Here is a 53,495-nt window from a genome sequence, read left to right as displayed (position 1 = left end):
GCATTGAAGCAACACAAAGGAAGATTAAGTTTCAGCGGTTGCTTTCAACTTGTAACATGTATATCTCATGGATATTGTCAACATAGAGTAATATAATAAGTGCAATAAGCAAGTATGTAGGAATCAATGCACAGTTCACACAAGTGTTTGCTTCTTGAGGTGGAGAGAAATAGGTGAACTGACTCAACATTGAAAGTAAAAGAATGGTCCTCCATAGAGGAAAAGCATCGATTGCTATATTTGTGCTAGAGCTTTGATTTTGAAAACATGAAACAATTTTGTCAACGGTAGTAATAAAGCATATGCATCATGTAAATTATATCTTATAAGTTGCAAGCCTCATGCATAGTGTACTAATAGTGCCCGCACCTTGTCCTAATTAGCTTGGACTACCTGGATTATCACCGCAATACATATGTTTTAACCAAGTATAACAAAGGGGTACCTCTATGCCGCCTGTACAAAGGTCTAAGGAGAAAGCTCGCATTTGGATTTCTCGCTTTTGATTATTCTCAACTTAGACATCCATACCGGGACAACATAGACAACAGATAATGGACTCCTCTTTTAATGCTTTAAGCATTCAACAACAATTAATTCTTTTCTCATTAGAGATTTGAGGATGTTTGTCCAAAACTGAAACTTCCACCATGGATCATGGCTTTAGTTAGCGGCCCAATGTTCTTCTCTAACAATATGCATGCTCAAACCATTCAACTCAGTGTAGATCGCCCTTACTTCGGACAAGACGAACATGCATAGCAACTCACATGAAATTCAACAATGAATAGTTGATGGCGTCCCCGAGTAAACATGGTTATCGCACAACAAGCAACTTAATAAGAGATAAAGTGCATAATTACATATTCAATACCACAATAGTTTTTAAGCTATTTGTCCCATGAGCTATATATTGCAAAGGTGAATGATGGAATTTTAAAGGTAGCACTCAAGCAATTTACTTTGGAATGGCGGAAAATACCATGTAGTAGGTAGGTATGGTGGACACAAATGGCATAGTGGTTGGCTCAAGTATTTTGGATGCATGAGAAGTATTCCCTCTCGATACAAGGTTTAGGCTAGCAAGGCTTATTTGAAACAAACACAAAGATGAACCGGTGCAGCAAAACTCACATAAAAGACATATTGAAAACATTATAAGACTCTACACCGTCTTCCTTGTTGTTCAAACTCAATACTAGAAATTATCTAGACCTTAGAGAAACCAAATATGCAAACCAAATTTTAGCATGCTCTATGTATTTCTTCATTAATGGGTGCAAAGCATATGATGCAAGAGCTTAATCATGAGCACAACAATTGCCAAGTATCACATTACCCAAGACATTAATAGCAATTACTACATGTATCATTTTCCAATTCCAACCATATAACAATTTAACGAAGGAGAAACTTCGCCATGAATACTATGAGTAGAAACCAAGGACATACTTGTCCATATGCTACAACGGAGCGTGTCTCTCTCCCATAAAGTGAATGCTAGGATCCATTTTATTCAAACAAAACAAAAAACAAAAACAAACCGACGCTCCAAGAAAAAGCACATAAGATGTGATGAAATAAAAATATAGTTTCAGGGGAGGAACCCGATAATGTTGTCGATGAAGAAGGGGATGCCTTGGGCATCCCCAAGCTTAGACGCTTGAGTCTTCTTAATATATGCAGGGGTGAACCACCGGGGCATCCCCAAGCTTAGAGCTTTCACTCTCCTTGATCATGTTGCATCATACTCCTCTCTTGAACCTTGAAAACTTCCTCCACACCAAACTCGAAACAACTCATTAGAGGGTTAGTGCACAATATAAATTGACATATTCAGAGGTGACACAATCATTCTTAACACTTCTGTACATTGCATAATGCTACTGGACATTAGTGGATCAAAGAAATTCATCCAACATAGCAAAAGAGGCAATGCGAAATAAAAGGCAGAATCTGTCAAAACAGAACAGTTCGTATTGACGAATTTTAAAATGGCACCAGACTTGCTCAAATGAAAATGCTCAAATTGAATGAAAGTTGCGTACATATATGAGGATCATGCACGTAAATTGGCTTAATTTTCTGAGCTACCTACAGGGAGGTGGACCCAGATTCGTGACAGCAAAGAAATCTGGAACTGTGCAGTAATCCAAATCTAGTACTTACTTTTCTATCAACGGCTTAACTTGGCACAACAAAACACAAAACTAAGATAAGGAGAGGTTGCTACAGTAGTAAACAACTTCCAAGACACAAAATAAAAACAAAGTACTGTAGGTAAAAACATGGGTTGTCTCCCATAAGCGCTTTTCTTTAACGCCTTTCAGCTAGGCGCAGAAAGTGTGTATCAAGTATTATCAAGGGGTGGTGCGTTCTCAGCGGGGTGCGGAGTTTTCTCAACCAGGCATAATATATTAGATACATAAGTTTTAGCATCTCCTTTTTCATTAGTCTTAGGCGTGCTACTCTCATCAAACAAATTTTCAGGAACAAGCCAAGCATAGTTATTTTCTAGTGCATCATTCATAGCTAGGAGTTTACATGGTATTGGTGCTTTGATCTCTCCACCATCATCAATATTATTAGTGCATCTTATTCTATCCATGTCCATCTTTTCAAGGAGACTAACAAAATTAGTATGAGAACCAAGCATATTAAATTTAGCAAAGACCTTCCGAGCTTCTCTTGCTAGACCACCAAATTCTCTAAGAAGGGTTTCTAAAACAAAATCTTTCTTTTCCCCTTCTTCCATATCACCAAGTGTGAGAAACATGTGTTGGATTATAGGATTAAGATTAACAAATTTAGTCTCCAACAGAGCGAACTAAATGCGCAGCAGCAATTTCATAAGTAGGTGCAAGGTCTACCAAGTGTCTATCTTCAAAATTTTCAATAGTACTAACATGATTGAAAAATTCTTCTATATTATTTCTCCCAACTATAGACCCACGTCCTACCGGTATGTCTTTTGTGGTAAAATTAAAAGGAAACATGATAAAATAAATAAAGTAAATGCAAGTAACTAATTTTTTTGTATTTTTGATATAGCAAACAAGATAGCAAGTAAAGTAAAACTAGCAACTAATTTTTTTTGTATTTTGATTTAGTGCAGCAAACAAAGTAGTAAATAAAACTAAGTAAGACAAAAACAAAGTAAAGAGATTGAGAAGTGGAGACTCCCCTTGCAGCGTGTCTTGATCTCCCCGGCAACGGCGCCAGAAATTTACTTGCTGGCGTGTAGTTGACATGGGAGTTAGAAATCTTTGTGGTGTAACTTTTCTTCAGATTCCCCGGCAACGGCGCCAGAAATTTACTTGCTGGCGTGTAGTTGACATGGGAGTTAGAAATCTTTGTGGTGTAACTTTTCTTCAGATTCCCCGGCAACGGCGCCAGAAATTTAGCTTGATGACGCGTAAAGCACACGCTCGTTGGGAACCCCAAGTGGAAGGTGTGATGCGTACAGCAGCAAGTTTCCCTCAGTAAGAAACCAAGGTTTATCGAACCATTAGGAGTCAAGAAGCACGTTGAAGGTTGATGGCGGCGAGATGTAGTGCGGCGCAACACCAGGGATTCCGGCGCCAACGTGGAACCTGCACAACACAACCAAAGTACTTTGCCCCAACGAAACAGTGTGGTTGTCAATCTCACCGGCTTGCTGTAACAAAGGATTAACCGTATTGTGTGGAAGATGATTGTTTGCGTAAAACAAGTAGAACAAGTATTGCAAGTAGATTGTATTTCGAGTATAGAGAATTGGACCGGGGTCCACAGTTCACTAGAGGTGTCTCTCCCATAAGACAAACAGCATGTTGTGTGAACAAATTACAGTTGGGCAATTGACAAATAAAGAGAGCATGACAATGCACATACATATCATGATGAGTATAGTGAGATTTAATTGGGCATTACGACAAAGTACATAGACCGCCATCCAACTGCATCTATGCCTAAAAAGTCCACCTTCAGGTTATCATCCGAACCCCTCCGAGTATTAAGTTGCTAACAACGGACAATTGCATTAAGTATTGCGCGTAATGTAACTAGTGACTACATCCTTGAACATAGCACTAATGTTTTATCCCTAGTGGCAACAAGACATCCATAACCTTAGAGGTTCTTGTCACCCCTCCGCATTCACGGAGACATGAACCCACTATCGAGCATAAATACTCCCTCTTGGAGTTACTAGCATCAACTTGGCCGGAGCATCTACTAATAACGGAGAGCATGCAAGATCATAAACAACACATAGATATAACTTTGATAATCAACATAACAAGTATTCTCTATTCATCGGATCCCAACAAACGCAACATATAGAATTACGAGATAGATGATCTTGATCATGTTAGGCAGCTCACAAGATCCGACAATGATAGCACAATGGGGAGAAGACAACCATCTAGCTACTGCTATGGACCCATAGTCCGGGGGTAGACTACTCACACATCACACCGGAGGCGACCATGGCGGCGTAGAGTCCTCCCGGGAGATGATTCCCCTCTCCGGCGAGGGTGCCGGAGGCGATCTCTCGGATCCCCCGAGATGGGATCGGCGTTGGCGGCGTCTCCGGAAGGTTTTCCGTATCGTGGTTCTCGGTACCGGGGGTTTCGTCACGGAGGCTATTTGTAGGCGGAAGGGCAGGTCAAGAGGCGGCACGGGGCCCCACACCACGGGGCCGCGCGGCCAAGGGGGGCGCGCCGCCCTAGGGTGTGGCCCCCTCGTGGCCCCTCTTCGTCTCTCCTTCGGACTTCCGGAAGCTTCGTGGAAAAATAGGCCCCCGGGCTTTGATTTCGTCCAATTCCGAGAATATTTCCTTACTAGGATTTCTGAAACCAAAAACAGCAGAAAACGAGCAACCGGCACTTCGGCATCTTGTTAATAGGTTAGTTCCAGAAAATGCACGAATATGACATAAAGTGTGCATAAAACATGTAGATAACATCAATAATGTGGCATGGAACATAAGAAATTATCGATACGTCGAAGACGTATCAATACGGAAAACCTTCCAGAGACGCCGCCGCCAATCCCATCTCGGGGGATTCAGGAGATCGCCTCCGGCACCCTACCGGACAGGGGAATCATCTCCCGGAGGACTCTTCACCGTCATGGTCGCCTCCGGAGTGATGAGTGAGTAGTTCACCCCTGGACAATGGGTCCATAGCAGTAGCTAGATGGTCGTCTTCTCCTAATTGTGCTTCATTGTTGGATCTTGTGAGTTGCCTAACATGATCAAGATCATCTATCTGTAATGCTACATGTTGTGTTTGTTGGGATCCGATGAATAGAGAATACTATGCTATGTTGATTATCAATCTATTATCTATGTGTTGTTTATGATCTTGCATGCTCTCCGTTACTAGTAGAGGCTCGGCCAAGTTTTTGCTTGTAACTCCAAGAGGGAGTATTTATGCTCGATAGTGGGTTCATGCCTCCATTAAATCTGGGACAGTGACAGAAAGTTCTAAGGTTGTGGATGTGTTGTTGCCACTAGGGATAAAACATCGATGCTATGTCTAAGGATGTAGTTGTTGATTACATTTCGCACCATACTTAATGCAATTGTCTGTTGTTTGCAACTTAATACTGGAGGGGTTCGGATGATAACCCGAAGGTGGACTTTTTAGGCATAGATGCATGCTGGATAGCGGTCTATGTACTTTGTCGTAATGCCCAATTAAATCTCACAATACTCATCATATCATGTATGTGCATGGTCATGCCCTCTTTATTTGTCAATTGCCCAACTGTAATTTGTTCACCCAACATGCTATTTATCTTATGGGAGAGACGCCTCTAGTGAACTGTGGACCCCGGTCCATTCTTTACATCAAATACAATCTACTGCAATACTTGTTCTACTGTTTTCTGCAAACAATCATCATCCACACTATACATCTAATCCTTTGTTACAGCAAGCCGGTGAGATTGATAACCTCACTGTCACGTTGGGGCAAAGTAATTTGGTTGTGTTGTGCAGGTTCCACGTTGGCGCCGGAATCCCTGGTGTTGCACCGCACTACACTCCGTCGCCATCAACCTTCAACGTGCTTCTTGGCTCCTACTGGTTCGATAAACCTTGGTTTCTTACTGAGGGAAAACTTGCCGCTGTACGCATCACACCTTCCTCTTGGGGTTCCCAACGGACGCGTGATGTACGAATATCAAGCTCTTTTTCTGGCGCCGTTGCCGGGGAGGTGAAGGAAATTACACCACATAGATTTCTAACTCCCACGTCAACTGCACGCCAGCAGCTCTTTTTCTAGCGCCGTTGCCGGGGAGATCAAGACACGCTGCAAGGGGAGTCTCCACCTCCAATCTCTTTACTTTGTTTTTGTCTTGCTTTATTTTATTTAGTACTTTGTTTGCTGCACTAAAAAAACACAAAAAAATTAGTTGCTAGTTTTACTTTATTTGCTATCTTGTTTGCTATATTAAAAACACACAAAAAAATTAGTTACTTACATTTACTTTATCTAGTTTATTTACTGTTGCTAAAATGGGTACTCCTGAAAATACTAAGTTGTGTGACTTCACAACCACAAATAATAATGATTTCTTATGTACACCTATTGCTCTACCTGCTACTACAGCAGAATTCTTTGAAATTAAACCTGCTCTACTGAATCTTGTTATGCGAGAGCAATTTTCTGGTGTTAGTTCTGATGATGCTGCTGCCCATCTTAATAATTTTGTTGAATTATGTGAAATGCAAAATTATAAGGATGTAGATGGTGACATTATAAAATTAAAATTGTTTCCTTTCTCATTGAGAGGAAGAGCTAAAGATTGGTTGCTATCTCTGCCTAAGAATAGTATTGATTCATGGACTAAATGCAAGGATGCTTTTATTGGTAGATATTATCCTCCTGCTAAAATTATATCTTTGAGAAGTATCATAATGAATTTTAAACAATTGGATAATGAGCATGTTGCCCAAGCATGGGAAAGAATGAAATCTTTGGTTAAAAACTGCCCAACTCATGGACTGACTACTTGGATGATCATCCAAACCTTTTATGCAGGACTGAATTTTTCTTCACGAAACCTATTGGATTCAGCTGCTGGAGGTACCTTTATGTCCATCACTCTAGGCGATGCGACAAAGCTTCTTGATAATATGATGATTAATTACTCTGAATGGCACACGGAAAGAGCTCCACAAGGTAAGAAGGTAAATTCTGTCGAAAAAACATCTTCCTTGAGTGATAAGATTGATGCTATTATGTCTATGCTTGTGAATGGTAGGACAAATGTTGATCCTAATAATGTTCCGTTAGCTTCATTGGTTGCTCAAGAAGAACATGTTGATGTGAACTTCATTAAAAATAATAATTTCAACAACAATGCTTACTGAAACAATTCTAGTAACAACTATAGGCCATATCCTTATAATAATGGCAACGGTTATGGTAATTCTTATGGGAATTCTTACAACAATAATAGGAATACACCCCCTGGACTTGAAGCTATGCTTAAAGAATTTATTAGTACACAAACTGCTTTTAACAAATCTGTTGAAGAAAAGCTTGGGAAAATTGATATACTTGCTTCTAAAGTCGATAGTCTTGCTGCTGATGTTGATCTTTTGAAATCGAAAGTTATGCCTAATGAAAATAATAATAATAAAATTGTTACTACAGCAAATGCCATCCAAGTTAGAATTAATGAGAATATAAGATTGATGGCCGAATTGCGTGCTAGGTGGGAAAGAGAAGAAAATGCTAAAGAAGATAATATAGCTAAAGTTTGGACTATTACCACCACTAGTAATGATAATGCTCCACATATTGCTGCACCTCCTACTATTAATGGTAAAATAATTGGTGTTGGCAATGTTTCCACTTCTAATGCAAAGCGTGAAAAACTGCCTGAAACTGCTAAAACTGCTGAAACTGCCTGTGATAAAACTGCTGAAATTACCTTTGGGGAGAGTTGATAATGTTCGCATTACCATTAACAATAACCTTGTCCCCGTTGATTTTGTTGTCTTGGATATGGAATGCAATGCATCTTGTCCCATTATATTGGGAAGACCTTTTCTTCGAACTGTTGGTGCTATCATTGATATGAAGGAAGGTAATATTAAATATCAATTTGCTCTCAAGAAAGGTATGGAACACTTCCCTAGAAAGAGAATGAAGTTACCTTTTGATTCTATCATTAGAACAAATTATGATGTTGATGCTTCGTCTCTTGATAATACTTGATATACACTTTCTGCGCCTAGCTGAAAGGCGTTAAAGAAAAGCGCTTATGGGAGACAACCCATGATTTTACTACTGCACTTTTATTTTATATTTGAGTCTTGGAAGTTGTTACTACTGTAGCAACCTCTCCTTATCTTAGTTTTGTTGCATTGTTGTGCCAAGTAAAGTCTTTGATAGTAAGGTTCATACTAGATTTGGATTACTGCGCAGAAAACAGATTTCTTGTTGTCACGAATGTGGGCCTAATTCTCTGTAGGTAACTCAGAAAATTATGCCAATTTACGTGAGTGATCCTCAGATACGTACGCAACTTTAATTCAATTTGAGCATTTTCATTTGAGCAAGTCTGGTGCCTCTTAGAAATTCATCTTTACGGACTGTTCTGTTTTGACAGATTCTGCCTTTTATTTCACATTGCATGTTTTGCTATGCTTGATGGATTTTTCGATTCCATTAACTTTCAGTAGCTTTGTGCAATGTCCAGAAGTGTTAAGAATGATTATGTCACCTCTGAACATGTGAATTTTGATTGTGCACTAACCCTCTAATGAGTTGTTTTGAGTTTGGTGTGGAGGAAGTTTTCAAGGATCAAGAGAGGGAGATGATACAATATAATCAAGGAGAGTGAAAGCTCTAAGCTTGGGGATGCCCCGGTGGTTCACCCCTGCATATTTCAAGGAGACTCAAGCGTCTAAGCTTGGGGATGCCCAAGGCATCCCTTTCTTCATCGACAACATTATCAGGTTCCTCTAGTGAAACTATATTTTTATTCCGTCACATCTTATGTACTTTGCTTGGAGCGTCTGTTTGTTTTTGTTTTTGTTTTTGTTTTGTTTGAATAAAACGGATCCTAGCATTCATTGTGTGGGAGAGAGACACGCTCCGCTGTTGCATATGGACAAATATGTCCTTAGGCTTTACTCATAGTGTTCATGGCGAAGGTTGAATCTTCTTCGTTAAATTGTTATATGGTTGGAAACGGGAAATGCTACATGTAGTAATTGGTAAAATGTCTTGAATAATGTGCTACTTGGCAATTGTTGTGTTCATGTTTAAGCTCTTGCATCATATACTTTGCACCTATTAATGAAGAAATACATAGAGCTTGCTAAAATTTGGTTTGCATAATTGGTCTCTCTAAGGTCTAGATAATTTCTAGTAAGGGTCGAACAACAAGGAAGACGGTGTAGAGTCTTATAATGTTTACAATATGTCTTTTATGTGAGTTTTGCTGTACCGCTTCATACTTGTGTTTGTTTCAAAAAACCTTGCTAGCCTAAACCTTGTATCGAGAGGGGATACTTCTCATGCATCCAAAATCCTTGAGCCAAACACTATGCCACTTGTGTCCACCATACCTACCTACTACATGGTATTTCTCCGCCATTCCAAAGTAAATTGCTTGAGTGCTACCTTTAAAATTTCTATTCTTCATCTTTACAATATATAGCTCATGGGACAAATAGCCTAAAAACTATTGTGGTATTGAATATGTACTTATGCACTTTATCTCTTATTAAGTTGCTTGTTGTGCGATAACCATGTTCCTGGGGACGCCATCAACTACTCTTTGTTGAATATCATGTGAGTTGCTATGCATGTCCGTCTTGTCTGAAGTAAGGGCGATTTACCATGAGTTGAATGGTTTGAGCAAGCATACTGTTAGAGAAGAACATTGGGCCGCTAACTAAAGCCATGATCCATGGTGGAAGTTTCAGTTTTGGACAAATATCCTCAATCTCATATGAGAAAAGTAATTGTTGTTAAATGCTTAAGCATTAAAGAGGAGTCCATTATCTGTTGTCTATGTTGTCCCGGTATGGATGTCTAAGTTGAGAATAATCAAAAGCGAGAAATCCAATGCGAGCTTTCTCCTTAGACCTTTGTACGAGCGGCATAGAGGTACCCCTTTGTGACACTTGGTTAAAACATATGTATTGCGGTGATAATCTAGGTAATCCGAGCTAATGAGGACAAGGTGCGGGCACTATTAGTATACTATGCATGAGGCTTGCAACTTGTAGGATATAATTTACATGATACATATGCCTTATTACTACCGTTGACAAAATTGTTTCTTGTTTTCAAAATCAAAGCTCTAGCACAAATATAGCAATCGATGCTTCCCTCTGCGAAGGGCCTTTCTTCTACTTTTATGTTGAGTCAGTTCACCTATTTCTCTCCATCTCAATAAGCAAACACTTGTGTGAACTGTGCATTGATTCCTCCATACTTGCATATTGCACTTGTTATATTACTTTACGTTGACAATATCCATGAGATATACATGTTATAAGTTGAAAGCAACCGCTGAAACTTAATCTTCCTTTGTGTTGCTTCAATACCTTTACTTTAAATTATTGCTTTATGAGTTAACTCTTATGCAAGACTTGTTGATGCTTGTCTTGAAAGTACTATTCATGAAAAGTCTTTGCTATATGATTCATTTTTTACTCATTGCATTACCATTGCTTTGATCGCTGCATTCATTACATGTGCTTACAATAGTATGATCAAGGTTATGATGGCATGTCACTTCAGAAATTATCTTTGTTATCGTTTACCTACTCGGGACGAGCAGGAACTAAGCTTGGGGATGCTGATACGTCTCCAACGTATCGATAATTTCTTATGTTCCATGCCACTTTATTGATGATACCTACATGTTTTATGCATACTTTATGTCATATTTATGCATTTTCCGGCACTAACCTATTAACGAGATGCCGAAGAGCTAGTTGCTATTTTCTGCTGTTTTTGGTTTCAGAAATCCTAGTAAGGAAATATTCTCGGAATTGGACGAAATCAACGCCCAGGATCTTATTTTTCCACGAAGCTTCCAGAACACTGGGGAGATACGAAGTGGGGCGACGAGGCGGCCAGACGCTAGGGCGGCACGGCCCAGGCCCTGGCCGCGCTGGCCTAGTGTGTGGGCCTCTCGCGTCGCCCCTTGACCTACCTCTCCGACTATAAGAAGCCTTCGTCGATAATAACTCCAGTACCGAGAGCCATGATACGGAAAACCTTCCAGAGACGACGCCGCCGCCAATCCCATCTCGGGGGATTCAGGAGATCGCCTCCGACACCCTGCCGGGAGAGGGGAATCATCTCCTGGAGGACTCTTCACCGCCATGGTCGCCTCCGGAGTGATGAGTGAGTAGTTCACCCCTGGACTATGGGTCCATAGCAGTAGCTAGATGGTCGTCTTCTCCTAATTGTGCTTCATTGTTGGATCTTGTGAGCTGCCTAACATGATCAAGATCATCTATCTGTAATGCTACATGTTGTGTTTGTTGGGATCCGATGAATAGAGAATACTATGCTATGTTGATTATCAATCTATTATATATGTGTTGTTTATGATCTTGCATGCTCTCCGTTACTAGTAGAGGCTCTGGCCAAGTTTTTGCTTTTAACTCCAAGAGGGAGTATTTATGCTCGATAGTGGGTTCATGCCTCCATTAAATCTCGGGACGAAGTGACGAAAGTTCTAAGGTTGTGGATGTGCTTGTTGCCACTAGGGATAAAACATCGATGCTATGTCTAAGGATGTAGTTGTTGATTACATTACGCACCATACTTAATGCAATTATCTGTTGTTTGCAACTTAATACTGGAAGGGGTTCGGATGATAACCTGAAGGTGGGCTTTTTAGGCATAGATGCATTCTGGATAGCGGTCTATGTACTTTGTCGTAATGCCCAATTAAATCTCATCATATCATGTATGTGCATGGTCATGCCCTCTTTATTTATCAATTTCCCAACTGTAATTTGTTCACCCAACATGCTATTTATCTTATGGGAGAGACGCCTCTAGTGAACTGTGGACCCCGGTCCATTCTTTACATCAAATACAATCTACTGCAATACTTGTTCTACTGTTTTCTGCAAACAATCATCGTCCACACTATACATCAAGCCGGTGAGATTGACAACCTCACTTTCACGTTGGGGCAAAGTAATTTGGTTGTGTTGTGCAGGTTCCACGTTGGCACCGGAATCCCTGGTGTTGCGCCGCACTACACTCCGCCACCATCAACCTTCAACGTGCTTCTTGGCTCCTACTGGTTCGATAAACCTTGGTTTCTTACTGAGGGAAAACTTGCCGCTGTACGCATCACACCTTCCTCTTGGGGTTCCCAACGGATGCGTGCTGTACGCGTATCAGTTTGCTATAAGCTTTCGATACATAGTTACCTAGTCCTTCGACCATGAGATCATGTAAATCACTTATACCGGAAGGGTACTTTGATTACATCAAACGTCACTGCGTAAATGGGTAGTTATAAAGGTGGGATTAAGTATTCGGAAAGTATGAGTTGAGGCATATGGATCAAGAGTGGGATTTGTCCATCCCGATGACGGATAGATATACTCTGGGCCCTCTCGGTGGAATGTCGTCTGATTAGCTTGGAAGCATGTGAATAGTTCACAAGAGATGATATGCCACGGTACGAGTAAAGAGTACTTGTCGGAGACGAGGTTGAACGAGGTATAGAGATACCGATTATCAAACCTCGGACAAGTAAAATATCGCGAGACAAAGGGAATCGGTATCGTATGTAAATGGTTCAATCGATCACTAAGTCATCGTCGAATATGTAGGAGCCATTATGGATCTCCAGATCCCGCTATTGGTTATTGGTCGGAGAGGAGTCTCGACCATGTCTACATAGTTCACGAACCGTAGGGTAACACACTTAAGGTTTGATGTCGTTTTAAGTAGATATGGAATATGGAATGGAGTACGAATTTTGTTCGGAGTCTCGGATGGGATCCAGGACATCACGAGGATATCCGGAATGGTCCGGAGAATAAGATTCATATATAGGAAGTCACTTTCCAAGTTTGGAAATGATCCGGTGCATTTATGGAAGGCGCTAGAATGTTCTAGAACCTTCCGGAAGAAATCACCATGGAAGGTGGAGTCCCGGTTGGACTCCACCAACCCTAACTTGCCAACCAAGTGGGAGGGTGGAGTCCATTGTAGACTCCACCACCCTTGGCCGGCCAAGTAAGAAGGAAAGGGGGGAGTCCCACTCCCCCTAGTTTTGGCCCTTTGGAAGGTTTGGGAGTTGGACTCTTATTCGGATTCTAGGGCTAACCCTTGGGGTTCCACCTATATAATGAGGGAGAGAAGGAGGGGGCCGGCCACTACCTTGGCCGCACCACCAAGAGGCACCATGGCCAGCGCCCTAGCTGCCCCTCTCCCCAAACCCTAGCCGCCCCCCTCCTCATACTACTGCCATAGCGCTTAAGAGAAGCCCTGCCGGGGTTCTTCATCACCACCGCCACTGCGCCGTCGTGCTGTCGGGATTCCGAGGAGGATCTACTACTTCCGCTGCCCGACTGTGTGAGAAGGACATCGTCATCAACACCGAACGTGTGACCGAGTACGGAGGTGCTGCCCGACTGTGGCACCGTCAAGATCTTCTACGCGCTTTCGAAAGTGGCAAGTGATCGACTACAGCAACAACGAGATCTAGTCTCGTAGGATTTGGAAATCTTCGAGGGTTAGTCTCATGATCTTCTCGTTGCTACCATCTTCTAGATTGGATCTTGGCTTGTTATTCGTTCTTGCGGTAGAATTTTTTTTGTTTTCTATGCTACGAATCCCATCAATACATGTGTGTGAACGTGCAAAAGGAAAAAATGTTCATATAAAGGCATGTATTGATGTATAAGAGTAGTATATGATCTGGTATTAGATAAAAAGGGCATACGTAGAAGTATGAGAGAATTGTAATGGTATATGTCCAACTTGTATTTTGTAATGGCATTTCTCCAACTCATGAAAATTGGAGTGGCATAGATCCAATTAACCCTAGTGTTAGTTAGGCTATAAACTTGAAAAAATGGACTCCGATGTCACAAAATGCTCGTTGGATTGACACAATACAAGAGAAGAGGTTTCAAGGTTCAGACAAGGGGAACATCACAACATAAAAGCGCCTATCTATTTTGATCCTCAATCCTTGAACGGAGAGGGGTGTAACGAGGGCCAACAAGGCGGCATGGTTGAGGGTGGGGCGAGAAAGTGCTGATCTAGGAACACGATGGCGGCAAACAACATGTGAAATATGGCGTGTTCGATATGGGCACAGAGAGATCTAGGGTTCGACCGTTAGTCAAAGTTGGGAGAGCAAAGAACGTGGGATAGTTGGGAGTAGTTACTAATAGAAAGTGAGATTCGAGAGTGGGTATTTTATGGGCCCTTGACAATGTGGGTCGCATTTGCACCAATAACCCATAAAGATGTCCTAATTTTTCATTTGACAGTAAATAAATATTTTGTGAAAAAAGGCTATTACTTATCAAAGTGATGGTTAATACTAAAAAGTAGACTTGTTAACATATCTTTAACTAGATGACACCCCGCGCCTTGCGGCGGGAATTTTTGAAAAATAAAATATTGCTTCGCAATACAATTCTTCTTCCAGTGTAAAACCTGTTTACAAAATTTATGCGACTTGAAGCAAACTATTATGTGACATATGGCTCAACTGAGAGATAGCCACTTCTTCCAGGGTAGACCTTTAGAAATTTCTATCTAAAAGATGCAATGGTTGTTAGCTATGACGTTGGAGTACCACACTATTTGTTGCTTTCTATATCCGACCACATACTTAGTCAAAAACTCAGTACTCATACCAATGATTTACTGAAGAGCACAACCTATTAAGAAATGGGAACATCTTTTTCTAAACATTTTACAAAATTAGGTTTAGACCATTTGTTTGTGGTGAGCTAAAATGAACACATTAGACTTTCATATATGTCAACATATCACATGTATTATCGAGTTTCCCTATGGTAATTTGTAACTGGCAAGATTATCAATATGCTGCGAAGTGAAAGAAGTTCTACCAATATGACATATTGCCAAGAATTGAGCATAAATGTTGTTGTCGTGATTCGAATCCATCATACAAATAAAAACCGAGAACTTCCATATTAAGTATCTACTCTTGTACTCCCGCAGCAAGCAAGGTTATTTTTCCAATCTCTGTTTGCCTTTCTGGCTTACTTCCCAAGGCCCAAAGAACACATAAGTCCATGTTGGAGGATGGCAAACAAAATTAATCAACGCCTGGAGACAACATGATAGAAGCGACAATTGTATATGTACAGATGTATATACATGATGTCAATGTGTCTTCGAGAGAAGAATTGCGACTTGCTGCGGGACTTCCTGCCAAGTACAAATAATAATGAACCTGTAGATTACACGAAACCGAAAATAGCAAATAGGAGCTAGAAAGACAAACTTACATGCTGAAAAGTACATCATGCTTCGTAGGTCTATCCATCAATCTCCATTTGCAATAGATGCATTCATCTGGACAGGACTACAGGAGTACTGCAACATATCATGCATTAAGTCCAAGTGTCCAACATAGATGGAATAATGTCATAGGATAATACCAGGTGATAAATAGAAGAGGACGGGAGAAGCATGATTTGAGCAGAAACTTGATATGTTCCTCTGACATGACAAAAAAAATTCTTAGGAAGAGTACTGTAGACAATTATGTAACAGCGGGATTGATTGGAGAGGCAAAGCATGGATCAAATCAATGAATTTGGCCACCAAAAGCACGACATGAGCTGCACCAATATGAGACCTGAATGTTGGGCGTCAAGGTGCGTTGGAGACGAAGACGTCCAATACCAGCGGCACCGAAATGAGCGAGCGGTGTGGCAGACGCCCGCCTAACCGATGTGAATAAGCTGGGCAAGGTTGCAGCACGTCCGAGTTTAAATGGGGAAATCTGCGTGGACTTCTCGTATGCCTCCATCAGTTTCCTGTGCAGTTACTTTTCGCGGGAATCATGGGGATGGGAAGGGAGAGCGTCATGGCTGAGATTGGTAGAGAGATAAGGAAGCGTGAAGAGTCTAGAATGGCCGGATGGATAGTTGCTCGACCGAGAAGAAAAACTGTAGTGGGCCACTTCTCCTTCCATCGTATTTGCTTCTATTAATGGCCTATACGTGGCCTGAATTGATGGGCTGCACGGTTGGTCTTCTCCGGTTGTAATTCGGAAAGTGTCAACACCCGGATTTTTAAGTCCAGATGCCTATTATGCCATTCCTCGCAATCCCAGGAATATTGTTTTTGCGAGACATAATAGATTGATATCACAACACATCATTCATTACAACACATAATCGTCTTACAACAAAGGATCACATGATCCGAGTCTTAATACAACATAGTGGATCTAGAGATCCTATTACAAAACACATAGCGGGAGCGAAGTAGTAGCGGTCGTGGTCCATCTATTCCACAGGCAATCGTTGACGTCAGGAGTGGTCCTAGTTGTCGTAGACGTCCTGCTGTCCTTCTTCCGGGTTCCGGTACTCCTCTTCATAGTCCGGCCATTTGAATAGCCGGGGACAAAGCCATGAGTACTTTAAAGTACTCGCAAACTAATACTAATGTAAGTACGAACATTTACGGTAAGGGGTGCTAAGCTCTAGTTTCTTTTGCATAAAGCCAATTTTAGTTCACAAGTATTTGAAATCAAGACCTTTCATGTGCTAACTAACTCAAGTGGGAACATTAGTGTCATTCCCACAACCTTTGTTGTAAATCAAGTCAAACTCAACATTTACCTTTCAAAAGCAAAAATCACAAGTCATATGTCACATTTTTGAAAATGGTCTGATGACGGAACAGTATGGCCTTTCCAACCGTCCTTAACCGTGGACGCGGCTATTCGAATAGGTTTACACTCTGCAGAGGTTGTACACTTGTGCCACAACTTTTGATTACATCCGTCAGGGGTAACCCTGAATAATCGTAACTCAGTACGCGGATCATCAACCAAAACCTTTCACTTACATTTCCTAGTATAGGTACCTCTCCCCATGAGCTTGGCCTCCCCGTGAAGACCGACTGTCAACCTGGGAACTGCACAGGGCTTGGGCCGGACATTCACCTCATCTTTAACGTCGTTTCTTTTGTGGTGGAGGCAGCTTTCGGCATAACCCCGATGACGCTTGTTTAGAGGGAACCCATACTAAGACACATAAACTTCCGGTTAAGCCCTACCCATAATCGGGTATTGTGGGGGTACTTGTAAATTGGAATGGTATCGCATCCGAACCCAACCATCAGTTTTGTAAAATTCACCAAGTCATTCACAAGTCATATTCACCTTCAAAATCTTTCAATAGAATGACTCATCATTCCAAGGTTTTCAAAGTCATTTCATTTCCCAAGTTCCCAACTAGAGTAGTCACTTTTATTTATTTAGCAATAGCAACTAGTCATGAGGGGTGCTATCTAGCTTTGTTTGCTTTAGGCTAAATTTGATGCTCTTGTTCTATTCTAGCCTAAGAGAAATCATAAATCAAAAGTAAGCTTTGAAAAACAATAAGCAAAATAATTGCAAGGTAAAAACATGGGATAGGTTTATTGGACATAAAAATAAATGGTGATGGTGCCTTGCTCTTGTAGAGCTTTGCACTTGGGACTTTGCAAGAGTGTTAGCTTGCCTTGGTTGGTGTATTGATCAAAATGTTCCTCCTTCTTCTCCGTAGATGTTCTCGTTGTCCCCTTCGTAGCCTTCGGTACTAGCGTCTATAAACGGATACGAAGATAACAATCACCAAACAATACTTAAGTAGACCTAATTAGCCTTATTGGCTCACACAATTTATCTAGCATCATTACTTAACATTTATCCAACAATTATTCTAGGGTTTCCTTATTTAACATTAGGAAAATAATTTTCTCTCATTGAAAGTTGAAAATAGGGTTTCTCTTTGGTTTGGAGAAATAATTTCCTCTCATTGAATCTTATTAAGATTTAATCTTCTCAAATAACCAGGGGTGCTCCCATGTTGACCAAGGTCAACACTTCACACTTAGTATTTGAGAAAAGTGATTTAAATGAGATTCATCATCTCATGTGTTTTAAATAACCTTTGCAATTTAAATACTATGTTGATTTAAATTCTACAAGTGAGCAAGTATGAGACTAAGCATTTAAAGGTCAACACATTACTTCATATCACTTGTGAGAATGATTTAAATGAGGTGCTATACCTCATAGATTTAAATTCCTAAAATTTGAAATAGTTTAAATGGGCTAGTATTGACTACATAGCCAATATTCTGCTTCTAGCCCATGATCATATACAGAACATATATCATATTTTTACATAATAAATTAGAGTTTGTTAAATGTGAATTATGAGAGGTGGAATCACCTCAAAATTCAAAAGGGTTGATTTTTAATAATTATTCTAAGTCGGAAAAGTCTATGTCTTGTTTATTTTGCTACTTTAATTCTACAACAGCTATTGGTTTGAATCCAGTGTCATTGGCTAGATAATTTCACAGGCTTTCCAACCATATGAAGTTCACTAAAAATGGTTAAGTAGATTTGGAGATATTTGATTTCTAGCAAAGCATCCGATAGCAATTTAGATGAAAAAGAATTAAACAAAATTTGAATTCAAACGGGGGCGGGAAGAAGTTGGGCCGGCCCGGTTGCTGCCCGGGCCGTGCGTGCATGGCGCATGCACGTGGCCGACGCGCGGGGCGCACGGAGCGTTGGATCGAGATCCAACGGCGCCGGTTCGTCGTGTACCTCGCGATTCCGCAACCTTGCGGGGGCTCTAACTTTCACCTCGGAGCTCGGATTGAGGCGTGGTTTGTTGCGTTGGAAAGGTGTTTCCAAGGGCTACAACTTTGGTATAGGTGTTGGAGGCTATGGTGGCAAAAATCTGGGCGGCTTTTGGTGGTGGCCGCCGGCGAGCTTGTGGGCGCCGGTGAGCTGCAAGGAGGGCGAGAGGGAGGCGCTAGGGGGCGTAAGGGGATGCTCGCTGGGTGGTGTGGTGATTTCCGGGTCGAGGGCGGGGTTTATATAGGTGCTAGAGAGGAGGGGCGTGACGTGGCCGGCATGGTGGCCATGTCGCCGGGCGCGTCATGTGCGGGGTTCTCTCGGCCCGTGCCATGGCGTCGGCGAGGGAGGTAGGGGGTAGTGGAGGACGCGTGCACGGTGGTGGAGTTGCTCGGCGTTGTGTACAGGGCGCGCGAGGACGAGGCCGACGTGGGCATCCTCGCGTCATGGCGTCGTCCCGGCATGAGGGAGGGTCAACGACCATGTCTATCGGGTGAGTGGGAGAGAGTGGAGTGTGGTGGCGCGGTGGGAGCAGTGGGTTGCGGTGTGCACGAAGAGGGAGGGTGATGTCCTCGGGTTGGTGACTATGGGCAATGGCATGATCATTGTGGTCATCCACTTGCTCTCCTTGACATAGGGTCATGTCTAGCAGGTGTCTAGGGTCAATGTCAAGTGGAATGACATGGTGAGAGAGAGGGAAAAGAGCCGGGGCAAGTGGGTGCATGGTGGTGATCATATGAATGGCATGGGTTGGCAAGGGTCCTTGCAAGGCTATTCTTGGGTCAATCCCTGCAGAGTGGTGTTCATGGGAGTGTGATGAGTCAACTTGACAAGGGGAGGGTGACCAGAGAGGGAGAAGGACAAGGGTTGGCATGGTGATGTCATTTGGAGTGGCATGACATGGCATTGGATTCTTTGGTGCATCTTCTTGGGTCTCCGAGGGCAGGGGCATGCTGATGTGAGGTGAGGCAAGAGGGTTTGATAAGGTGAGCATGGTTGGAGAGAGGTAGAGGGTGCACAAATATTATTTGTCCAAGTGTATGTGACACATGACATAGTTTTGGGGCATGCTTGTTGATGTGAGGTGACCATGCACACTAGGTGAGGTCAAGAGGGAGTTGTTAGGAGTACAAGACACTATAGATGAGCTCAAAGAGAGAGAGAGTGAGGTAGGCAATAGTGGTTGGAATAGTGTTTGTACTCTATGGCATTAAATTGATTATTTGCTATGGACACATGTGTGATGACTTTTGACCAATTTTTGTGATGGATGGGTTCTAAATGATGTTGGGCAGCCACTCAAGTCATTGGTTCGAAATTTGAGGTTGATTTGTGAAGATTCGAAAATTTGTTGGAATCTAGAATTGGTTTCAAAGTAGCATCTTGGGTTGACTAATGTGAGCCATGGTCAACTCTCTGGTCAAAGTGGTCAACATAAAAAGTGTTCATTTTGATGAGGTCTTGGATGAGGTGCAAAGAGTTGTTAGGGTTTGGTTTAAGAATCTCTTAATAGAAGAGCTCAAAGTGGGTAAGATAATATAAAATGGCCAAATGACCATTATCATATATAAGTTGCATTTGAATTCTTCTTTGCTTTTATTTGGGTTTCTTTGATGCAATTGTGTTTGTTTATCATATATAAACATTCTACAAGCAAGAGATCAAGCAATGGTGGCCTTTGGTGAAGATTTGCAAAATTGGCCTTATGTGTATGTGAGTGAAATTGGGAATTCCTCACCATTTGATTTCTCTCCAATTTATTTGATATTTCTTGACTCAAATGTGATTCTTATTAGTTTAGAAACATTTCCCAACCATTGAAACCAATTCAAATGGTCTTGCTCAAAGATTTGCAAAAATGGCCATAACACATAAGAAGTGCTGTGTCATATTTCATTAAACTTGTAGATTGTTGATCTTGCTTTACTTGGACTTGGGTTAAGGTTAATTTAGTGTTATATTGGGTTGAGAGATGGTTTCACATCATGTGGTCAAGGTTTAAAGCCATAGGTCAAAGTTTGGTGAAATGGCTATGTGCCACATATGCTTCTATGCATATGTTGCATTGGAGTTTTAGTTTGACTTGGCTTGACCCAAAAGGTGTTGTTGAGTGTTGAAATGGTATATGGAAGTGATTCAACCATTCACCATAAGACTTAGGGTCAAGATTCTTAAATTCACGAATTTGCTATTTTACTCTCATATGCCTCTATGGCATTTTTAGTTTCTTTTTATTTTCTTTGGAAACAACTTGAATCAGGTTTGATAAGTGCTAGGTAAGGTGTATGAAGGCTTTCCAAACCTCTAAGCAAAGTAGAAAAGCTTAGGGTAAAGATTTATATAAATATCCATAGGCACATATGCCTTTTTCTTATTTGAATTCTTTTTATTTTATTTTAACTTGGATGGTAAAAAGGAATGTGAGGTTTAGGGTTTAAGATTATTTCAAAAACTAATTTAAAACAAGCAATCATGGCAATAGCACAATAATTAAACAAGATCTCTATGGATCAACTTAATTTAATCAAAGTTTTTGTTGGTTCCAAAATTTGGAACTAGGGAAATTCATTTTGTTTGTTTTGAAATTTTTGGGATGTTACAAACCCTTCCCCCTTAAACAAATCTCGTCCCGAGATTTTAAGAGAAGTTAGGTTCCTAAGAAAGATTGAGCAGTGAGATTAACAGGGGAACATACTTGGCATGGCCTGGGGGTGCTTCCCGTGCTTCGGTGGTATTCAAGCGGTAGTAACGACCGTTGCGGTTGTTTGGGTAGTTTGGGGCAAACTTTCTTCCGGCTTGCGACACAGCGCTGCTGCTGGGCGAGGTGCAGCGGTATTGAGGGCAATCCTGGCAAGCTTCTTGGGGCATTCATTGGAGTAATGACCCACAGTTCTACATTCATAGCAGGTTACCGTTGACTTGTCCTTTTGGGCAATGGGTACAACATTGCTTCCAGTCCTTGGGGCATTGTTGGCGGCTTTCATCGGGCACTTTTTAGAGTAATGACCAGTAATACCACATGCATAGCAATTCACAGTGGACTGGTCTCTGGGGGCATGGTTGGGTATTGGGATGAGCTGCTCCAGGGTTGCTATCCTCACGCGGAGACGAGCAATGAGGTGATCCTTCTTGGCGTGCTGATGACGAAGTGCCTTGCGCTCCATTGCAAGGATGTTGATGGTGTCAACCATCTTGGTGTGCTTAATGTGCATCAGGTTGGCTTGGGCACGGGGGTTGTTGCGGGTAGGAGGGGCCATCTGAACAATGAGGTAGATCATAAGATAAAGGGGGAATTTCTATGGTTTGTTTGGATAAGAATTTGAAAAGTTCAAAACTTGAAAACTTGAGTAGTGTTGAGGGGGTAAAACCAACAACACTTTTTCATTCATACCAAGCATCACACATTACAAATCTAACACACCGTTGGTTTGAAGAACCATTCATCGCTCTACGATACAAGGGGAATCCTGATACAACTCACACCGACTTAAGTGCTGGGGTGATACTACTCTTCAGGGTGGATTCTTCTTCACGGGTGAGGTGCTTGGCGAGGGGCGAGGGCGTTGTCCAAATCCCTACGGGTTTTGTACTGCCTGAAGTCCTGAGGTGCTTCATCGGGGTTCATCTTTGGTTGTGGTGGGGGCATGGTCATCGGTCTTCCCACGGAGTCATGTCTTGGGTAGTAGATGAAGCGAGTGTTCTTGATCTTGTCCTCATTTTGTCCACACAGACGGGATATTGCTTCTTGCATAGCTTTGTCTAGTCCTTCCTTCCAAGTGTTTCCCGTTACGTAAAACCATATGGTTTCCCATACCGGGGCATCAAGCTTCCTTCGTAGATCAGTAGAAACGTCCCACCGAGGTGGTTCTCCTAACCGAGCCTTGAGGGGTATTCCGAAGAACTCGGGATACGGGTGTCCTAGATAGTCCACTAGTTGCTTCAACTCCTTTTCGAACCTTGGGTCGCCTCCGGAACCAAGCTGATAGGACTCCCATTGGTACTTCATCTGTGAGCAAATAGGATAAGTAATTTTAAAGAAGTAGTCAAGTGTGCAACATTTTAGGTAGGCTTGTAAAGAAAGTAAGGTATAGATTTCTCATTTTTGCAAAGGATCTCAAGGATAAGAATAAGAACAAGTTTTCACAAATATTCACTTCATTGTTTTTGAAATTAAGTTTTTCTGACGTCCATTCTAACTAGGGTCTCCTAAGGTCAAACAATGGCTCTGATACCAACTTGTCAACACCCGGATTTTTAAGTCCAGATGCCTATTATGCCATTCCTCGCAATCCCAGGAATATTGTTTTTGCGAGACATAATAGATTGATATCACAACACATCATTCATTACAACACATAATCGTCTTACAACAAAGGATCACATGATCCGAGTCTTAATACAACATAGTGGATCTAGAGATCCTATTACAAAACACATAGCGGGAGCGAAGTAGTAGCGGTCGTGGTCCATCTATTCCACAGTAACCGTTGACGTCAGGAGTGGTCCTAGTTGTCGTAGACGTCCTGCTGTCCTTCTTCCGGGTTCTGGTACTCCTCTTCATAGTCTGGCCATTTGAATAGCCAGGGACAAAGCCATGAGTACTTTAAAGTACTCGCAAACTAATACTAATGTAAGTACGAACATTTCTGGTAAGGGGGTGCTAAGCTCTAGTTTCTTTTGCATAAAGCCAATTTTAGTTCACAAGTATTTGAAATCAAGACCTTTCATGTGCTAACTAACTCAAGTGGGAACATTAGTGTCATTCCCACAACCTTTGTTGTAAATCAAGTCAAACTCAACATTTACCTTTCAAAAGCAAAAATCACAAGTCATATGTCACATTTTTGAAAATGGTCTGATGACGGAACAGTATGGCCTTTCCAACCGTCCTTAACCGTGGACGCGGCTATTCGAATAGGTTTACACTCTGCAGAGGTTGTACACTTGTGCCACAACTTTTGATTACATCCGTCGTGGGTAACCCCGAATAATCGTAACTCAGTACGCGGATCATCAACCAAAACCTTTCACTTACATTTCCTAGTATAGGTACCTCTCCCCATGAGCTTGGCCTCCCCGTGAAGACCGACCGTCAACCTCGGGAACCGCACGGGGCTTGGGCCGGACATTCACCTCATCTTTAACGTCGTTTCTTTTGTGGTGGAGGCAGCTTTCGGCATAACCCCGATGACGCTTGTTTAGAGGGAACCCATACTAAGACACATAAACTTCCAGTTAAGCCCTACCCATAATCAGGTATTGTGGGGGTACTTGTAAATTGGAATGGTATCGCATCCGAACCCAACCATCAGTTTTGTAAAATTCACCAAGTCATTCACAAGTCATATTCACCTTCAAAATCTTTCAATAGAATGACTCATCATTCCAAGGTTTTCAAAGTCATTTCATTTCCCAAGTTCCCAACTAGAGTAGTCACTTTTATTTATTTAGCAATAGCAACTAGTCATGAGGGGTGCTATCTAGCTTTGTTTGCTTTAGGCTAAATTTGATGCTCTTGTTCTATTCTAGCCTAAGAGAAATCATAAATCAAAAGTAAGCTTTGAAAAACAATAAGCAAAATAATTGCAAGGTAAAAACATGGGATAGGTTTATTGGACATAAAAATAAATGGTGATGGTGCCTTGCTCTTGTAGAGCTTTGCACTTGGGACTTTGCAAGAGTGTTAGCTTGCCTTGGTTGGTGTATTGATCAAAATGTTCCTCCTTCTTCTCCGTAGATGTTCTCGTTGTCCCCTTCGTAGCCTTCGGTACTAGCGTCTATAAACGGATACGAAGATAACAATCACCAAACAATACTTAAGTAGACCTAATTAGCCTTATTGGCTCACACAATTTATCTAGCATCATTACTTAACATTTATCCAACAATTATTCTAGGGTTTCCTTATTTAACATTAGGAAAATAATTTTCTCTCATTGAAAGTTGAAAATAGGGTTTCTCTTTGGTTTGGAGAAATAATTTCCTCTCATTGAATCTTATTAAGATTTAATCTTCTCAAATAACCAGGGGTGCTCCCATGTTGACCAAGGTCAACACTTCACACTTAGTATTTGAGAAAAGTGATTTAAATGAGATTCATCATCTCATGTGTTTTAAATAACCTTTGCAATTTAAATACTATGTTGATTTAAATTCTACAAGTGAGCAAGTATGAGACTAAGCATTTAAAGGTCAACACATTACTTCATATCACTTGTGAGAATGATTTAAATGAGGTGCTATACCTCATAGATTTAAATTCCTAAAATTTGAAATAGTTTAAATGGGCTAGTATTGACTACATAGCCAATATTCTGCTTCTAGCCCATGATCATATACAGAACATATATCATATTTTTACATAATAAATTAGAGTTTGTTAAATGTGAATTATGAGAGGTGGAATCACCTCAAAATTCAAAAGGGTTGATTTTTAATAATTATTCTAAGTCAGAAAAGTCTATGTCTTGTTTATTTTGCTACTTTAATTCTACAACAGCTATTGGTTTGAATCCAGTGTCATTGGCTAGATAATTTCACAGGCTTTCCAACCATATGAAGTTCACTAAAAATGGTTAAGTAGATTTGGAGATATTTGATTTCTAGCAAAGCATCTGATAGCAATTTAGATGAAAAAGAATTAAACAAAATTTGAATTCAAACGGGGGCGGGAAGAAGTTGGGCCGGCCCAGTTGCTGCCCGGGCCGTGCGTGCATGGCGCATGCACGTGGCCGACGCGCGGGGCGCACAGAGCGTTGGATCGAGATCCAACGGCGCTGGTTCGTCGTGTACCTCGCGATTCTGCAACCTTGCGGGGGCTCTAACTTTCACCTCGGAGCTCGGATTGAGGCGTGGTTTGTTGCGTTGGAAAGGTGTTTCCAAGGGCTACAACTTTGGTATAGGTGTTGGAGGCTATGGTGGCAAAAATCTGGGCGGCTTTTGGTGGTGGCCGCCGGCGAGCTTGTGGGCGCCGGTGAGCTGCAAGGAGGGCGAGAGGGAGGCGCTAGGGGGCAGAAGGGGATGCTGCTGGGTGGTGTGGTGATTTCCAGGTCGAGGGGCGGGGTTTATATAGGTGCTAGAGAGGAGGGGCGTGACGTGGCCGGCATGGTGGCCATGTCGCCGGGCGCGTCATGTGCAGGGTTCTCTGGCCCGTGCCATGGCGTCAGCAGGGAGGTAGGGGGTAGTGGAGGACGCGTGCACAGTGGTGGAGTTGCTGGCGTTGTGTACAGGGCGCGCGAGGACGAGGCCGACGTGGGCATCCTCGCGTCATGGCGTCGTCCTGGCATGAGGGAGGGTCAACGACCATGTCTATCAGGTGAGTGGGAGAGAGTGGAGTGTGGTGGCGCAGTGGGAGCAGCTGGGTTGCAGTGTGCACGAAGAGGGAGGGTGATGTCCTCGGGTTGGTGACTATGGGCAATGGCATGATCATTGTGGTCATCCACTTGCTCTCCTTGACATAGGGTCATGTCTAGCAGGTGTCTAGGGTCAATGTCAAGTGGAATGACATGGTGAGAGAGAGGGAAAAGAGCCAGGGCAAGTGGGTGCATGGTGGTGATCATATGAATGGCATGGGTTGGCAAGGGTCCTTGCAAGGCTATTCTTGGGTCAATCCCTGCAGAGTGGTGTTCATGGGAGTGTGATGAGTCAACTTGACAAGGGGAGGGTGACCAGAGAGGGAGAAGGACAAGGGTTGGCATGGTGATGTCATTTGGAGTGGCATGACATGGCATTGGATTCTTTGGTGCATCTTCTTGGGTCTCTGAGGGCAGGGCATGCTGATGTGAGGTGAGGCAAGAGGGTTTGATAAGGTGAGCATGGTTGGAGAGAGGTAGAGGGTGCACAAATATTATTTGTCCAAGTGTATGTGACACATGACATAGTTTTGGGGCATGCTGTTGATGTGAGGTGACCATGCACACTAGGTGAGGTCAAGAGGGAGTTGTTAGGAGTACAAGACACTATAGATGAGCTCAAAGAGAGAGAGAGTGAGGTAGGCAATAGTGGTTGGAATAGTGTTTGTACTCTATGGCATTAAATTGATTATTTGCTATGGACACATGTGTGATGACTTTTGACCAATTTTTGTGATGGATGGGTTCTAAATGATGTTGGGCAGCCACTCAAGTCATTGGTTCGAAATTTGAGGTTGATTTGTGAAGATTCGAAAATTTGTTGGAATCTAGAATTGGTTTCAAAGTAGCATCTTGGGTTGACTAATGTGAGCCATGGTCAACTCTCTGGTCAAAGTGGTCAACATAAAAAGTGTTCATTTTGATGAGGTCTTGGATGAGGTGCAAAGAGTTGTTAGGGTTTGGTTTAAGAATCTCTTAATAGAAGAGCTCAAAGTGGGTAAGATAATATAAAATGGCCAAATGACCATTATCATATATAAGTTGCATTTGAATTCTTCTTTGCTTTTATTTGGGTTTCTTTGATGCAATTGTGTTTGTTTATCATATATAAACATTCTACAAGCAAGAGATCAAGCAATGGTGGCCTTTGGTGAAGATTTGCAAAATTGGCCTTATGTGTATGTGAGTGAAATTGGGAATTCCTCACCATTTGATTTCTCTCCAATTTATTTGATATTTCTTGACTCAAATGTGATTCTTATTAGTTTAGAAACATTTCCCAACCATTGAAACCAATTCAAATGGTCTTGCTCAAAGATTTGCAAAAATGGCCATAACACATAAGAAGTGCTCTGTGTCATATTTCATTAAACTTGTAGATTGTTGATCTTGCTTTACTTGGACTTGGGTTAAGGTTAATTTAGTGTTATATTGGGTTGAGAGATGGTTTCACATCATGTGGTCAAGGTTTAAAGCCATAGGTCAAAGTTTGGTGAAATGGCTATGTGCCACATATGCTTCTATGCATATGTTGCATTGGAGTTTTAGTTTGACTTGGCTTGACCCAAAAGGTGTTGTTGAGTGTTGAAATGGTATATGGAAGTGATTCAACCATTCACCATAAGACTTAGGGTCAAGATTCTTAAATTCACGAATTTGCTATTTTACTCTCATATGCCTCTATGGCATTTTTAGTTTCTTTTTATTTTCTTTGGAAACAACTTGAATCAGGTTTGATAAGTGCTAGGTAAGGTGTATGAAGGCTTTCCAAACCTCTAAGCAAAGTAGAAAAGCTTAGGGTAAAGATTTATATAAATATCCATAGGCACATATGCCTTTTTCTTATTTGAATTCTTTTTATTTTATTTTAACTTGGATGGTAAAAAGGAATGTGAGGTTTAGGGTTTAAGATTATTTCAAAAACTAATTTAAAACAAGCAATCATGGCAATAGCACAATAATTAAACAAGATCTCTATGGATCAACTTAATTTAATCAAAGTTTTTGTTGGTTCCAAAATTTGGAACTAGGGAAATTCATTTTGTTTGTTTTGAAATTTTTGGGATGTTACAGAAAGTATCAAGGGAAATCTCTGTAAACCAAAGGAAAGAATGAGGCTTGTGATGCTGAGTTGGCAAATTGCAAAGGTAATAACAGAACCAGATTTGCTGAGGTGGCATGTTTGATGATGTGGATAGTTTGCATGTTAAGAGAAATGGGTTGCTCCTATTTAGTTATTATAGATTGCATCTAGATATTTGGACAATACTTGAGCGGTTCCTCGAATCGACTCTAGTGAATCGACAAGATCTAATTTTGCTTCCTCCCTTAGAGCATCTATAGCAGATCCTGTAAACACCCAGAATTGTAAAATAACCTCTTGTTTACATCTTTCAGCACAAAATCGGCACAAATCAGATCTCATAAATGTGTGTGATCTATTAAAAAATTAAGGGGGCGGTAAAAATATCCACCCGACCTCTATATACCCAATTTCCGTGGCCAAACCGAATGTGTCCTGTACTCCTACTCGCATTTTGGCGGGACATAAACTTCAGCTCGCAGCAACTGCTTCCACCGATAGACTGACCGGTGTCTGGCCAAATTCCAGCAAAATCTATCCAATGAGAGCAAGCTCGGGGCGAGCGCGGGTTAGCCCGCGTGGTGTAAGCTTGAAGAGGCTGGGGCGGGGAGAGCTCGGGTTGTCTGGTGCATTTCAAGCTCGGGGCAAGCTCAAGGCGAGCGCAGCGTGGGACAAGCTCGCGACAGTGGGGGGCAGCTGGGGTGGGGTGAGCTTGGGACGGTGCGGGGCGGCCGGCTCAAGGCGAACTTTATGCGAGCGCGGCACGGGGCGGCCGGTTCAAGACGAGCTCGGGCCAAGCGTGGCATGGGCGATCACGGGGCTGTGCGGCGGGGCAGGTGCGGGGGTGGCACGGGGAGGCGGCGCCCGAGGTGGCGGGGCAGGAGCAGGGGAGGCTCGGCTGGTTTCTGCGAGGAAGAAGAGAATGAGGAGACAGAAAAAAAACTGAGAGGAGGGTCTTAGTGGCATATTCTCAAATATGCTTTTTTACAGTTTTTACGGGATTTTCTCTACCCGGTGCGTTTTCAGTCCTTAAATTACATTTTACTGCGGCATGTGTAAGTGTTATTAAGGCCGGCATTTATGGGATATGCTAAAGATGCTTTTACTTCCATCTGCAACTCCTCATGGTTAGAGTAATCACTCACTTCTTCAGTTTCTTTTCACATTTGCACAAGCACTAGTTGTGGTTTATTGGAGTTACGGTCGATCAATCGATAATAGGCATGGGCACATGGCGGTTAAGAAGTGACATCCGTAGAACCTACGATCGGTGAGTTTGCCCTCAAACATGATGAGTCTAGGTGAGAATCTATTACACAAACATCTTCTTTTGTAGCGATATATCGTTGGGACACTGTTCCTCTAGGTCGTAGATCATTGCGCCCTACTTCATGAGAAAACCCCAAAATTAGGTTAGAAGAACCAAATTGGATTGAGATGAAATAAGTAACTTATATATTTGCCCACATTCGACGTTCCCTATTTGAGTCTCCTAGTGAAAGACATAAGACATACAGAAATACCACACTTGGCTTCTTCAATATCCTTGAAAGTGCTCCACTGTCGTGACTTGTTTAGAGTCTTGTTCGTAGCTGCTCCAACAGCCACCTGAGAATCAGACTTCAGGACCAGACTCTGCACCTGAAGCTCTAATCCAAGTCTAAGACCCGCCATAATGGCTTCAGCTTCGGCGTCCACCACATCCTGGCAAGTACTGATGGGTTTACTGACCGCGGCAATGACGATACCTTGACTGTTCCGTGCTACAGCTCCAATTGATGAAGCCCCGGATTTGGGGCAGAAGGCTGCATCAACATTAATCTTCACAGTTCCTTCCTTCGGTGGTGCCCAAGAACTTGGATTCCTGCATATATCTCCAAAGGGGGAATACGAGCAAGAGACAGTAGTAGGAGTGCAAATCTGATGTACAGGAGTTTTACCTTTGTCATCTCTCTGAACCGGGACATGATCGACCAAAGCTAAAGCATAAGCCAAGAGAAAGTTTACAGAATTTTTTATAGTTTCTTTACCTTTCTCATATATTGCATCACACCTGATATGCCAGGCGCGCCAGAGAACAAGCAAAACCTGAGCTCTTTGATTCTTGCTGCAAAAATCAAGAAGAATTAGAAGCCAGTCCTTTCCAGTGTACTGGAACATTTTCTCTGGTGGTAGATCCCAGTAGTCCCTCATTTTTCCCCTCAGCGCTCTTGCTTTGGTACAGGAAACAGTGGCATGAAAACTGTTCTCCTCGGTCTTACCGCACAATTTGCATGTGCTCATAGTCTCCAGAGTTCTTCTCTGCTTGTTCCTTGTTGTAGGAAGGTTATCGCGCGCAGTTCTCCAGCCAAAGATGCGCACCCTGGCCGGAACTTTGGCACTCCAAATGACACTCCAGATTTTCCTTGCGTTGTTCTGTGCTCCGCTCCCTCCAGCGATCCACCTGGTACCATTGTTAAGATTGTAAGCCAACTTATAAGCGCTTTTAACAGAAAAGTTACCATTTCTTTCATAGTGCCACGCCATGATATCTTCACTGGACTGGTCTGGGAGCCTCATGTTAAGGATACAGGCAGCATCCTCAGCATAGAAAATTCTTCTCACAATGTCCTGATTCCATTCGTTGGATCCGTTGGTTAGCAATTGGCTAACCCGTCGAACTCTAGTATTACTTTTACCAGCTCTTGGTTTCAGATTGTAGTCTCTTGGCAGCCAATTGTCCCGCCATATGTTGATTCCTTTTCCGTTCCCAACTCAACTAAGCTAGTTTCAGTTTATTGATTCTCTTTTTCTCAGTATCATCATGTTTTGAAAAAAGACGTACAACTAGGCAGGTAGTGAGACGTTACCCTTTAGATTTTAGATCATACCAAGAAGATTCTTGTGCGGCGAAGAAAAATCCAAAGCAGGGCAATCATGGGGCGCAGCAGAACAAGTGAGCCATGAGGCACCAGCCAAGCGTGCGACGCGCAGCCCAATTGAAGCCCAGCGTGACGCTGGCGTAGCTGAACGTTAGTCGGACCCATAAACCTAACAATGTTGGGAAAATCTAAATAGAGGCATCACGTTCTAGCTCAATTCATGGGTTCCAACTTCCAAGGATTGGTACTTGTGGAGGAGATTTTTTTGGGAGCTACTATTGAGAAGCTGTTTCAGGTTGCTGGGAAAAATCTATCCCTCAAAAAAGTACAGTAGGAACTATCCTTGGGGAGCTAAGAGACCTTATTGTGTTGCATATGTTTGAGTTTTTCGATAAAAGAAATATATTAATATCAGAAGATACCAATTACACCTAGCCTCTGCAACAACACAACATCCTAATGGCAGTACGGATGCACACATCCAAAAAAGAGAAAAAAACTAAAAAATAAAAGTCCCGCTGCAGTATCCCATGCCTAGCAACAACAATACATCCACCGCCAAGACAACACCTGAAATACAGACACTCCAAATGCGACACCTCCAAGAAGGGAACAATGCACCAACGCCGTCGTCGCCCGATCAAAAAATCTTAGGTTCTTACCCTGAAGATAGTCCCCTCTCTGAAAACAATGCCTCCAACAAGGTCATTGCTAGGCACAACCAGTTAAAGCTAGACCTTTGGTTTCCACCCTGAAAGATAGGACTCTGAACTTCACATGTGCTGCCGCCCCCACTATCATACCACTGCGGCAAAGCCCGGAACACCAAGCAAGCTCCTCAACATCGTGAAGACTTGAACCTCCCTTAGCTAGTCCTCCAATCCGGCCTTCATGATATTCTTTTCTTCTAATTTCACCATGGATCAAAAAGTCAGTTGATGTCAACATAGAACATAGCTTCGCGCCGCTCCCTCCAGAACCAAACGATCGGAATAAAAACATGGGTGCGCGCGATCGAATACCACCCGATCTACCAAATCCAGTCAAAAGATACACTGTTTCATTCGCCGGCGGAGCCTTCCGGAACTGATCACTCCGGCTAGATGAAGAAGGATCGGCGTCCAGAAGGTATTCGTCTTGGCGCGTGAGAAACCCTAGGATGGCGAGCCTAGGTGGGGGGCCTAGACCCGCGGCGTGCCATCACCGTCCGGCGAGCAGTCGCCGCCGCCAGGCTGGGGACGGCGCCTGGACCTCCACCTCCACCCACAACCAAGCCGTTGATGCCGCCCCAGCCGCACCAACGAATCGCCGCCGCAATCCTCCACCCCAGCACCTTCGGTGCAAGGGTCGCCACCACCGCTGCAGACGCCGGTGGCAGCGGCAGGAAGGAGGTAGCTCGAGGGATGTGGGGCGATGGTCGGGTCTGGGCCCCTCGGCGACGCCCTGGGGAGCGCCCCGGGAGGGAGATATGTTTGAGTTGTCTTTCTCGCTCCTTTCTTTTTTAATGTTCTGGCAAGCTGTGTCTTGTTTGGTGGCTTTCTAAAAGAACTAGCTGCGGCTTAGGTGGGTGTTGTGTTGCTGATGGTCCTTGTAATGATGGTTTCTATTAATGGAAATCAGGAATGGTCCCTTTTTATATAATTTTTTTTAGCGTGGCTCAGCCTGGGGCGAAGCACTTGCAGCGCTTGTTATCTCATTTGTGCCCGCTAGAGCTTGTGTGGTGTGGAAAAGGCAGGGTTGCTGACAACTGCAACAACACAGACATTAAGGTCATCGTCAAGATCGCCGAGCAGCTGTGCGCTGTTTGTTACGAGCTTTTTCAGCACATTTAGTCTAACTGTCTTTATCGAAAAAAAATTAGTCTAACTGTATATAATATTGCTCCATGTCCATTTCATTGAATATCTGAACCTATGTAGGTTCTCGTCGGTATTTTCATGAGTATACATCTCGCCACAAGCTTTTTGTATGACAACGAAACTATTTGCTTTAGAGAAAATTACAAAAAACCACCACATTTCAGGCAGATATTTCAAATAATCACCACTTTACGATTTAAAAAAAAAACCACCACTCTACGGGTAACACGTTACAAAAAGCACTGATTCACGTCTGATCAGATTTTAATCAGAAACTGACAAGTGGGGCTTGCTGTCAGTCTTACGTGGCACAGCTAAAACGTTTTGAGGGAGACGCACGAGAGACTAGCTCAATTTTTGGGTTTTTCTGTAAAATTAGAGGGGCACTTATGAGATGAAATATCTTCTCCCCTATAAAGAAAACTGGGAACAGGGAGGGGTACGCCGCCGCCGGCCGCGAGCAGCTCGCTGCCAATATTTGCGTGCTCAGCCGTCGGCGCTGCACCGCCGCCTCCGTGCTCCGGTGAGGGCCGCGCCAGCCAGGGGTGGGCGGGGACGAGGTCCGGCCAGGACAGGGTGGCGCGGGCGAGGTCCGTGCAGGGAAGGGTGGTGCGAGCGAGGTCCGGCTGAGCGCCGGCCAGAACGGCGGTCAGAGCGGCGCGGGGCGAGGTCCAGGCAAGGCGTCGCGGGCGAGGTCCGGCCGAGCGCTTGTTGGGGCTGCATCTCCACAGCTCCTCTTCTTCCTTGCCGCAGCCCCCCTCTCAGCTCTCTCACGCCCGCCTAGAGCAGCAGTGACGGCTGCGCCGCCCATGGCCGGCTGGGGCCGGAGCTCGCCCCAACACTGCCCCCTCCTGCTCCCCTCCACCGCCCCCTGCAAGTGCGCCGCTAGCGTATCCCCATCCCTCGGCCGTCCCTGGCGTCAGCTCGCCCTCGCCGCCCCTCGAGGAAGTGGCCCGCGCCGCCCCATCGTGGAGCTCGTCTGTGCCGGCACCTGGCCGTGGTCGCCCGCGCCGCCGTGTGGCTGTCCACGGCCGAAGTGGGCAGCGCATGGCCGGAGCACAGGGTACCCAACTCCCCCCTTCCGCACCGCCCGGCTACACGGGCTCCCCGCCGCCGACCCTTCTTCGCCGCGAGACTACGTCGTCCCTGTCCTCCCTGACGGACGCGAGGCCGCGCCATCCCTTCTCCTCCCGAACCGGTGACAGGCCACCGGCGCCGCCGCAGGAGTACTGAGTACATCGGGGCCCTCCCCAATCTCTGCCCACATCCTTCTCTGGGAAGAAGAACACGAGGCCCACACAATTACAATTTATAATATACGAAGGCTCTTTTTACAAAATGTACATGCCATGTCAACCTGACAAAGGGTCCCAGCAGTCAGTTTTGTGATTAAACCAGCTTTAGAGGTGAATCAGTGCTTCTTGTAACATGTTACCTGTAGAGTGGTGGTTTTTTGAAGAAAAAAAATCGTAAAGTGGTAGTTATTTGAAACATCTGCCTGAAATGTGGTGGTTTTTTTGTAATTTTCTCTTTGCTTCAGTTGCCATGTTGGGCTAAACAATTTGCTTTTATTAGTTTTTTTCACTTTTTTTGCTATGGATTTCTAAACACTATCTAGTATGTAGATATACATTTTGAAATGTAGTTTCATAATATTTTTGATTCGATGTTGTATAAATTCTAACTTATGTCAAAAGTTAGATGTACACTTTTTTGTGAAGGAAGGGGGTAGATGTTTAATAGGAAGATTGGGATAGGGAAGGGCAGCGTTGAGACAGGTGACAGTGAGAGAAAAAAAAATAGGGCTAGGTGAATATCATGGTGAAGTGATCGAACGGTAGCGCCTATATATACAACTAGATTTAGATGTGCGCCTTGGCGCACGACCCCGTGAAATTCGAATATATCTACATTTAAATAGAAATATGTTTTAGAGAATTTAGAAAACAAAATTAATAGAGCACAATTATAACTAAAGGCACAAATTCAGAAAAGAACAACAATGTTTATACACAATCAAGAAAATAGCTAAATATGCTACAATAACTAACATTCTATGTTTCCTTTTGAGAGCAATAGAAGGTACAGAAGTTATAACATCTACAAAAGCTCGTTGCTGTTCGATCTTGCGCATAGAAAACATAAATCTAATAAGTAGCTGCACCGCCAAATGCTAACACCACTGACATCACCAAATGGAGAACCTCGGCCCTACATCTCCATGGAAAATCTCTACACTGGGAGCAGACGCAACGCTGTTTCTCTGGCCTTTTACCTATCAAGTCACGGTCTCACTCCCTTCCCAAGCCACTGCAGGAAATAAGGGTATCTTCATCTTCATTGAGCACACAAGGAGAGTGAGGTACAATCATATAATGCACAGGAGATCCCCTCAAGAACACTTTTTAGCATTTAATCATGCAGCAATATCTCATATAATCAATCTTATATTATAAAAATGAATAAAAGAGACAAAAGATCAAATGTGAAGAAAAATCACGCAAAAGCTTGTACCTTAAAACATGATAGTGCCCTTAGTTTTTATGTGCGCCATGGTTCTTCCATTTGCAATCTACATCTGAAAACATTTTTACCTCAAATCGAAGGCCAGCAATCAAAAGCGTCCAACCAGCTGGCCACTATGCACCAAGAAGAGGGGCAGAGGATAGAGGCGGCACCGTGCAGGCGGGGATGGAGACATCTGAGCTCTGCAGTTGCTGCACGCAATGAACTTAAACAGTTGGAAGCTTTGTAAACAGTTAGAAGCCTAATATAATGATGATAGGGTCTTCACCGACTTGAAGAACCTATACACCATCAAACAAAGTGAAGCTTTGCAATCTTAGTTTGAGATACTACATTTGGAAAAAAAAAGGAATGTTATCGGAAAGGGAAGATGCCAGATCTGAACCACATGAGGATTCAAGTAAAACAATTAAATTTAAGACCATTACTATATCTTCAGTATATTAAAAGAAGAGAAATGGTTTACCTATATGACTAAAACTTCATACATTTTTTTTTGGATAGCATGCAAAAGGCATAATGTATACAGTGCAAATGACCAGACAACACAAATGTACACCTAATAACTTTCATAACACACGATGCATATGCTTCTTAGGAACCTATAAATGTCTGCAGGTAGGGGAGATAATTTAGCCACTGGTTAATTATTTCTTCTAATTCCTCCAGACCCTAAAGGCCTCAAGCAATTTGCCTGAATCACCGCGTGCTTTATTCCATAAACAAAGTGCACCCTCGGCGAAAGGAATAAATAACACTAAAATCAAGTAAGGCAACACGCAGAGGGAAAAATAGCATATGGCATATTTCTCATGACCTTACTATTTGCATACACACCCTAAAAGATGTTGATAAAAATATTAGCAACTATACGCCTTGAAATATTTGTACAGGATTGGAGAGAGAAGCAGAGAGAGGGGAGAGAGAGGACCTACATGTATGATCTTTGGTTGCTTCTCATGGATGAGCAAAATACTGCATTCAATTGTAGGATTGCATGGATAACCAAAATATTGTCCTTTTATCAATTCGTCACGTGAGGGGAAAATATGCTACCATTACTATATCTTCAGTATATTAAAAGAAGAGAAATTCCTTGCCTATATGACTAAAATTTCATACATTTTTTTGGATAGCATGCAAAAGGCATAATTTATACAGTGCAAATGACCAGATGACACAAATGTACACCTAATAACTTTCATAACTCACGATGTATATGCTTCTTAGGAACCTATAAATGTCTAGAGGTAGGGGAGATAATTTCGCCACTGGTTAATTATTTCTTCTACTTCCTCCACACCCTAAAGGCCTCAAGAAATTTGCCTGAATCATTATCATTGCGTGCTTTATTCCATAAACAAAGTGCACCCTCGGCGAAAGGAATAAACAACACTAAAATCAAGTAAGGCAACACGCAGAGGGAAAATAGCATATGGCAGATTTCCCATGACCTTACTATTTGCATACACAACCTAAAAGATGCTCATAAAAATATTAGCAACTATACGCCTTGAAATATTTGTACAGGGATTAGAGAGAGAAGCAGAGAGAGGGAGAGAGAGTGGGAGAGAGAGGACCTACATGTATGATCTTTGGTTGCTTCTCATGGATGAGCAAAATACTGCATTCAATTGTAGGATTGCATGGATAACCAAAATATTGTCCTTTTATCAATTCGTCGCGTGAGGGGAAAATATGCTGCAGTTTAACACAACCAATTAGCATTGTCGAACTAAATCTGTACTAAAAAGGCATAATTCAAGCAATTTTACTTTTCTTCTTTTTGCAGCAAGTACACAATACCATCAGTCGTCACTCAGTAATTCAGCCCCAATGTCCATCATAGAGAGGAAAATCAAATTTACATGTACCATGGGAGAATACATCTGATGTATGCATAGATTAATTAAGCTAGCTACATAGTTCAATTAATCGCGAATGTATGAGATATGTCTAAATATAAAGAACATTATTCATAATAATGCAGAGGTGGTTACAGGCTACCGTGTTGACATTTTCGCTTCCAGGGAGCAAATTCTTGCAGCCAATGATGGTGCTGAGACTATATCTCAAGCCGTCGTCCCTCTGTAGTCTGTACTGAAATGATCGGCTCCTTAAAAGAACAGCATGCTTAAGTTTTAAAGCAATGAAGCGAAATCATGCAGAGGAACGAAAGAAGTACCATTCAAGATAGCTGACCTCAATGTACATTTTTATCCAGGGGCAACACTGAGAACACTCTACTACTATATGAAGATGATAACAATATGCTATTTCTCTCACATGGCACAAACACAACATATTCAGAATTCAGTCCAAACAATCCGCTAACTCTTCAGCTACAATGGCAGGAAAAACAGTGGCATTATCAATACAGATAATATGAATCTAGAGCAATACACCACACAAACACATTAGGTAGGGCAGTCATTCTACATAGCAAAGGGAAAAGTATATTGCAAGGAAGGTTTCATGTATGGTTCCCTCCATTGAACCACCAGCTATATAAAAACAATATGTGACATTCTTAGCCAGGGAAGTATAGTTAAAAACTATACATGTAAATGGTAAATCCGGAGTAAAGCTACAACCTTATATTGGTGGGACCAATCTCCTTCACCAGCAAGTCTAACAAAAGTTGATTTCCTGGGCCATTTCTCCAGCCATCTCTGTAAGAAGATCATGAATCAGTATATAAAAAAAGCAAAGATACTAACCAACTACTTTTATGTACTAACTTGTAAACCATGAGTAGGAGAGATGGGAGTGAGAGACTCACGTGTATTCTGGAAATCTCATGCTCATTGTTGTTGTAACTATTATAAAGCCATAAAAAGGCAATTACATGCCTGTGCTCATTGTTGTTGTAATTATTAGAAAGCCATAACCATGCCCAAAGGCCATCCCCGCCCATAACCATATCTGAAGGTGATCCCCGCAATACACGATACACTTGGGAATAAAGTGATTGTGCTGGAACATATGAGGGCAATAACTGGTCAGGTGAAGGTATAACCAACTAATCATAAGTAATTTCTTTCTATTTTCATTGGCTCAAAAAACTTCAATGAAGGGATAATGGGTAATTAAGCTGCAAAAGAGGTCAGACTGGTATTCAATATATAAAAGAAAGAAGAAATAGAAATTTGTGCAATTTTTTAGTGTTGCTTGTAAACCATGATAATTTTAATTTTTTGTACAATAATCCGTTGATCACCTATGACCTATCCTCGAGATCATATGAATTTTGTTACTTTTTTCTTGCTTGTATGCCAATATGAAAGGCATGGGCTCATAATTTTCGCAATACATTAAGCCTCATCACAAGAATCAGAGTAAGAAATCATTGATTTACCAAAGAAGAATGAGATCGCACGAGAAATGGTTTGGAGAAGAAATATGCTAGCACATTCCCTATCAGGTAAGGTATTGAATTAAAGAAGAACTAAACGGTTTTGTTCCAATCCAATTACAACATTGGCTGTAAGCTCAAGCTCCACAAAAAGCAAGCATTGGCAAGAGAACCTTCAGAAAACAGAAACACATGAGATCAGTCCCCATGGAACAATCCAAATCTGATGTGGAAGTCAATGAACATGACTAAATAAAAGTTTTGGGACCAAGGGAAGTTCAGTTTCAATCAAGTAACATAGCCAGTGAAACTTACAATGATCTTTTCAAGATTTATGCTAGTCAATACAAATACCTCATGTTCTTAGTTTTGAGTGTTTTTGTGATAAAAAAGCTGAATCATATCTTCTTGAAAAGAATAACATGAGAGAAAAATGATCAGTAGGAACGGTTTACAGCTCTGGGATAATAATAGGTCAGCATCCATGCGTTATACATACCAGAGGCAACCCATCCCGAAGGAAAACTTTTCAAGCGCTTTTCTAGACCTCCAGTCCCATGTCAAACAACTGCAGTGGAACTGAAATGTACAATGTCATAAAGAAACAAAATAGCTAAGCCAAAAAAAAGCTTTGAACATACATGTTCTGGGAGAAGCGGTCTCGTCCAGCCGCGGCGACACTCTAGCCATCATTGACTACCCATATAAAGGAGACAAGTGCCCACAAAGCAGCTTCTTTGACGTGGTCATCGCTTCATAGAAAATAATAAATGTGGCGTCACCCCTGCATATATATGAAAAAATTAAATCACGCACTGATTTTATCTCATGTAGCATCTCAAAAGGGTTCACTCATGTTAGAAGTTATCTTATTTGTAGACTACATAATCTGAATTCTGAAGTGAAGATTCTGAAGCCGCGGAAGGTCTCGTAGAGCTCCCGGATCAAGTACACATTCCAAGTTCTAACAACATGCATATGGCACATAAAACCAGTCGGTAGTGCTAAAAACAGTTACAAAAGAGTTCCAACTACCTGCGTATGGCACTGGGCAAATTCCTTATGTTTTTCTAATAGAAGTAAACATCTACTATGTCACTGAAATGGAGGAGAGGGTGCAGATTTGCAACTTAAAAGATAGGGAAGTCAGTTACAACACAAAGGTTCAGTTATATTCAGAAAAGCATGAGTTCAGACAGGTTAGAACACATAGGTTCAGTTATATTCAGAAAAGCATGTATGATAGAACATGAACTCTTCGTTTATACTCAGTCTCAATTAGTCTTTGAAATTGAAAAGCATAAGTTTCAGTGCATATTTAAAATTGGTAGCACAATTGTACTACTTTGTACTGCAATAGAAAGAAGAAATCAGCCAGGTAAATTGACATTTTAGTCTTCGTTGTGCGGGCTGAAAGATTAATTATTAACATCTCAATATAATCAGGCCTCGATCCTAACTATTTACACTCCTCTCCTTTTTTTTACTCCTATGTAGTTCTAAATGGTTTCTTTGGTTCACCACCACTAATAGGAGAAGGCACGTGAAATGTTGAGCAATGATAATAAAAACCGATCGAAGATAAAGTGGCCAAAGGCCATCCATTCAGATAAAGAGCAAGATATTTTTGCAAATGAGAAGTCAGAAGTGTCACCTATATATGAGAACATTCTGCTTGGATTTCTGTTGAACATCTTGTATGCGTAGATAAATAGGACTTGCAAAAACAAACAGGTTGGAGTTCTTACAGCCAGGACTCCAAACGGCCAGTGACTAAAGAAAGTTTCCAACTCTAGTTATGTTAATTAGAGCTGCAGGGGTACCTGTGAAAAAAGGTAGAGTGGCAAGTGCTGAGCAAGAATCTGAAGAATAGAAATTATGTACTAACAAAAATTATGCGACCATAAAGCGCCAACCTACACATTTGATCTACCAAACTCTGGATACATGCATCGATGAACATTACAGTGACGCATATAACTATTTACCTCTGGCATAACAACATCTTATACTACCTGGTGGGAACTTCTAAAGAAATTGTTTTGATCAACCGTAACATATCGTGAAGAAGGATATCATTGTCCCAAAAGCACCAAATAATGTGATAGTCATGAAATTCCGGAATAACTGCTTCTTCTTCACCTGGAAACTGATGAGTAATGGTTGTGAGAACCTTCAAAACTGTGTTGCGCGACCAAATGACATTCAGAATAGATCTGAATGTTCAAAAAAAAATACAAACTTATTCAACGCTGAAACCATCAATGTCAGGTTAGAGTACGATACTACATAATGTAAATAAAATGGTATTTGAAATGAAAAAATAGGTTGGTCCCTGCACTTTTTGCTGCGAACGTAAGAGAAGAAACACTGACCTGATTGTCATGTGTGTGTTAGTCCACTTCAAAGTTTCTGATTCTGTTCAGATGCTACAATATAAAAGAAATACCATATATATTAGGGAAAATAATGAAGAGAACATGAGTCAATTATATTCAAAATTTGATGCTAAATCAGTCAAACAGCGCACGGACACAAAGAAGCACCCAAAAAATAAGGAAAAACATCAGCTACTTGCTAGGAAATTCAGTATTCAGGAGCTGAAATAATAGCGTCATAGTATCTTCAGAAGCTGAAAACATCAAACATTGAATAGAGATGTCTCTAGATATTTGAATTACTTCAATAATTGTGAAAAAAGAGCAAGAAATTAATGCGAATTGCTTACTAAGGGCTGAGACATATCTCGTGATAAATAAATTGTTTTTTCAAAATAAAAGTTACAGTATGAAATAAATTTCTATGTGCTCTAGTCAAGATACAACTTTCAGACAATAAAGAGTGGTGCATAGTTGGTCAGGTAAAGGAGGGGCATCGCTGTATCGGCAAATAATCCTGGAGCATATTACGACACGCAAAAGGAAAGTTGCAAGGCTACAATCTTTCATTTCTATGCGCCCAAGTTTCTCTTGGCCACATGTTGTACGCAAAACCAATGGCGGAACTGAACCGAGTTTTTCTACACTTATCATTACCACTGAAAGTGTTTGATCTGCACAGCTCACTGTTTGATGGAGAGGTGTTTAAGGAATATATGACATCCAAATCCACTAATGAATCAAAGAGTCATTCGTAAATTTCCATAGGAAGATGAAGGAAAGAAATACACCTTGGAACCTGGAATCATGCAAGCCAATATTTCATTCCACCATGTCTCTGGTGCTCAAATGACTGGGTTATGAGAACTAAATGCGGTGATTTTTTGCAACCACTATTACACAGCAAAGGACTTGGTACTCGAGGTTGATGGTTCTTCTGGGCTCATATTTGATGCCATTGTCTCTCCAGTGCCCAGATGACCGGCTTCTGAGACAAAGTCAACAGGTTTAGCTCATCAAGGTAAAGAGTACAAAAATCAAGGAGAAATCACACGCATTCTACAGAAACAAATTTTTCTTCAGTTAAGATATAAAAACTAACCAAATGGAAGAGGTCAGATGACCTTGGAGCCATCTTCGAAGATAGCTTGTCCCGAAGTAGAAAACTAATCCTTGCCCTATAGAACAATTATTTCATCTGAAACAAAAGGAAAGGAAAACCTCAAAACCGCATATTAGATAGCATGCACAATTATAAATATCTCAGCGATTCAAAGTTTGCAAGTCTTAATAGGATAATTCAACTCTTATGTACTGGCATCCTTACACAGGTCGACAAATAGCCACCGGCAGGGCTCATTCTTGTGTGAAGAATTATTTGTTCTAAATAATTTTTACACTTTAAATAAATCAGTCTTGGAGGGGTCATCTCTGCATCATCACACAAGCCTGGTATTAGCTTCTAGTATGACTAAGTTTCAGCTTGGATATTACCAATTTTTCTTTTACAACATCTTGGCACCATTATCCACCCTCAATACATTCAACATAAATCATCGATTCGCTCATCAAGATGCAGTGCAGCTATGCGGCTATGCATTTGATATAGCTGAAAAGTAATAGGTGCATCCAAATAAATTACCTGACAATAATTTGCTTATGTATGTTCTAAATGCCCCTGCCCCACTCTGATCAGCATAACATACACTGTAGTTATATGGTACTTCTGAAGGGACCGAGAGGACTGTACATGGGCTTGAAGTCTGAGAAATATTATCCGATGTGTATCACATATACAAAAAATAAGCAAACATGAGACATTTGACATTGAACTATAATTACCTTTCAGATGAGATAGATAAACTCCAGCTCAAGAGATTTTAGGATATCCATCAGATGTTAATTATGTCACATCCAGGATGTGCATTTCCTGTAAGATAACTTATCATGTTTTTTCTAGGACATGATGAATCAGCAGTGGATGAAAATAAACAAATGATAGATATCGTTGCAAGCGTAAATTTTTTGAACGAAAAGAAAGAACCCAACGTGCACTATGGCTCAGGTTCTAAATATTTACAATCATTACCTGCTCGAACAGTCAGATTTGGGCCATGTATTCTACAGAACTGTTCTTGTAGCCCCTGAATACATTTGAAAAAAACAGAGGGTAAATCAGATGCACAACCAATAAACAATCAACTACCCCTGAATACATCTGAAAAAACAGAAGGTAAAATCAGATGCACAACCAATAAACAATCAATCTACTCTACAAATGAACACCATTGCCATGGCGAGGCAGAGACGCTCTCTCACAAGTCTTCTTCCCCATTGGAATCTCACGTCCTCATGTTCCAACACTATGAGGAAACCGCTGAGAACCTAGGCTGATGCGTAGCAGAAAAAGAAAAAGAGAGACATAAACCTGGGATCCTCCAATCGAATGGTCATGCTGCTGGTCATGGATCATGGCTTCCTCCGGCGTGTGGCAACCGGCGGAGGACTGGGGGCGGAGAGGAGGGGGAGAGAGCCATCGGAGGAGGACGATGCAGAACGGGGGGTGGTGCGAGAGCACGCGGCAGCGGAGGTAGGAGAGGGCTGCGCTGCTCCTCCCGCACGACGGGCAGCGGCGGCGGCGCGGCTGCACTGCTCCGCCGACCTGCGCTTCTCTTCCGGCCACCATCTGTTTCTCCCGAGGCGCGGCACGGAGCGACGACGAGCGAGGGCAGGCGGGATTGGGGAGGAGGACGGCGCGAGGACGATGATGAGGAGGGCGGGCGGGGCGGGAGGGTGATTAGGGAGGACGTCGCGCAACGGGATTGGTGGCCGCCATGGTCGACCTCAATCTCGCCGAGCTCCATCCTCCATGGTCACGGGAGTGCTGCGGGATTGGGGGAGACGAGCGAGTGGGGATTGGGGACGAGCGAGCTGTGGCGGCTAGGGTTCCGGGTGCCAATTTTGTCTCACGTTAGCATCCTGGGTCTATTTTTCCCTCAGCTGATCCAATCAAATGGCTACCCACAGTGATTGACGAGCGGACCCGGCCAAAGGTGCGACCCACATGCAGCCAGAGGCGGGTAAGATAGGCCGTTGCATGGGGTTAGCTAGTGGGAGGAGGGCTGTTTCCTGCCCAGAATGAACGGTTCAGATCCACAAATGGGAAGATCGGACGGTTCAGAAGGACTGAGCTCTGTGAGACCCCCATGGGGGGGGGGGGCAGCTATTATACCTTTAGATTCCACATTCCACTGCATGAACCGTTTGCCAGGTTTGACTTGGCGATGTGTAAGTTTCTGGATGGAGAAGATTGAGTATCAAACTGATCAGGTTTTTATTTCCTTCATTGAATGAAGTTCTGATTCATGAAGGAAAGCAACGTGGTGTTTGATAGAATCAGTTCGCATATGACGTCTACATATTTGTCTGGGCGGACAAGGCCGTGGACGTGTTCCATATGCCAATGACACTAAACTGAGGTAGGGGTGGCAGACACAAATCGAACACGTACGTAGTTAGTTTGGTGCTTGAGGGCCGAGTCGGCGAGGGACTGATGTTGGGCATGTGACGCAGTGAGCTGGAGTGCTCGACAACCCACTAACACTCTTGCTGCATATTTGTTTCTGATTTTTGTTAAAGTATGACAACTTCTTCTAGACTGTCACTTCACACAAAGATTATGGTTCGGACCAGCTTGAGTCCACACAGATTCTAGAAGCCTTGGATACCTACCGTAACAGACCACTTCCTAGTCGCGAATAAGAAAGCCTCTTACTATTTACTAGTTGATGATGGTCATGAACATCGGTGCTTGAGAACCAATTTGAGGTTGGATGGTTAGAAGGGTAGTTGTACCCCCAGCCCAATAGAATTTAAACCCAAGTTTGACATTTGTGTGTCTCATAAAGGTGGAATATTTATTCAGTGGGAGGCGACGTTCCTGTCGTGGTAACTTCGTCAATTTCAGGATTCAATCGGCCGGCTCAGTCTTTTGGAGGTGCTCATAGGGGTAAGGTGTGCGTGTGTGCGTTCATAGAGGTAAGTGTGTGTGTGAGCATCGCGTTTGTAATGTGTTTCTAAAAAAAAATGAACATCGGTACTTTATTTACTGAAATATGCACTAGTAGAAAAATAGGCTTCCGTCCACCTCCATTAGTCCCGAAACTATTCGAACCGCGACTAAAGTGGGCTTTAGTCGCGGTTCGGGAGGCAACCCGCGACTAATGCTCTATCTGGGACGAAAGGGTACCCCATCCGGCGGAAAAACCTTTAGTCGCGGTTGGGGACACCAACCGCGGTCGCGGTTGGTGTCCCCAACCGCGACTAAAGGTTTTTCCGAGTTTTTTTACTCCCACGGATCGCCTTTTTTTGGTTCGTAAAATACAAAAGAAAATGATAGAAAATTCAAAAAAAAAATTTGTTTTCAGATTCTTGTATGTTATGCAACCTACTATTCGGAGAAATTAAGAAATTCGAATTTTCACTTTTTTTGCAAAAAATGTTTAAAAAATGGTAAAACCGCAATAACTTTTGCATACGACGTCGGAAAAAAACGTATAATATATCAAAAAAATCCTGGGAAAAAGTTACATCCGAATTCACCTGGGTATACCCGGTTAGCCAATTTTTAGATTCTCAAAATTCCAAATGAAAATACGAAAGCAGGAAGATTTTAGTTTTTGCTATAATTTTTGGATTTTATTATTTTTTATTTTTTTAAAAAAATAAAATTAATAATTGTATCATGCATAAAGATTACTATTACTAATTCACAAACAAGAAATGATCATATGATCATCAGAGTTTGCTATAGCATGCCAATACATGATAGGGCATCACTGAGCAGCAGAGCATGAACCAGATAATTAAATAGCCACACATAATCAACAGTTGCTTCACAGATAATCAAATGGATGATTTATAATTGTATCCAGAAGCACAGCAAATACATGATGTACCACTGGACCATGACAAACAAGTAAAGCACTTAGTGCTCATCACTGAATCATACCATTAAGCCAACAGCAATGCTCAGATGAGCATGCTGATGAATTTGAGCACAAGAACTAACCACAGAAGCTCTAGCACTTGCAAATTTGCAAGAATTGCAAACTGCAATTAAGCCATTGAAGCATATATGAATACACTGGAGTGTCAGGCAAGCATAGAAACAAGACAGAGGCACAGGGAAGAATTCTAGCAAGAAATGCAAGCTTTTACAAGCTCAAGCATGAATTCATAAGCTAGGACCATGATAGCAGCACAGCAGCAGAATAAGCATAGCCATTAGGCAGAATAGGGCAGCACGAAGAGCTAGGGTTCATGGCAGTAGCACGAGCAACACCGCAGCAGAAGAAGCAACAAGACAAGAGACTGAGCACGGCCAAGCACCTCCACAAGGAGGGAAGCCATGGCCGGGGCTACCGGAGGAGGAGGAAGAAAGGCACAGGAGAAAGAGAAAGGCGGAGCACTTACTTGGAACGAGAGCAGGACGGTGTAGCCATGGCGGCTACGGCGGCACGCGCCGAGCACGGCGGCGCCGAGCTAAGCCGGGCCATGGCGGTACCCCGGCAGCACACGCACACGGTGGCGAAGCCACGGCGGCGCCACGACGCCAGAGCGCGTCGGCGGCGACGAATCGCCGCGGAACTCCACGGCCTTGCGAGCGGTACGAGTTGGGGACGAGAAGCGGAGGCGGCGAGGACCAGATCGACGCCGTAGATCTGGTGCGCCGTCACGAGGCGGTGCAGATGCGCCCCATCTCACCGCCGGCGATGGCCGGAGGTGGCCGGAACAAAGCGGCGACGGCGCATGCGACCACCGCGTCGCGGGAGAGGTTAGGGTTTCGCGAGAGGGGAGAGGAAGAGCGCGTCTGGGTCCGACCGAGCCGGTTGGGGCGGCTCGGGTTAGACTCAACCCGTTGGGTCACCTGACAGGGGGGCCTGGGGGCAATTGTGACTTTTCACAATTCAATTAAAAACCGTAAACTTTAAAATTCAATAGAAAATTGATAAGAGCTCTAAAAAATAATTAAAAATATGAAAATCAATCAGCATAAAATTCTCTACCCAAATAAAATATCAAAGAGAATTTTTGAAGATAATTAAGAATAAGTCTTAATTTTATGATTTAAATAATGATTTAAATCACACATATTATTTTCAATAAAGAAAATAAGTCCATTAATGTAAATGGACTATAAAAAACACCTTGACAATATTTCAAGGTTGTATTTACCCTAAACAGAGAATCTCCAAATTGTTCTCAGTATTAACCTCTTACATGAAATAATAATGTCATCGGAAGAGAGGAACAAACCCTAAAACTGGAATCATGCATAATTGCTTCTTTAACCATTTCCCTTATCGGACAATGATGCTATTTTTCAGAAACAGAGGACAAGGGTCAGTCCACACCATCCAACTGCAAAACTTTGCAGTGTTCGAGCAAGTTCATCGCTTGCTCATGTCATTTGAGTATCTTTATCAAATTACTTGCAAAGTACTATAATTACCACTATTGCATAAAAACCAAAACCACTATTTTCATAACTATGAATATGACTATGTGGTTGGCAATGGAACCATGGATTGTGTTGATATGGTGGAGGTTCCATTGCAAGGGTTTATATCCATCTAGGATTAAACAACAAATGTCGTCCGAGTGATTCTTGTGCCGTAATACCCGTGTTAACCATAAGATCCGGAGTGGGACGGAGTAGTCAAAAGTGTTTCCACCTCTCGTTCATCAACGGATGCTCATTATCGGGTGCACATGATCTTGCGAGACATGATGCAGGGGTGGGAACCCGTAGAAGTCCCAACGGTAATGAGGTCTATGATGGGTTGCGACTGCCGGCGTAGGAATGTATGGTAGAGCCCCGCATTGACATCGTGGTCGGGGTCCACCTCGAAATCTATGGGAATAATGGGACCGGCGTGGACCCAGGGTCGGAGTCCGCAACAAAGGGTGGGTGTTCGAGGTAGCGGAGGAACATGATTGGCTAGACCTTATACCGGGCCTCACACCATAGGAAGTGTGGACGGGAAAGCTGCCCGGTTGGCACCAAGGTTAAGATCTCTTATGGGTAAAGCAACACACCTCTCCAGAGTGTAAAGAACCGTGACTCGTCACTCCCTGTTCCGGGATATGGAACTCGCGAACGCAGCCGGAAAGGAACTCCATGAAGTTCTCGTAAACCGGTGAAGGCCGACGGACATAGTTCTTCCGAATAAAAGCAACCTTTTGAAGAAATGATTATGAAAACCTGCATTGGTATTAGACTTTCCGGTCTAATGCTCGTAGCTAGTGCATTAAACACCTCTTTCCTATAATGAACTTGTTGAGTACGCTCGTACTCATCCCACTCTTAAATCCCTTGCTTAGATTGTCCGAATCATCCGGAGGAGGACTACGACAACCCCTGAAGGAGCCGAGATCATCGGCTATGAAGAACCGAGACCTCTCTGGAGGTATTGAAGGCGTAGACTACCTCATAGTCTACGGAACCGGGGAGGCTTCAGGAGGAGATCAAGCCTAGAAGCATCGAGTAGTAGTAGTAGCCGAGCAGCACGAACTCTTAATAATTAGCTGCTCGAGGAAATAAATGTGAAACCTAGTGAGACTTCAATATTGTAAGTTAAGTTGGGTTCGCCTCGAACCCAGGAGTATCCCTCTTAGGACCCAAGAGGAGCTCCAAGACGATATGTGTATTATGCTTGTAATAATAAATGAATGAGTTATGGACCTGCTATGTTCTGTTGTACTACTCTGAGGGATGTAATATTTGCGGAATGGTACTCCGTGAATGTTATATCAACGACCGGCATACTACAACATGCAGTGGTATGCGGGGTCACCACAGTTGGTATCGTGAGCAAAAACTATGACCTTAGGTTGGAACCTAGTAAATGGGACGAAACGTTAGGAGTCAAATAGGATTAGTAAAGAATTCTCTAAAAATATGGTGTATATTCACTTGAGAATAAAACTATCATATCTTTTAGTGCGATAATTCTTTATTATCTCTATTATGATGCATTATTACTAATCTTATAATCTTTCTATTTCTACAGCCAACATGGCAAGTTCACGCCCGGGACGAAATGTGAAAGTGAAGCCATCAAACCTGAGTGAGTATGACGGAGGACTTGCAGACATTCTTCGTGCCATGTTGCTTGAATTTGGGTGCGATCCCCAAATCCAAGTGATGAAATACTGGTACTATGATGGACCAGTATTGGCAAAGTGTAGGGTAGGGCTAAGACTTCCAGAATCCATAGGAATGAGTGTAGTGATGCCAGCAGGTGAGGCAAGAACTATCCAAACAGCCTACCACATAGCTATCATGAGAGCAATCACTGACATTCGGGAACATAAGACGAAAGAGCTTATTGGTTCCGAATTCACTCACATTCCTCATATGGAGGAGGAAGATGATCCTATGCTTAACCACTTCAAGTATGCAAAACGCAAACCAGCAGAAGCAGCTAAGTATATGGACAATAGTCGCAACTTACTGTCATTGTTTTTTCAATTGAACCGACATCTGTCGGGAGCGATTGATACAATGCTTGAAGAGTTCACTGCGCCCAAGGAGGAGACTAAGGGGAAGGAACCAGTGGGGAATGAGGTTCACACACCAGTTTATTCAGCTGGTGATTACATTAGTATTGACCATCCCGAACAACAAACCACACCCATTACACCCGGATACTTTCATAGTAGTTCCCATGGAGGTTATGAGGGTGGAGAGGAATCCGGAAACAAGCGTTCCGAGACTCCTATAGAAAACTCCACGGGTTGGCGTTGGGGATCTGATACTGGAACCCATAGTACTTCAGTATATTATGACGGGGAGATGAATGAGGATGCCACGACCCAGAACCAGAGTTATCCGTGGAATGGGGAGGAAGATGGAGGGTATCCGACACAGGTTGAGTCGGATACGAATGTTGGAGATACCTATGGTGGAGTCACAGGGGAGTACACCCGATGGGTGGACTATGATGCACTGAATGACCAGTTCGTGAACACTGATTTCTCCCTGGGATCATTGATACGTCTCCGACGTATCGATAATTTCTTATGTTCCATGCCACATTATTGATGATTTCTACATGTTATATGCACACTTTATGTCATATTCGTGCATTTTCTGGAACTAACCTATTAACAAGATGCCGAAGTGCCAGTTCTCGTTTTCTCGCTGTTTTTGGTTTCGGAAATCCTAGTAACGAAATATTCTCGGAATCGGACGAAATCAACGCCCAAGTTCCTATTTTCACCGGAAGCATCCGAACACCCGGGAAGGACCGGAGGGGGCACCGGGCCCCCGGACCATAGGCCGGCGTGGCCCAGGCCCTGGCCGCGCCACCCTATGGTGTCGTCGCCCCTTCGACCCTCCTGCGCCGCCTCTTCGCCTATATAAAGCCCCTGGATCGAAAACCCTGATACGTTCGACGAAACCCACAGAAACCTTCCAGAGCCGCCGCCATCGCGAGGCCAAGATCTGGGGGACAGGAACTCTGTTTCGGCACCCTGCCGGGACGGGGAATTGCCCCCGGAGCCATCTCCACCGCCGTCTTCACCGCCATCTTCACCGCCATCGCTGCCTCCATGATGAGGAGGGAGTAATCCACCCCCGAGGCTGAGGGCTCCGCTGTAGCTATGTGGTTCATCTCTCTCCCATGTACCTCAATACAATAATCTCATGAGCTGCCTTACATGATTGAGATTCATATGAGTTTTGTATCACTATTTATCTATGTGCTACTCTAGCAATGTTATTAAAGTAGTTTTATTCCTCCTGCACGTGTGTAAAGGTGACAGTGTGTGCACCGTGTTAGTACTTGGTTTATGCTATGATCATGATCTCTTGTAGATTGCGAAGTTAACTATTGCTATGATAATATTGATGTGATCTATTCCTCCTACATATGCATGAAGGTGACGAGTGTGCATGCTATGCTAGTACTTGGTTTAGTCTTTTGATCTATCTTACACTAAAGGTTACTAAAATATGAGCATTATTGTGGAGCTTGTTAACTCCGGCATTGAGGGTTCGTGTAATCCTACGCAATGTGTTCATCATCCAACAAGAGTGTAGAGTATGCATTTATCTATTCGTTATGTGATCAATGTTGAGAGTGTCCACTAGTGAAAGTGTAATCCCTAGGCCTTGTTCCTAAATATCGCTATCGCTGCTTGTTTATCTGTTTCTATTGCGTTACTACTGCTGCAATACTACCACCATCAACTACACGCCAGCAAGCTATTTTCTGGCACCGTTGCTACTGCTCATACTTATTCATACCACCTGTATTTCACTATCTCTTCGCCGAACTAGTGCACCTATTAGGTGTGTTGGGGACACAAGAGACTTCTTGCTTTGTGGTTGCGGGGTTGCATGAGAGGGATATCTTTGACCTCTTCCTCCCCGAGTTCGATAAACCTTGGGTGATCCACTTAAGGGAAAACTTGCTGCTGTTCTACAAACCTCCGCTCTTGGAGGCCCAACACTGTCTACAGGAAAGGAGGGGGAACGTAGACATCAAGCACTTTTCTGGCGCCGTTGCCGGGGAGGAAAGGTAAAAGGCACTCATACTTCGGTTCCAGGTAAAGTACTTTTCTGGCGCCATTGTGTTTGTGCTCGAAGCTATTTCCTTTAGATCCTGCAATTGCATCTTTTTGTTTCTTGTTTACACTAGTTAGGCATAATGGAAAACAACAACAAAATTGGTGAGCTTTTTAATCTTTTTCCGGATTTAGAATTGTTTGATGCGAAAATTAAAAAACCTATGGAACCTTATTTGCATGCTAGTAGCGATGTTATTAGTATGAATGCAATTACTGCTAATACTATGGATAAGTCTAAGCTTGGGGAAGCTAGTTTATATAAGAATAATCTTTTTTGCTCCTCGGCTTTGGAAGAAATATTTTGCTCGATAATGCTTTATCTCCCATATGCGATAACTCTAATGATGTTTCGATATTTTAAATCCACCTGCTGAAAGTATTCCGTATAAAATACCTATGAAAATTATCGAATGTGTTATGGACAACCACTATAAAGGGGATGGAACTGTCCATCCTAGAGATCATTTACTGTTTTTGCACGAATTATGCGGGTTATTCAAGTGTGCAGGTATCTCTATGGATGAAGTGAGGAAGAAGATATTCTCTGTTTCGCTGTCTGGTAAGGCGGCGCATTGGTATAAATTGTTGGAGAATAGACATTCTCTTGGTTGGGAGGAAATTGCATCTCTCTTTTATTCTAAATTTTATCCTCCTCATGAAGTGCATATTGATAGGAATTATATTTATAACTTTTATCCTCGTGATGGAGAGAGTATTTCTCAAGCGTGGGGGAGACTGAAGTCACTAATGCTCAAATGTCCCATTCATGAGCTCCCCGTAATGTTATTGTTAACAATTTTTATGCGAGGCTTTCGGGACAACACAAGGACTATCCGGACGCGTGTTCGGAGGGATCTTTCACAAGCAAGGAGGTTGAAGCTAGGTGGGATCTTCTTGATCGGATTGAGGACAACGCTGAAGGATGGGAGAACGACAAAGGTAAAGAGTCGGGTATAAATTATGATTATGAATGCATTGAAGCTTTTATGGATACCGATAAATTTCGAAATATGAGTGCTACTTATGGTCTTGACTCTCAAGTTGCTGCAAATCTTTATAAAGCCTTTGCTTCTCATTTTGAATTGCCTAAAAATAATTTTGATAAGTATCATGAACCTTTTAAAGAGGCTTGCATGAAGAATGAAATTGTTGTTAATTATTGCAATAAGCATGCTCAAACTCCTAAGAATGCCATTTCCTATAAGCATGTTAATTTTTGTGGAATACATAGACCTTGTGGAATTAATCAAATCAAAGATGAATATTGTATCCATCATGCTAATGAAAAAACTAGAAAGTGGTTTAGGGCTCTAGATGATCTTGGTAAAAAAGTTTGCGCCCTCTATCCTTTTATTTGTGAAGTTTGCCATGAAGTGGGTCATTTTAATTTTCAATGCTCCTAATTTGAACCCAATGAGTGCTGCAAATTTGTATTGTGATGATGAAATTACTCCTAATCAGCATGATGAACTTACTTTATTTTTGGGGTGTGAAGAACTGTCGAGAAAAATCTCTTTGTTACATATGAGTGATCTTGATATTGATGATGTCCTGCATGGGTGTTTTTCTTATTGCATTGATAATAGCCATA

The 53,495-nt window shown here is 42.5% G+C and overlaps 2 long non-coding RNA genes across 5 annotated transcripts; both read right to left on the bottom strand.

Annotated features, from left to right (window-relative positions):
- Window positions 1-36,483: 36,483 nt before the first annotated feature.
- LOC124688598 lies at window positions 36,484-39,629 on the bottom strand. Of its 4 annotated transcripts, none has more exons than XR_006998576.1 (7): window positions 39,530-39,629; window positions 39,388-39,467; window positions 38,316-38,509; window positions 38,128-38,205; window positions 37,736-37,875; window positions 37,541-37,649; window positions 36,484-36,585 (listed from the first exon to the last, which is right to left on the bottom strand). It is a non-coding gene; the product is annotated as an uncharacterized LOC124688598 (long non-coding RNA). The 4 variants fall into 4 exon arrangements; XR_006998575.1 differs by lacking the exon at window positions 36,484-36,585 and adding an exon at window positions 37,187-37,234; XR_006998577.1 differs by lacking the exon at window positions 36,484-36,585 and adding an exon at window positions 37,189-37,234 and having other exon boundaries at window positions 37,534-37,628; window positions 37,719-37,875.
- Window positions 39,630-40,272: 643 nt separating this feature from the next.
- Window positions 40,273-43,821, bottom strand: LOC124688597. The gene is made up of 10 exons (XR_006998573.1): window positions 43,695-43,821; window positions 43,356-43,410; window positions 43,109-43,196; window positions 42,909-43,029; window positions 42,594-42,697; window positions 42,369-42,464; window positions 42,058-42,254; window positions 41,264-41,317; window positions 40,877-41,037; window positions 40,273-40,711 (listed from the first exon to the last, which is right to left on the bottom strand). It is a non-coding gene; the product is annotated as an uncharacterized LOC124688597 (long non-coding RNA).
- Between the last annotated feature and the right edge of the window lie 9,674 nt (window positions 43,822-53,495).

Source organism: Lolium rigidum, chromosome 2 (genome assembly GCF_022539505.1).
Source record: "Lolium rigidum isolate FL_2022 chromosome 2, APGP_CSIRO_Lrig_0.1, whole genome shotgun sequence".
In the NCBI taxonomy this organism is placed as follows: domain Eukaryota; kingdom Viridiplantae; phylum Streptophyta; class Magnoliopsida; order Poales; family Poaceae; genus Lolium; species Lolium rigidum.
The sequence above is the reverse complement of the archived record's forward strand: the minus strand, read 5'-3'. Positions and strand labels throughout refer to the sequence as shown.